At 46.5% G+C, this 72,089-nt stretch overlaps 1 protein-coding gene across 5 annotated transcripts; it reads left to right on the top strand.

Annotated features, from left to right (window-relative positions):
- The first annotated feature begins 12,396 nt into the window (after positions 1-12,396).
- CFLAR (CASP8 and FADD like apoptosis regulator) lies at positions 12,397-66,544 on the top strand. 5 transcript variants are annotated; one of them, XM_075608660.1, is made up of 10 exons: positions 12,397-12,497; positions 33,052-33,443; positions 35,980-36,085; positions 41,538-41,673; positions 42,152-42,237; positions 43,073-43,124; positions 47,187-47,233; positions 48,294-48,378; positions 50,982-51,501; positions 66,367-66,544. In XM_075608660.1, exons 2-10 carry the CDS (start codon positions 33,052-33,054, stop codon positions 66,485-66,487), a joined length of 1,545 nt encoding a protein of 514 aa, XP_075464775.1. In that variant the 5' UTR covers positions 12,397-12,497; the 3' UTR covers positions 66,488-66,544. The 5 variants fall into 5 exon arrangements, with proteins under 5 accessions (XP_075464775.1, XP_075464773.1, XP_075464774.1 ...); XM_075608658.1 differs by lacking the exon at positions 12,397-12,497 and adding an exon at positions 16,957-17,334; XM_075608659.1 differs by lacking the exon at positions 12,397-12,497 and adding an exon at positions 25,837-26,018.
- The last annotated feature ends 5,545 nt before the right edge of the window (positions 66,545-72,089 follow it).

Genomic DNA, 72,089 nt, shown 5'->3' with positions numbered 1-72,089 from the left:
ATTTATTGTACTTGGAAGTATAAATACATTTTTCTTTAGTTTTGGTTCTAGGACTTTTTTTTTCCACCCTCTACAAAAACTGGCCTGGTGGGGCAAAGGGACCCCTAACATATTCCCACCCCTCCACCTCCATGTCACTGAATGGCCTGGACAGTCTCTGCCACCCCTTTCCCAACACGCACCTAAACAATGGGGAAAATAGGGGTTGAGGCAGCTTGAATGATGGACAACCTCCTCACAAAAAGACATGGGATACATTTTGTAAAAACCCCAGCAAAGCTTTTGTTTACCATGGAAATGTTATTCCTGCTTGCAATATCCTAACTGATGTCAGCCGGTTTGGATGGGGAGAGCATTACCGGCAGCACTCTATTCAAGGGTTCTGGAAACTACAGGTGAGCAGACTGCCATCCAACCTAAGGTAAATCATCGCACTATGCTTGGCAATTGTCAATTTCCAGGGCCTAGTCAGCGGATCTCTGCTCAATATATTCAGACAATTCAACATCAGTTGCCTATGTCAACAGAAGGGGGCACAGGGAGCATTGGTATGACAAGTGAGCTGCGTCTTATATTGGGCAGAGGAGAAAGTGCCGCAAATATTAGTGATTCATATTAAAGGGTCAACCAATCTTAATATACAACAGTAAACAAAGAAGCCCCAAAAGTTCATGCAATATGACAACTTCCTACTAGCAAATCTATTACAAATAGAGTACACAAATTGTAATTTATTCACGGAATTGATACCAGTGTCCCCATTTATTTTAATTGCTACTAACCTGTTTTTATATTTTTTCACCTATTCACTACATATCCACAGGGAACAGTCGGGTGTCCAGCCCTAGGGCAACACAGTGCCAGATATAGCTTCATTCTAGTCTAACTCAGCCTATCTATCAACACACTTATTTGCTAAGTTTAGGGTAACTGAGTGCATGTAGTGTGGGGCCTCCTGCCTATCTCCCCACCATAGGAGACATCCTTTTGACAGAGCTTTTTCGCTCATACCTGTTCCCCCAGTTCATCGACCCTCATTTGTACTGACATTTCAAGGTCGAGTGGGTATCATGCCTTCATTCGGTTTGTCCAAAACATTTCAGGGCTACAACCATGTCAAGGTACGCCCCATCCGCAGGTACCTACACTACCAATTTGATCTGTTTTTGTATCTCCTCCATTGCATAGCGAAAACAGGAAACACAATAATGATAGTCAATAGCATTGGATTCTTGCCCTGTATGCAGTGCCTATGGGGTTACAATTTAGGAGCGCTGCGTGCAAGCTCCAGTGCAGTTAACTTCTGGTTAAAAAATATAGTGAAACAAATCTTTAAAAATGTAAGTGTAAGAAAAAAAAATATATATATATATACAGTGTTCGACAAACCTATACATTTGCTCGCCCCGGGCGAGTGGATTTAACCCCCGGGCGAGTAAATATTGGCCCAAGCAGCACACGTTTGGTACTAGGTGGCGAGTAGATTTTTTTGTGTGGCGAGTAGATTTTTTGGTGATTTGTCAACCACTGTATATATATATTTCCCATGTTTATTGCTGTAGTAAAGGTTATCAACACCTTTTTGTCACTGGGCTACTGCTTTCACTGACTGCTGCAGCCGCAGATTCCAGCCATGTGGAGGCGCTTCTCAGTCTCCGTGACTGGTCTCTGTTCTAGCCCCAAGTCAGTTTGTGTTTATGTACTATGTGTGTATAGTCCATGTATCCGATATATGTCTTGGGGTGCATATACAGTATATGACGTGTGCATGTTTATTGCATGTATATGTGTTGTGCGCGTATGGGCCATATCAGGTGTTGTGTTCACGTATTTGCTTGGTGCATGTAACTGGTGTGTATGATGCATATATCTGGTGTTTATGTTCTTTTGTATGTTGCAACTATCTGTTCGGTAGGGTGTGTGCTTGTGCCATGCTTGCCACCCAGCCAAGAATTTACCAGCCTAGTTAACAGCTGATATAGTTGGCGGGAAAAACCACTGGGAACTGCCGCTGAGTCACAAGCCGATATCAGGGCCCAATTTCAATTGACGTGCACCAGTACGGCCATACTGCGGACGACGGCGCAGCAGGATTTGGAGGATACCAATCCATTTGAACCAATGAGGGCAAACCTCAATTGTTCAGCCTGGTGACATCACGGCCAAGCCTCTCTGTCGCGCGTGTCAACAGAGGACACAAATCGCTCAGCGACAGCCACTCAAATCTATTTCTAGATGTCGCGCACACTGTGGTCGCAGCCTTAGAGGGACATCCGCAGCCCCAGTTCAATCAAGATGTCCACCATTACTATGTTCAGAGGGAAGCCCTTGGCAACCAATCAGTTGATAAAGAGATTTATAAAAACTATTCTGTAGATAAGACCTACCACCTGGAAAATATTCTTTGGGCTCTTACTCTGGTAATAACATTAGATCAGTGGTTAATGCTGAAACCCGTTTTTCTGGTAGGAATCAGATCTGCTAGAAGAGGCGCTGAAATATGAACCCAATCATACAAACAACCATATCTCGCATTCCATCAAGATTATGTCATTTTGGGAAAGGTTCACAAGTTCAGGTCGAAGATAACCTTGTATTTCAATCTCAATCAGGACATGGTGGTCCTGTCTTTCTGCCAAAATCCTGGCAGTAGTAAGGAGTAGAAATGGGCAAAACTTTCAAAATCCTTTTCCTGAAATTTCCCAAGCTTTGGATACGATCCGAATGGATTTTTAAGAATCCAATCCGCTGATTTTGCAATCTGTTGGCAGGTTGTTAAAAATCCGGGCACAGATTTTGAAATCCGCGGATTGGATTCTTAACAATCCGACCACGGATTGCAGAATCTGCCATGTGGATAAAAAAAAAAAAAAAGCCGTAAAAGACAAATTACCCCTTTTCAAACTGATTGGCATAAATCGTCAGACCAAAAGAACCAGCGGATCCAAATCCACAAAACAAAATTCTAGTAAGGAGGAAGAATTCCACTCTAAGGATTTATTACGTTGTCTTAAACAATACCTGAACAGAACAGCAGTATTGAGAAGATCTGATGTGGCTATGTGTCCTGTTTGCACAAACTTGCTGGGGCCAAGCAAGCAGCATCCAGAAATGTTATTGCAAGGTGGTTACAATCAACAATACTAGAAGCCTATAAGACAGCTGGAAAGCAAGCTCCTTTTCCCATTAGAGCTCACTCTAAGAGGGCAGTACCTAAGGCCAAATATCCACACTGTCTTCAAGCACTACTAACTGGATGCTTATTCTTCACCTGAGACAGCCTTTGGGAGGAATGTTGTAATTTAATCCCTCACATTTTTTGTTATTGCTATGGGTCATCCCACTCAGGTGTGTGCTGCCTGGGATGCAGAAGAAACTGCGAATTTTTCTTCCCGATATTCCCCTTCTGCTCCAATCACAGTAGCAAACACATTTTTCCCATCCATTGAGGGGGCACTTTTGGTCCTTCGGTCTTGTTTATTTTACTTGCTCAAAGCCACACTGACCAGGAGGGTAAGGTTCATTAGTTATCCAGAGCCCCAGAAATTGGCCTTCTCTTTTACCTTGAGGGAGGAGCAATACCCATAGATGTGTGCTGCCATCATTGGACTAGAAGAAAGATCTTATAAAGTTATATAAACTATACTTAACTTGTTAATCATGTTCGCCTTAATCCTAGGAGGGACGAACACTTAAATATCTGCTCCACACTATTTTAGGAAACCTACATACTCCTGTGACTACATTTATTTTTTTTACTGCAAAGGATTGTTCTGCAGCTCTAAAGAAATTGTATTAAATTACAACAAGTTAGCAAGAAACGTCCATTTTTTTTTTTTAATAAAGCTCGAGGGCATTCTTAAAATTGCAGCATTTGTTACATATTGTAGATTTTGGAAACTTTCAGTACTTGTAAAAGTTAAAGAGGTAATGAAATAATTACGGTATTACTCATGTCTGTGTTATCCAGTAAAGTGGAAGTGATACTGATCCGCTATCATGGGACATGATCAAATCTTTAACACTGGGGAAATTCTACTTACAATTTCTCTCGAATAAGACAAAAAAACAAACTAGAAACTCACATGATTATCGGATTTCACTTCTCTTTAGCTCATAATTCATTACTGCAGACCTTTTAAGTAATTGATAGATGACGTGCATAATTTAAATCACTCATTATCTTAAACTTTTTTTTACATACTTTATGAAGAGATCGAAGCCACTCATTTACATTAAGGTGACTAAATAAAGATCCTCATGTTTTGTGCGTTGCTTTAATCCTTAATGATTCATACCGCAAATACATTTCTATTTGCTCACTGGTCAACAGGAAATGAAAAAGTATTGGTACTGTAGCTGAATTTCAGTAAAGCACATTTATAAAGGGGTAGATATCTTGGGTTACAAAAAGGTTTAAAGTTCTATTTTATATGATCTTAAAGAGAGACCTTTTTTAAATTGAGATGTAAGCAAAAAATTATAAAACAGATCAAAGTAAATACAATAAAAATAAACATTCATATTTAAATTGAAAAAAGTGTGTGTGTGTGTGTGTGTATATATATATATATATATATATATATATATATATATATATAATCAAAAAATAAATAGATGATACCGTTCTGTGGCAAACTAAATGCTTTTATTTGTGCGAGCTTTCGAGATACACTGATCTCTTCTTCCGCCGATGTTACTGTGCTATATGTATGCACACACAGCTGTCTCTCACACATACTAATACTCCTTGTTTTTCCATCCCTACACCAATAGGGACCACATATTATCCACACACACTTTTAGTTGTGCTACAAACTCTCACATTTCCACACCCACCCACACCATTTATATCCACCCCCACTCCACACACACCTTTTGTAAAGCATTGTATATACTGTGGGCTCTCCATTCATTTTTATTCACACTGATACACATACACACTCTTTCATCACTTGCTTTCAGGAAGCTTTTGACACCTCTAGCCATAAAACACATCCACACCGGGGGAAGGACCAGCACAGATAACATTCCAATAGACACTGTTTATAGTATAGCTTTTGCTTGCTTCATTCATTGTAACATCGCCGGAAGAAGAGATCAGTGTATCTCGAAAGCTCGCACAAATAAAAGCATTTCGTTAGCCACAGAACGGTATCATCTATTTATTTTTTGATTATTGAAGCTCGGGTAACACGGTACTGATACCTCTATATGTATATGTATATGTATATATATATATATATATATATATATATATATATATATATATATACACACACACGTACAGTACATATACAGTGCTTGACAAATCACCCAAAAATCTACTCGCCCCCACGCCCCGCCCCACTTTTTAAAAAATGGAATAAATTCCTAATAAGAATTGTGTGTTTGAGTGTGACTAGTATGAGTGGGTGACTGGCTGGGTCGGTGGGTGACTGCCTGGATGAGTGACTGCAATACATTTTAAAAAGACCCCACTACATGTACAAAATACCCCCACCTCCCCATTACATGTACAAAATACCCCCACCTACCCATTACATGTACAAAATACCCCCACCACCCCAATACATATAAAATTCAAACTTACCTTGGGGATGGTGTCAAGAGGGGGGGCAGTGGATGCAGAGGGAGTGCAGTGGCACCCAGGCCATGGTACCACTGCACCCGCCTCCCCCAAACATCCAACCCTCCCCCCGCTCAAACAACCGCCAGCGGGCTGCAGCGGTAACCGGGGGGAGCGCTGGGAGAGAACCACACCTACCACATTGGATCCACCTCCCCGATCAAGGAGGGAAGCGCCCGAGGAGAGGGGGAAGCCCCGAGCTTGTCAACCACTGTCTCTCCACCCAGTCCAATCTCCAAACCCGTCAGGGCAATCAAGGGGAAACGGGCCGGAGTAGACGCGCTGGGTCCAGCACCCACCCGCCAACTTTGCCCCCCCGCGTGCCTATCTCCCGCCATGGGGACCGGGGGCAGGGGGGGGGAAGGGCCAACACGCTTGACCCAGACCATGCCAGCCGGCCCCTCTTCTCCGCTCCCATCTCCCTGCCTGTGCAGGCACCAAGGGAACATGGGAAGGAAGGGAAGCGCCTGGCGAGCCCGCACAAGCCCAACCTTGCTCCCCCGGCCTCGGGCAGCAGCCACAGGGTCCGGGGGAATCCAGTTTCACCCTGGGCAGCATTGCAGGGATTGGGGCAGGGGAAACGCCAACGCGCCTTACTCAGAGCTGCCATCCGGCCCTTCTTCCCCACTCCCATCTCCCTGCCCGCCGGGGGGAAGCGAAGCAATAAAATAAGGGAAGACTAACCTTCCTCTGAATCGGCTGGCTGGCTGTGCGAACCCCCCAAAAAGCCCTTGCAGCATGCCAACATGCGTCAGGCCTATCGGGTAGAGGGATTATTTATTTATTTTCATTTTTTCCCAGCGCGAGCAGGGAAATTAAGAGAACCACAGCACGGATCGCCAGCAGGCAAAATCGGGTCGCCCTTGACGACCGGATTTGTCGGGCACTGTGTGTGTGTGTGTATATATATATTCCTCCCCCCTATACACACACACACACACACACACACACTTCCTCCCCCTATATACATATGCAATTCCACCCCCCATACATGCAAACATTCTTCCCCCATTTTACACAAACACTCAATTCCTCACCCCCTACACATACAGACATACCTCCCCCCTGTATACATAGTGTACATATACACACAATTCCTCCCTCTTATACTGAGTGTGTATATAATATATATATACATATATATACATATATATATATATATATATATATATATATATAGAGAGAGAGAGAGAGAGAGAGAGAGAGAGAGAGAGAGAGAGAGGTATCAGTACCGTGTTAGCCGAGCTTCAATAATCAAAAAATAAATAGATGATACCGTTCTGTGGCTAACGAAATGCTTTTATTTGTGCGAGCTTTCGAGATACACTGATCTCTTCTTCCGGCGATGTTACAATGAATGAAGCAAAAGGTATACTTAAAAACAGTGTCTCTTGGAATGTTATCTGTGCTGTTCCTTCTACCGGTGTGGATGTGTTTTATGGCTAGAGGTGTCAAAAGGTTACTGAAAGCAAGTGAAGAAAGAGTGTGCATTTGTATCAGTGTGAATAAAAATGAATGGAGAGCCCACAGTATATACAGTGCTTTACACAAGGTGTGTGTGGAGTGGGAGTGGATATAAATGGTGTGGGTGGGTGTGGAAATGTGAGAGTTTGTAGCACAACTAAAAGTGTGTGTGGATACTTAGTGGTCCCTATTGGTGTATAGGGATGGAAAAACAAGGAGTATTAGTATGTGTGAGAGACAGCTGTGTGCATACATATAGCACAGTATGTACAGACATGGCCTTTAGCGCTCATGGGACGAGAGTTCACTAGTGTCAGTATTGACTCATAAAATTTCGATCTCTGTTTAGGCCACTGCTAAGTGTCCCGAACAGTTGCATAAATTTGTATTCATGCAACCGTCTCTCTTTCGGGGTTTTAAGATTACCTTTGAGTATGGCAACCCTCAGATCGTTCATTTTATGGCCAGAGTCAGAGAAATGTTCGCCAACAGGACTGTCTCTTGTACCGCGTGTGATGCTGTGGCGATGCAGGTTCATTCTCTTGTTTAGCCCCTGCCCTGTCTCACCTATGTAGTAGCAGCCCCCTGGGCATTTCATGCACATGATGAGGTACACGACATTGCTGGAAGAACAGGTGAACCTTCCTCTGATTTTGTATTCCCGATTCCTGTGTGGTATTTGTATTGTGTCCGCTGTGTAGAGCATTGCGCAGGTTTTGCATCTTGGGTCCTGGCATGGTTTTGTCCCGCATTCAGTTGTACTGCTGAATACTTTACTCCTCACCATAATATTCTTGAGATTATGGGGTTGTCTGTATGATAATAAGGGTGCTTCAGGGAAGACCTGTTGCAGTCTTGTATCTTCCTGGAGGATGGGTTGTAGTTTCCTGGCGATCTTGCGTAGGGCTCCTAGGTGTGGGTTATATGTGACCATCAAAGGTACCCTGTCGCTTGTCTCCTTCTGTTTGTATTCAAGGTAACCCACACCTAGGAGCCCTACGCAAGATCGCCAGGAAACTACAACCCATCCTCCAGGAAGATACAAGACTGCAACAGGTCTTCCCTGAAGCACCCTTATTATCATACAGACAACCCCATAATCTCAAGAATATTATGGTGAGGAGTAAAGTATTCAGCAGTACAACTGAATGCGGGACAAAACCATGCCAGGACCCAAGATGCAAAACCTGCGCAATGCTCTACACAGCGGACACAATACAAATACCACACAGGAATCGGGAATACAAAATCAGAGGAAGGTTCACCTGTTCTTCCAGCAATGTCGTGTACCTCATCATGTGCATGAAATGCCCAGGGGGCTGCTACTACATAGGTGAGACAGGGCAGGGGCTAAACAAGAGAATGAACCTGCATCGCCACAGCATCACACGCGGTACAAGAGACAGTCCTGTTGGCGAAAATTTCTCTGACTCTGGCCATAAGATGAACGATCTGAGGGTTGCCATACTCAAAGGTAATCTTAAAACCCCGAAAGAGAGACGGTTGCATGAATACAAATTTATGCAACTGTTCGGGACACTTAGCAGTGGCCTAAACAGAGATCGAAATTTTATGAGTCATTACTGACACTAGTGAACTCTCGTCCCATGAGCGCTAAAGGCCATGTCTGTACATACTGTGCTATATGTATGCACACACAGCTGTCTCTCACACATACTAATACTCCTTGTTTTATATATCCCTATACACCAATAGGGACCACTAAGTATCCACACACACTTTTAGTTGTGCTACAAAAACTCTCACATTTCCACACCCACCCACACCATTTATATCCACTCCCACTCCACACACACCTTGTGTAAACACTGTATATACTGTGGGCTCTCCATTCATTTTTATTCACACTGATACACATACACACTCTTTCTTCACTTGCTTTCAGTAACCTTTTGACACCTCTAGCCATAAAACACATCCACACGGGGGAAGGAACAGCACAGATAACATTCCAAGAGACACTGTTTTTAAGTATACCTTTTGCTTCATTCATTGTAACATCGCCGGAAGAAGAGATCAGTGTATCTCGAAAGCTCGCACAAATAAAAGCATTTCGTTAGCCACAGAACGGTATCATCTATTTATTTTTTGATTATTGAAGCTCGGCTAACACGGTACTGATACCTCTACATGTATGTATATATATATATATATATATATATATATATATATATATATATATATATATATATATATATATATATATATATATATATATACTGTATATATATATATATATTTTTTTAAAGAAAGGGGGGAAGGAGGGAAGGGAAAAACCTCGCATCTACTCATGCAATATTAAATGCCACCATAAGCCAATAAATAACAATACATGAGTAAGGATTGGCGGTGCTCACGGGTTGATAATAGTATGAAAGAAAAAATAAAAAAGTAACCCGTATGGGAGCACTCAGGTATGCAGAATAACAAATAGCTTTTTATTAATTGACACAGTGAAAAAAAGTTGATAAACAGTACAGGATTAAAAACACTTAATAAAGGCTAGGACCCCTGTCACGGGTACTACCCATGGAAACATTTGGGCAAGGCTAGGGAATGACTCAATAGTGTCAACCCTTAACATGAGAGTGGAAAGTGACTCAAAAGACACATTAATAAACCAAGTAAATCACAACAGGTTAATGGGTTCACAGGCACCTATACAATGCTGGAGATGATACGTTCTAAGCAACAATAAAGTGACAAGTCAGAATATGACTGACAATCTCAAACCATCATAAATCCGCTGCAATATTGCAAACATGTAAACCAATACCGACAGTACAAATAAATCACTGAGGGAAAAAGGTGACGTGATGAGAGAAAGTCACTAGATGTTTAGAACAGTGAAGTATGTAAATAGCATGTATGGAAAACAGCCTTAATGTAAACTCCTAATATGGTAAATGGTAAATGTGCCCTACAAGGAGCACTATATAGGGGCACTATAGCGGCAGGGGGAAGTGAGATTGAACTAGAGTTCAAATGATCCTAAGTTAAAGGATATTGACAGGATGGAGGTTATGCCTCTGAATAGATGACATGACTGTTAAGGTACTAGGCCAATACCATTCATATGGACCATTGAAAACATTCCATACTGTATTGTTACCGTGAGCTTGAAGCCCTAAGTCATAGAGCCACCAATAAATATGTAACCAAGTCAGAAATGTGTGAGAAAAATATATATCTCAAAAATCTTGTCACAGCCGGATTAAAGGAAGACAGAATCCAAAAGATAACAAATAAGTCCTTGAGAGTCCAAAGCTCATCCCATGAGTCCAGAAATGTATAAAAGGAAGTCCATCCAAAAGAGGCAAAGGTTGATGAGTCTTGGCATCCATGATGTGTTTCAGAGCAGAGAGGTTAATTCCTACTGACACGCGGAAGTGGCTTGCAGCCTGTAATCTAGTTAATCACTTGCAGCTGACGCCGCTGTTCTCCGTTTTGGCGCGAAATTTAAACCCATATAAACAGTTCTCTGCCCTAGCTCCCTCACCACTCCAAGTCTAAGTCTCTGGACGAAACGCGTCGGAGTGGGGGTGCTAGGCAGGACCCCTGACAGATGTTCACGTAACTATGCTACCCAACACTGGTGCAATTTATTTTTTGGACTGTGACACTCTATTTTTCATCTCAGACACTGACAACACACACAGGGTTATTTATTAGGAGTTTACATTAGGCTGTTTTCCATACATGCTATTTACATACTTCACTGTTCTAAACATCTAGTGACTTTCTCTCATCACGTCACCTTTTTCCCTCAGTGATTTATTTGTACTGTCGGTATTGGTTTACATGTTTGCATATTGCAGCGGATTTATGATGGTTTGAGATTGTCAGTCATATTCTGACTTGTCACTTTATTGTTGCTTAGAACGTATCATCTCCAGCATTGTATAGGTGCCTGTGAACCCATTAACCTGTTGTGATTTACTTGGTTTATTAATGTGTCTTTTGAGTCACTTTCCACTCTCATGTTAAGGGTTGACACTATTGAGTCATTCCCTAGCCTTGCCCAAATGTTTCCATGGGTAGTACCCGTGACAGGGGTCCTAGCCTTTATTAAGTGTTTTTAATCCTGTACTGTTTATCAACTTTTTTTCACTGTGTCAATTAATAAAAAGCTATTTGTTATTCTGCATACCTGAGTGCTCCCATACGGGTTACTTTTTTCTTTTTTCTTTCATATATATATCTATATAACACTTATAATATTCTATATATGTATTCTTCATCAAAATACATTATGTATTATCTGTGGTGAACGCTTCTAACACACACACACACACACACACACACACACACACACACACACACACACACACACACACACACACACACACACACACACACACACACACACACACACACACACACACACACACACACACACACACACACACACACACACACACACACACACACACACACACACACACACACACTACAGCTCCCTCCCCATACTCACATACACACACATTCACTGCAGCTCTCCATTTACTCACACTATCTGCAGATCTCAATCTACTCACACTCACTGCAGCTCTCCTCACACACTCACTGCAGCTCTCCATCTACTCACACTCACTGCAGATCTCAGTCTACTCACTCACATTCACTGTAGCTCTCAATCTACTCACTCACTGCAGCTCGACATCTACATACACTGCAGCTCTCATCTACTCACACTCACACTCACTGCAGATCTCCATCTACTCACACTCACTGCAGCTCTCCATCTACTCACACTATCAGATCTCCATCTACTCACACTCACAGGCAGTAACTCTCCTTTCTACTTGGTCTCTCCTGTGAGCTCTCTGCAGACAGGGAGGGGGAGGAGTCCTTTCCTGACCGGTGTCTCTTATCACCTTCCTTGTGTGAGAGGTGTTCTCACTCACTATGACAGAAGATGATTGACTTGAAAAGAAAACTTGGCAAGGCACCAAAAATTCCGGCATTACTGAATTAATGCAGAGAATTCTGACCAATCAGAGAGCAGGGATTTCAATAATGCCCGGAATTTAAACAGTTTAGCCTATCATTAAGTAATAATGCCCAAAGAATAGGCCATTACTGGCCAATAATGCCCTGGCTTGAAGGCCAGAGGAAAAGCCGAGGGACTTTAACTCACTCAGGGCATTATTGGCCAGTTCTTCTGGGTTTATTACTTAAACAATGCAGCAAATCCTGATTTACAGCTTTTAATTACACAATTATACCACTGACATTTCTGGAAACACTTGTCAGAACGCCCATTAACTTCCCCGATGCCTCCACGTCATTGCTTCTCTGCCTTTGCTGCGTCTGATAACCCAACACCTGTGTGGCTTTTTGTACAACAAAAAAAGGGGGGAAAGCAAAGCCTTTCCAGGAGGTACGTTATGAAGTGCGCACGTTCAGGGTGCCCCTGTAGGAGATGTGGAGTTGTTCTGTGATTTGTTTAAGCTGCTGAATGTTACGTGCTCAGGAGTCAGTATTGGGCAACTTTTAACTCAGCCCCAAGGTGGCCAACATATACCCCCTGTGGCCAATTATTAGTCACAAGCTATTTTATTGTTATCTTCTTTTTATATGGTACCAACATATTCCACAGCACGGTAACACTGGGGTAAGATAACACACACAATATTAACATATTTCCATGTAATTATACCATGGATAAGAAAGGTAAACAAAGCTATATTTACATTTCAAAAAGTGCACACAAAAAACCCCAGTTAACAATTCATTATACATTAACAATATTAAAAGCTTCTAGGGTATGTAACTGTTTACACAGGCTGAAGGGCTCAATGTTCAACCTCATCAGGTTAATATTCAGCCCTTGGTTCTTGTTTTCAAGTTATACTACATAAGTGCCTTATATATCACATATGTATATAAAGTACAGATTATAGGTATGATTGTTATACATGTGTATACAAATACAGATTATGTATACTTGTCCAGAATAATATCACTCTCTCTCTCTGGCATTTATATCCCTTCTGATATTAGTTTTCCCATTAGGATTACCAGGTGGCTTGTCCAAAAATACTGGACATAATGGTGAAAGGTGCGACGCGCGCGAGAATCAGGGGGGGGAGGGGGTGAGAATGTTCCTCTCTTCATCCCTCCCCCTCCCTTCATCCTCTCACCCCTCCCTTCATCCTCTCTCACCCCCTCCCTTCATCCTCTCTCACCCCCCCTCCCTTCTTCCTCTCTCATCCCCCCTCCCTGTCATTATCACCCCCCACAGGACAGCCAGAGAAACCACACACACAAACATGACACAGAGGATTTAGCTCCCCATCCAACTAACCATAAGTGATCCAGTAATTAGACATAAGTGTTTTAAAACAGTACTTTCCATAGATATGAAAGACAGAAAAAGAGAAACCTAGAAAGTATATTTTGTGTAAACAGGTCTTGCAGGGTTTCGGGGAATTTGTGAGGTCCCCTGACAGAGCACAGTTTGGAATAAAGAACTCCATCTTCAATAATCTGGTTGAGAAACCTTAACTTCTTCATGGCTGTGACAGGGGGTTCAGCAGAGACACTACCAATCCATTGCTGGGATTGCACACGGGGGGGGGGGGTTATTTATCTTCCAAATAGGTTTCTTAAAATCAGCAGTTCCATAAACAAAAGTAGAAAGGAAATATATTGGACTCCTCAGCGGGGCTGGGCTGCACATTGCTCTTTCACTCACAAAATGAATACAATGCAAATTATTCTGAACTATCAAACCCCCAAATTAAATGGCCTGTTGTATTTACGGGGGAAGTCAGGGAGTGCAATTCACCAATGGAAGCAAGAAAGCCCTATAATAGGGCATATGGCAGACAGGCAGCGTTCTGGCAGAGGGTGTGGAACCAAACGTGACTTCACAGGACCGCAGGGTACCCTGCCTGTCTGCCATATGCCCTATTATAGGGCTTTCTTGCTTCCATTGGTGAATTGCACTCCCTGACTTCCCCCGTCTACAACGCACCCCAAGGATCAACAAGGAAGATCCGGTGAAGGTTGAGCTGCAGCGTGTCACCGTCTGTATTAAGTTCTTTATTTATTTATAGTGTATTATTGCTATCCAGTTTTTGACCTAGACATCTGTGGAAGCGCCTGGTGAATTTCTGTCTCCTGTTGTATTTACAACTGGCTGAGCTGCATCAAAATGATTTTCCAATTTTGAAGTTGATGGACCCAAGTTATCTGGTCGTGCATTGTGACATCATCATCGATGTCACAAACTACAACTTTGGCAGTGCTGCAGTTAAGATGGGAAGTACAGTAGGTGGTGTACAGATAGATGTATGCTAACACTGGACCTGCAGATGAGCTCTATTATGTTTGGTATGTACTCAAAGTAATATTTATACCTAAACTACAAAAAAAAAAGGGAGGGGGGGGGGGGAAGAGGGAGGGAGGGGGGGGAAGAGGGAGGGAGGGGGGGGGAAGAGGGAGGGAGGGGGGGGGGAGAGGGAGGGAGGGGGGGGGAAGAGGGAGGGAGGGGGGGGGAAGAGGGAGGGAGGGGGGGGGAAGAGGGAGGGGGGGGGAGGGGGGGGAAAGGGGGAGGGGGTGGGGAAAGAGGGAGGGGGGAGAGGGGGGGGGTGTGAAGAGGGAGGGGGGGTGTGAAGAGGGAGGGGGGGTGTGAAGAGGGAGGGGGGGTGTGAAGAGGGAGGGGGGGTGAAGAGGGAGGGGGGGTGAAGAGGGAGGGGGGGGGGGTGAAGAGGGAGGGGGGGTGAAGAGGGAGGGGGGGGTGAAGAGGGGGGGGGTTGAAGAGGGAGGGGGGGTTGAAGAGGGAGGGGGGGTGGTGAAGAGGGAGGGGGGGATTGAAGAGGGAGGGGGGGTGGTGAAGAGGGAGGGGGAGTGAAGAGGGAGGGGGGGTGAAGAGGGAGGGGGGGGGTGAAGAGGGAGGGGGGGTTGAAGAGGGAGGGGGGGATTGAAGAGGGAGGGGGGGGGGAATACACACATGCTTTTTTATGTGATCGATCATATCAAAGAGTAAACATTTGAATTATATTAGTAGACTAATTAAACCATTTATTAATATAAACCAAACTGTCATTTTGCTACGTGCGAGAGTATGTGTTATGTTTGGAAACGGAAAAAAAATCAATAATACAGCAAAAATGTGGACACTATTAACCAAATACCATTATAATATTTATTTGTAAGTGATTTTTTTTTAATGTGTCCTGGTTTCTTTTGAAAATCCGGTCACCCTACCTATGAGAGATTGCCCTTTTATGAAGTGATCCAGTTCACAGTGTCATCCTAGGTAATGTCATACTTGCCAGCAATGCTTTGTATCACAGTGCTATTTCAGTCGCCCAAACCTCTTTTCCTTTATAGGACTGAGAACTTCCGTTCTGAGTCACAAACCCTTACACGTCACAAGACACAGTTACTGTTATCAGAAATAGCGCTTGGGAGGGCAAAAAAGTGCACGATGATACGGAGAGTTACTATATTCTGCATATGAGTTCTCTTTTCTAGGGGGCTCCCCTGAGCGCTGCAGACCCCCCACAGACGTGAAGAGCATGCGAATTCTATTGATTTCTTGCAACCACAAAACCACAAAACCACAATGTAGTAAAACGATGTTTCCCCTTACTACTGCAAGAATCAAATGAAGGGCATACACTTTCAAAATTGTACCTTTCACATTGTATCACCCAGATTGAAGAAGTGACCCGATAAAAAAAAACATATACTGTACTTAGTAAGTTGGTCCAATAAAGTTTACAAAGGGTATACATTCCTGGAATGGCTAATTAGTGATGTGTCCTTGGCCCCATTGGCAGTTTATTATTGATTTTATTTAATGTTATTTTCTGTGAAAGAAGATCAAACAAATGGATTCAATGTGTTAAATAAGGTCTGTTCAGTTTGGATTAGGAAAATATCCCAAAGGAATTATTATAATTCCCTGTACTGTATTGTCTTTGTGAAGCGCCGAGTACACTTGTTGCTATATAAATAAAGACATACATACATACATACATACATGAATGACCCTTATGCTGCCAGTAGGGCAAGGTCATCCACACTACTCTAAGTTCCCCTTGACTGCTAAGAAACAACTCTAGCGTGTTGCCAGTTTGGCCAGTAACAGCACAATACAGCAGTATACTGGGAACACTACAGTCCTATCAACCCTTTCAGTGCTGGCTGAAACGATGGATTCCATATACACAGTGTCAGATTTCCCATTGGGCCCGGGCGGCAAATGGGGGCAGCAAAAATATCCGCCCCCATTTGCCGTGCTCTCGGACCTAATGGGAAGGGACTTATTTACCTGTGCCGGCCGCCTGCTTCTCCTTGAAAATCGAGCATCAAATGAAGCCGCGGACGTCACACGGCGCCTCGTTGACATGGCAACTATGACGCAGCGACGTCAAATGACGTGCGTTACCATGGTAACCCGACACCCTGCGACGTCATGTTGGTGACGTCCGCGGCGTCATTTGACGCTGGATTCTGAAGGAGAAGCAGGGCGGCAGGCACAGGCAAGTGCCCAAGCACGGCGGATTTGTAAATCCGTCGCTGCATATATATATATATATATATCAGGAATCTGCTTGTTGGTTAGATCTCATACAATTTGTAATGACAAAAATGGCATAATCACTTTGTAGAGTTGGACTGCCATTTTTCAAAAGGCCAGGATATATGAGGGAGGAGAGATAGATACACACACACACCACAAGGGATTATATTGGATGAGGAGAGAGAGAAAAACAATTCCTGGGCTCCTCCCATTTGGGCTAAAACATTCTAGTGTAACAAGGGAATCATTTGGTTGCATTTTTTTGATCAAAACATGATTCAAGCTGCCAACCTCATCGAGGTAGATTGTTTAGCGGGTACCTACACAGACTATGTCATTTCTTATTGTCCTACGGACTAAACTTTGTGAAGTATGTGAAAGTGCCCCGGAGGGACACAGGGGTAGGCACACACAAATTGAAGAAACAGTGCAGCCCTTGTATTATGTTTGCTTGTGTATCCGCCTATGTAGATGAGTGGGTGTGTTCTCCCTACCAGAGTGAGTGTTAAGTTTCACTTCTCTGCCTTTTGATTGAAAACAGGAACATCAAGTTCGTTTTTGTTTTTTTTTTTAACATTTTGTTCCCTGAAAACCTGACAGATTGCAAAACCAATTCGATTTCCGAGGACCACCCTACTTGCTCATACACGTGTGGTATAGCATAAACGTCTTTAAAAAGGTATTTATCAACAGCTTATATACTTATGTGAAAGGCCATGGCATGAAGCCAGCTCACTGCGGTTTTGTCCGTTTCCTTTAGAGCTGAACCTTGCTAGATATTAGTGCATGGTGCACGGTGCTAGTGAGATCCCCTCTTGCGCGGTGGGTATGATATAGAAAATAGGTGCACACAGGGAGCGGCACATTAAAGCAACAGGATCTGCGTCAGTCTAAAGCGGATTAACTCTTTCAGTGCAGTTTTGCAACATTTGAATATACTTATATTTTGGGGGCTTTTACTTTCTATATTTTGTTTCTGTCTTTTGACATTTTGATTTGTTTTTGTTTTGTTTTTTTTTTGCTCTTCATTCTAGTGTGAAATGTAATTAGCAACTTTTCTGTATAACGAGGGTCTGCGTGACCTTTAATATGGTCCCTACTCCCTTTTCCTTGTTATGCAACCAATATGGGTCGTAACAAATAAAGATTCGGTTTAGTCTCACTAAATGTGTGCTGGAGATCTGCTTTCTATTTTTGGACATTGACTGCTCTTTGTTCTCCGTGCCCCACTTTTTTTTCCGTTTAAGTACACAAATAATGTTGTTGTAGCTGAAAGAGCTTACGCGCACAGTAAACTTTTACATTAAAGCAGCAGTTAAAGCAATATCCTAGATGTGTTTTTTTTTTAAAAATAAATCAGTTCTGTACTATGAGAAAATACATGTAGCGTTTAAATAAAAAATGTTTTAAAGACATTTTTTAATGTTTCTGAGGCTGCGGCCACGCTAGCGCTGAGCGTGCGGCGCTTGCTGAGTTTAGTTTCCGCAATTTAAATTGTCCCACTCACGTGGTGCTTGGGGAGACAAAAAAAGTGAGTTTGACGTGCGCTCAACAAGCCCCCAATGCACCCCTGCGCGCGTGCTTGCAAAATAGCCAGGACACCCGGTGCACATGCTTGGAGAGCTGGTGATGTTACCGCTGTCCAGGCATGAGTGCGGTCAGCGCTAGCGGGGCCGCAGTCTAATGTAGGAAGCATTTCCAAAGTGACAGCCCCCTTCCCCTTCTGATAGGCTCTGGCTCTTGAGCCCCGCCCTCTCTCTAGCATTCCACCAATTGTATCTAGTAACTGCCCAGTCACTCATATTCCAGGAACTACATTTCCCATAATGATGAATTAAATAACCCTGAGCAAAGCGATTGATTACAGGAGAACGGATCGATCTGCAGCTTAGCTAATCACTTGTCAGTGTGCAGATTGTATTGATGCACATATTGAATGGGATATATATATATATTTTTTTTTTAAACGGCAGCTTGAACTGCAGCTTTAAATTCCTGTCTGAGTTCAGTTGCAATAGTGACAAGTAAGCTGACGTGCTAGTAACTCAGTAATACTGTCAAACTTTGGTCATCTGGCTTGTACACCGAATAGGATACTTACCTTTTAAAGTACCAAAGTTCAATCCCGTCCAGAGTACAGAAACTGGCGGTTTCAAAAATCTGCATCACATGTGCCAATAAGCGGCTTGTTACGAGTTAAAAACGGGCTATTTCTCCCGTTAGCATCAATTCATACACATTTTTTTATATCCAACGTTCATGACACAAATTGTAAATGACGTAAAATGCATCAGCAGTACATTGGAAATACGTCCAGCCATGCAGAGGTTAACAGAGGTGCTTCTGTGTTCATAACCTGACCCCTCGGGCACGCCTACATTTGATAACATCTTCAAGGACCAAGGTCGATTCACAATGCACCACTGTGGTACTGGACTGTAGACTTGGTTTTTATCTGTTTTTTAAGCACCTGCAAATTGACACAGTAGCACAGTACAGTACTGTACACAAAACCCTAAAGGCAGTGCTACGAAAAGTAATTGATAAGGATGGAAAGAACAGGGACTTTTTGTTACCTTATTTAATGTTTGCTATTAGAGAAGTGCTCCAAGCATCTACTGGATTCTCACCATTTGAATTGCTATATGGCAGGCACCCTAGGGGGTTACTTGACATAGCCAAGGAAACATGGGAACAGGAGACTACACCCCATCGCAGTGTAATTGAGCACATAACCCTGATGCAGGAACCCATGGCAGCCATTATGCCTATAGTGCGGGAACATATGGAGAAGGCCCGACATGATCAGAGAAATAGCTATAATAAGAATGCTAGGATCCGTGTGTTTCAACCTGGAGACAGAGTACTAGTTTTTTTTTTTTTCAACTTAAATTTTTATTTGTTCACATATCTTTCAAACATAGATTCTTTGTGTATATTACCAAGTGGTTAACATCTCCCAACTCCTGCCGAGTTTCCGTGATCCTCTTCCTTGGTCAGCGTCTCTTTTTCCAAGAAACCGATACTGGACGTACTGGGTAAACAGATAGACGAACAAAAAACGACGAACAAAAGGGGAGGGGGGGGGGGGAAGGGGCTTGCTTCTGATGCCCCGCCGCCGAAACTTCTGCGTTCACCCCTCCATCAGGACCTCCGCACGGGTTATTCCCCTTACACACTCTCTTCTCTCGCTTCTCCTTCCAGCCACCCAGGATACCATTTCTCCCCCACTTGAGGGTCCCTATCCTGTCACGCCCGGCTGTCTCGTCCCCACGACTTCATGTGTGAACGCACTTGTCCTTATCAGTGCCAAATGGTGGGCCTCTCTACCCCCGGTATGTCTGTCTGGGCCAACCAAGGCGTTCAGACTTTTAGAAAATTTGCACCAGTTTCGTTTACTAAACTCGTTAATTTTTCCATCTGGCAAACTGTCCAAATTCTATTCCGAATTTTAGCAATCAGGGAAATCTCATTTTGTTTCCATCGTGCTGTGATCACTCCCCTCACCGCCGTCGCAAAATGCGCCACCAATTTATTTTCTTGTTTGGATAAGCCCGGATGTGGTCTATTTAGCAGAAACAACCAAGGGTCTAGTGGAATGTATGTGTCCAGAATCCTGTGTAGCCAATCTTTAATTGATTCCCAGACTGTGGCAACGCGGGGGCAATAGCACAGCACGTGCAACAAATCTGCTTGCTGTCCACATTGTCTCGGACACAATGGGGAGTAACTTGGCAGAAATTTAGATAGCTTTAGAGGGGTGAGGTACCTCCTCATCATTACTTTATATACGTTCTCCCTCAAAGTTGTGCATATAGAGCTTTTCGAGGTTGCCAGGCCCATCTTTGTCCAATCCTCCAATTCTAGCTCTTTCCCAAGATCTGTCTCCCATCTGGTCATGTATCCTAGCTTCTGCGTCAGTCATACCAGAACCGGTCACCTCCTTGTACATCTGCGATGTGAGTCCCTTTGTACTAGTCCCTTTTCGATAGAGCTTTTCGAAGTTGGTCAATTGGTTACAGGGGTTTTGCGCCTGAAAAAATGCCCTGATCTGGAGGTACCTGAAAAACTCGGCATTAGGCATGTTTTTGTCGTATTTAATTTGATCAAATGTTTGTATGCCTCGTCTTCCCTCCAGGTCAGCTACTCTATTAATCTGCTTTTGTTTCCAAATGACAAAGTCGGCACTATTCAGCCCCGGAGCAAACCTTGGATTACCCCACAGTGGGGACATCTCGGAGTTCTTATGAGTCAATTTACATTTAAGCCCTGTGGCCTCCCACACTGAAAGCGAGCTGGTCATTGAGGATAGCGGCATGGTGGCGCCTAATCGCACGTTTTTGGGGAGCCAAATTAGATCCCTCAACTCCAGAGGGGAGCACATTTCTTTTTCTAGTGCCACCCATCTCTTGGAGTCCGGATCGGTATGCCACTGCACAATTTGACATCATTGCGCTGCTCTATAGTAGGACAACAAACAAGGTACCGCCAGTCCGCCCGCCCCCGGTTGCCTACGCATTATCTGCCTACCCACTCTCGCCTTCCTCCCTCCCCAGATAAATTTATCTATCACCGATTGAACGGACGTTCTTCAATCGCAAAGGCACCGGGAGAGTTTGGAAGAGATAGAGGAGGCGCGGAAGTATGTTAATCTTAATACAGTGAATCCTCCCGATCCACGAGATTCTATGCAAGGCCCACCTCCCTATGTCCCCTCTCAGGGTCTACATAAGCTTTGGGTAATTTGCCTGGTAGAGAGTTCTGAACACCTTGGTGATGTTAACTCCTAAGTATTTAATTTGTTTCTGCTGCCACTTGAAGTTAAAATTGAGGGTGATCAGCTTCTCCAGGTGTTTAGGTAGATTAATGCTCAGAGCTTCCGATTTGGACTGATTAATCTTTTTATCCAGAGATTTTGTTAAATTTCCCTAGCAGGTCGAATAAGTTTGGCAGAGAGGTAAGAGGGTTGGATATTGTCAGGAATACATCATCGGCATATAGTGCCACTTTATGTGCCTGGCTTCCAATGCCAATACCTGTGATGTCTTTGCTATCGCGTATCTGGGCTGCTAGTGGTTCCATACACAATGCAAAGAGAAGGGGAGGGAGCGGGCAGCCCTGCCTTGTTCCGCTCTTGATTTGGAAGGGATCCGAAGCAAATCCCTGGTGGGTGACCCTAGCCGATGGAGCCGAATAAAGTGAGAATATAGCTTTCGTCAATTTTGCCCCCAGACCAAACGCCCCGAGCGTCGCCTCAAGATATGGCCAGTCTATCCTGTCAAACGCTTTTTCAGCATCCAGACTGAGCGCCATAACCGGTAAAGATTTTGAATTGGCTATTTCTAACAGGTCAATAACTCGCCGGGTATTATCTGTTGCTTGACGACCCGCGATAATCCCAACCTGATCTGGGTGCACCAGACTCAACATATTGGACAATAATTTAGCAAAAATGTTGACGTCCGAATTAATCAGGGAAATTGGCCTGTAACTTTTACAGTCCAGCGGGTCTTTGCCCTGTTTATGTATTATCGAGATAGACGCCTGGAGCATGTACTGTGGGAATGGGGATCCCGACAAAACTTGGTTAAACATGCGAAGGAGGTACGGAGCTAGTTGTTCTCCAAATTTTTTGTAATAAAGATTCGAGACTCCATCGGGCCCCGGGGCTTTAGAGGGTTTCAGATTTTGAATGACCTCCAACAGCTCTTCCGTTGTGAAATCCCTACCCAGCCCCTCTCTGTCCATCCCATCCAGCCTCGGTAAGTTCGAGCTCTGTATAAACTCCCTTAGGGCCTTTTTGGTACCAGTGGAGTGGATCACCTTCTCCCAATCATATAATTTCTCGTAAAAATTTTAAAACTCCCCCACTATGTTTTTGGGGTTGGCAGAGATCTGTCCTGATTGTAATCTAATGGCTTGGATATTATAATTATTGACTTTGGAATTGATCAGATTGGCTAGCATGGTATCTGGTTTGTTCACTTTCTCGTACAATTTCCTCCTTGACCAGCTTAACGCCTTTTCAGCCTGAGAGGTGAGGAGCAAGTTCAGTTCAATCTGAGCATCTGTGATTTTTTTTAAGCAAGTTCAGTTCAATCTGAGCATCTGTGATATTTTTAAGGGTAGCTGGGTCTGGAGACCTCTTATGCTGGTTCCACAACTCTTTTAATTTATCTTGCTCCTCCCGTATCCTGGCCCTTCTCTCCCTATTTCTTCTAGCTGCCAGATTAATCAAAACCCCTCTTAGTGTTGCTTTATGTGCCTCCCAGAGGGTAATATGGGAGCGGACGCTCCCCTCATTTTCGCTAAAAACCTGTTCTATCGCTTCACCTATTGTGTCTTCAATTTCGGGGATTTTTAATAGCGACTCATTTAGTTTCCAGTTTGCTCCTGGCCTGTCTAGGCCTGTCTGGGTGCACCGTACTGTAGTTCTATACGTTCGTGATCTGACCACGAAATATCTTGGATCTCTGAATGGGCGATCTTCGGGACCAGTCTCATGAGACAAAGAAGTAATCGATTCTGCTGCAAGTGTTGTGTGAGTAAAAGGTATAACCTCTATCAAGCGCGTGCAATTCCCTCCATGCATCAATTGGTTGGCGGTGTCTCAGCCCTTGAGTCAGCGCCACAGAGTCTTTACCGTCCCCTGGCCTTGGGGGTCCAGACCTGTCTAGGGTTGCGTTGAGCGCTACGTTGAAGTCGCCTCCAACAATTAACGTGCCTCTAGTGTAATTTTGAATGATTGGAATGATTGAACCATAAAAAGTAGAGTCCTGACCAGTAGGTGCATCGATCACCACTATCGTTAGTGGTTGCTGGTTTATAGTACCCGTTATCATGAGGAATCTACCATCCTCGTCTCTCTTTCCCACGTCCACCACCAGCGCCACCCTATTGCTTACCAGAATTGCAACACCACGTTTCTTTTCTTTAGCCGAGGACAGAAAGACCTGTCTAAACTGCTTATCTAAGTGTTTGGGAAAGCTGGTGGTACTGAAGTGGATCTCCTGCAATAGTACTATGTCAGCATTTTGTCAGTTGTTCATGTTCATTGTTCTGCATGCAAATGATCTTCAGGCCTGCATGTCATCAGGCCTGTTGTGCTATACCATCTTGATTGCTGAGAGAAACGCTATGCACTGTCTTCCTGCCAGAGGTCTTTCATGTCTTTGGTGTCTTGATGACTATGAAGAGTGCTGTATGAACTGCCAGTCCAGATATGACTGCTTCATCATTTCCATTTTACGTAAGTGTCTATATTTTGCCTGTTATTTGTACATATCTGTTGTGTTCACCTTTATCAAGGAATAAAAACACTTTATTATATCTTAAGTCTCGTCCCAGTTCAAACCCAGGTATATATATATTTATATGTAAAATATATATATGTACAAATAACAGGCAAATAATACGCAAGCATGTAATTAATTACAAGCCTGTCACGGTGACTTTATGACAAACTGTAATTTACACCAAAAATATATAAATATATATTTATAACTGGGTCTGAACTGGGACGAGACTTAGATATGATAAAATATAATTTATTCCTTGATAAAGGTGAACACATCAGATACACAAATAACAGGCAAAATATAGAAACTTACTTAAAATGGAAATTATGAAGCAGTCATATCTGGACTGGCAGTTCATACAGCACTCTTCATAGTCATCAAGACACCAAAGACATGAAAGACCTCTGGCATGAAGACATTGCATAGCGTTTCTCTCAGCAATCAAGATGGTATAGAACAGGAAGTATCCGGACGTTCCTCCTTCTCCTTCCGTGCACCCCAAAACTGGAACAACCTACCAGAGACTCTCATATCCACCACCAGCTTAAGTTCTTTCAAATCTAAGGCTGTCTCACACTTTAATCTGGTCTGTAACTGTTTCATACGCTCATAATATATATTTACTTTAACTTTGCATGCAATGTTTTGTATATAATGTATACCCTGTTCATTTATGTAACTGTATTTGTAACCATGTATTATTTTGTTTTACTCTGTGCCCAGGAGATACTTGAAAACGAGAGGTAACTCTCAATGTATTACTTCCTGGTAAAATATTTTATAAATAAATAAATAAATTTTTCCTCTTATAATCCAATAGTGCAATCTTCCGTTTCCGCGGACAGTTTAGACCGTTTGTGCTGTGTGAAATGAATGTCAGTGACATGTCCTGTCTATAATCTCGTAACGTCTGTGTCTCTACTGACTTCTCCTGTGCCATCCTGTGGGGCTTTGTCCGTTGTTGACCGGCCAGGGTCCAGCGGATCTGATCGGTTGAGCAGCTTAAGCAGTAGGGTAGACAGGAAAGGGGAAACACATAAGGAAAAACATATACAAAAAAGCAGTGCTATTACAGCAGTTGACCTCAGGCTCATTGAAGTGGATGCGCTGTAAGATCTTTTCCGGAACCAGGTGAGGTCTTGTGAAATAAGTTTATTGAATATGTGGCTACATTTCAAACCTGGAGTGTCCCACGTCCACTCCCTAGCTCAGTGGTGCGCAACTCCAGTCCTCAAGACCCCCAAATAGGTCAGGTTTTAAGGATATCCCTGCTTCAGCACAGGTGGCTCAGTCTTTGATTGAGTCACCTATGCTGAAACTGTGATAAAAGGAATGGAAGCAGGCACACGGTCTTTCTAAAGGTGCAGTTTATTGTGCCACCAAAGGTCCAACCTTTCGGCAAATAGATTGCCCTCTCCTTGATAAAGCCAATCTATTTGCCGAAACGTTGGACCTTTGGTGGCACAATAAACTGCACCTTCAGAAAGACTGTGTGCCTGCTTCCATTCCTTTGCTCGAGTACTTCTGGGATATCTGGACCTCCCTGGATATAGCGCACCGGCAGATAGGTACCCCCTCCAGCACCTACCAGCGGTGTGCATGTGCTTCTATATATGACTGAAACTGTGATAGCCTTAAAACCTGACCTATTCGTGGCGCTTGAGGACTAGAGATACGCACCTAATTAAATTAAGATAACCTAATTAAAATGACGTACACCATTTGTTAAAATGTACAGGGAGTTCCCACTAGTATATCAAAAGATAAGGAAATATGTGGGTGGTTCTTATAAAAAAAATGCTGCTGTCATTTCTCTTTTTAAAATAAACTCAATCTTTTCAAGCTCTATTACGTTTAGTCTAGTCCACACAGGACTCCTCTGGCTGGATTTGGACCGGTGTTTAACCGATGCAACACATGAGAGGACTGGATTGCTTTGTGAACTTTGGGGGAGGAGGGGGCAGCTTATTACCGCTGGAACACCAGAGGACTATAAAGCTGTTTCAGAGTTCTGGTGAAGCTTGTTTTCTTGGGACGACGTATATTCAGGCAGAAACTCATTGAGGTACTGTACGTTCTAGTATGTTGGAAGGGCCAGAATGTACCATTACTAGTCAAGTTGTGTGTTTGTACAACAGAGCATGGTGTGGATGAGAGATGAGAATTAGTAACAATATTTCTTGTGAGATTGTCATGGAAGTGACTCCGCAATGTGATGAAGTAAGGCTGATCAAGTATGGATATTTTAAAATAAAGAAGGTAGAAGTTCAGTGATATTTAGTTACAGTAGCTGAAGTAGTAGCTTAGCTGTAATATTATTGCCTTGTTTTACTGCCTTTGAAGTGGGTGAACATGGTTTGAATCCCAGTGTCCACTCTACTCATGACCTTGGGGAAATTACTTTATCAACCTGTGCAGCATGGAATCGTCGCTGCAAACAACATATATTATGTCTGTAAGAGGGAACGCACCATAATAACGCCATGTGGTTTTGGAACTGATTTGATATTTCAAATCCTTTCAAATAAAGATATGTCAATAACAATAATTAAAAAAACAAGCCGCCAAAGAAGGCATCTTTAACATTTTGAGCGCCGGAGGAGTTGCAGCACCTGAATTCCACGGCCCCTCTGGCATTCATCAAGGGTCATGTGTCCGCAGGGGCAATTTTGCAGGAAACAGGAAGAGGGCTCCTCTGTTTTCTCACTGGGCAGATCGTGTCCTGTGCTCCATGGGAACACGGGATGCGATTTAAGCAGCACAAAAATCCTCTGTTGGGCATGACATAGTCACTACGTCATGGGGCCCCCAGAGAGTGCAAGTCCCTATGACGTAGTGACTACATCCTGGCACACCCAAAGGGTTAAAGCAGCAATCCCCTCCCAAGAAGGCAACATGAGTTTAAGTCATAGAATGTTAGTATCTTTCTCCCTGAGCATGTCTCCTTTTTGCTTTGTTGAGAAAAACCATGATCTTTCTTGTCTAGCTCAGTGGTTTTCAATCTTTTTGTGTTTGAGGAACCCTATAATTATATTGTGAAATTCTAAAAAAAAAACTACCCACTCTAATAGCGTGTCTGAGATCAGATGCATTGTAAGAAACCTCAACCCGCTCTAATAGCGCGTCTGAGATCAGATGCATTGTAAGGATCCCCAACCTCCTCTAATAGCGCGTCTGAGATCAGATGCATTGTAAGAACCCCAACCCTCTCTAATAGTGCGTCCGAGATCAGTTGCATGGTACAATTTTCAAATGACCTGAAAAGTGCAGGGAATCTAGATTCTGAAGTTACCATGGTAACCTTTAGAATGCAATGGGCTCTGGGGAGAGCTTCATTTTAACATTCCTGGTCACTTAATACGCTTCAACCGCTTATCTCCTGAATGAAGCATCAAATTTGAACAATAAAAAAAAGCATTGGAAAGGGCAAGACGAAATCTATTACAGTAAAACATGCAAAAAAAAATTGCATACAGCACAGACTGCTGCTTTAACATGTTAACTGAAGTACTGTTTTTAACATTGATATCAGCAAGTCACGCATTGAGAATACTTCATAAAATACATTTTTAAGAATATTTACTTTAATTATTAAAAGAAACAACCTGCTTCCCGACATTCCTCTGTAGGTGGTGCTGGTAGCAACTCCAACTGGGATATTGAAACGGCAGATTTAAAACTAAGGTGTCACGCAGGCCAATAGGAAGCCATGACATCATCACTTGCGGATTATTATTGGCCAACGTTTCCTGGAACCAGGGTCACGAATGATGTATGAATGATTCCAGTAAGCTCAACTCATGTCCTCCCTCTTCCAAAGCATGACAAGTCCTTAATGTCTTTCTTAATTTTATTGCTGGATTAGAAAACACAGGAACTTGTAGGTGTAGTGTAGGCAGAGAGTGCTTCTCTATGTGGGATGCTTCTATGGGGTTAGACTATGGTAAGAGAGAAAGGCCTTACCAGGGGTGGATGCAGACATGTCTGTACTCACTGTAATCTAGGGTGGAAAAGGAAGTGAGAGGCAGGGGTCACACTAAAGGTTGAGTGGGACTGCACTAACTGTCAGCAAAAGACAGGGGAGAACATGGGAAAGTCCATTAAATGGGAGGACTGGAGAAGCTGCAGTAGCAGTCCACTGATTACGTGCTCAGAGGCAAGAAATGCAACATTGTTGCATGTTACACAGGCACAGTGTGTGTATGTGGAACCAATGCCTGCAGCTGAACTTAAGGAGCTGACAAGCAGAAGGGGGGTCGGGCAGGAATGTGATTCTTGTTCCATGACACAACGTGACCGGGACATTTAAACATTTATACCTGCGGAGCTGCAACTGGCACCCCCTTTTGGGGTAAGTATCTTGGGGAGCAGGGGGTCCCCCCGAGCTGAAATTAAAGTGGGTCAACTCTGGAGACCCCCCATGCTACCCACATGAGGGGGATTTTTGGTGGGAGCATATGCTACTTTAATGGTGTAGATAGGAATGCTGCTTTGAAATAAGCACTACACAGCTGTCAACTGCAAAACTGGGCCAGAAAGTGCACTGGATACATTTTCCAAATGGAAGATGCCCCTCAGTTGGGTGAGCCTCTCAGTTATTTTACTGAAGCAGAGAATCTGCCCACTCTTTATCATGTCCCATTCTTAATGCATTCTGGATAGTGTCACTCAGCTGAGTGAGTGTTTCTAGTAGGAAGTCTGAAAGCTTAAATGACATCAGAGATATCATTCCATTTTCCGTGGCCTACATATCAAAATCGTTCTGTTTTGTTTCTCTGCCGGCTGAGGTTTTGGGTGTTTTTAAAAAAAATTTTTTACATCCGGTATATATGTTTGTGGGTTTTTTTGCTAGCATGTTTTCTTGTTTTTTCTTCCTTATTTTTTGTGTTCGACCAAGGCGGTGGTTAGTTCGGTTTAAGTGCCATAGAACAGCAATGTGCTCTACTCGCCATCAAAAATAAGTCTCCTTTATTTTTACCATTGGGAAATACGTTACAGTTTTTACCCTGCTTTTTAAAAAATAATCTGTAGTTTAATTTCAGAGATATCAGTTGCTGACATCTTTTGCCCCAATGGGAGGTTAAAATGGCCGCTGCCCTTCACATTCATTAAGACAAGAGGTTGCCATGGTCACTGTTGCTAATAATAATAATAACCAGCTTTAAACAAAACAAAGCAAAAAAAAAAAAAGAAGATTTTGAATTGGTGGAAATATATTGGCATAGCATGAACTACCAGGTTACGTTGTGACATTTATGTGCTTTATGGCTTGGCACCACTTAGTAGAAATGTCCCTCAATCTTTTTAGATGTAGTTTTCGGTATTATATCAGCGGAATTTACGTTTTTGCTGTGACATACTGTAGGGCAGAAGTGATTAATGGGAAAAGGACTTCAAGGGAACTGAGTGGGTGGCTTCCTGTAGTAATGGTCTTTGTTCTCTGGTAATTCCCACATCTGTTCTCCACACAAACACTTTAAAGAAGTTCAGAGTCCTATGACTTTCCTCATTACTAAGTTGCTAGCTTTTTGTGTGCTAAAAACACACCTTCATAATGTAGGATCACATTTTGGAGCAGCCAAAAATATTATTAACTAGCTTATATACCCGGCGTTGGCCGGGATTTCATGACGTCGTGACGCAGGGTGGAGCTGCCAGGACTTCAAACCTGCACGGGTAAGTAATGGGGGTGTGTGTGTTGTTATTCCTCCTCCTCCTTCCCCTCCTGCCCCCGTGGCTGGCTGCCCACACAGGGCAGGAGGTGGTAGCGGGGGCGGGGGGGTTCCTTCCCCCCCCCCGGTCCCCGTGGCTGGCTGCCGTGTTCTTTCCCCCCCCCCCCCCCGTCGCTCCCGTTTCACCTGATGCAACTGAGTGGGGAAAGTACCTTCACCGATTTGAAGAAGCTTGTTTCCCATACGCCAAGCCACCAACCCACAAACAAACAATTTTTTTTATATAGTTCTTTGCCATCGCGTGATGCCACTGGGGGGCGCGTAGTTCTTTGCCATCGCGTGATGCCACTGGGGGGCGGGTAGTTCTTTGCCATCACGTGATGCCACTGGGGGGGCGGGTAGTTCTTTGCCATCGCGTGATGCCACTGGGGGGCGGGTAGTTCTTTGCCATCGCGTGATGCCACTGGGGGGCGGGTAGTTCTTTGCCATCGCGTGATGCCACTGGGGGGCGGGTAGTTCTTTGCCATCGCGTGATGTCACAGGGTGTTTTTATATTTTTTGAGTCTTCACCTTGTATGTACGTATGTATATTTTATTTATGCAGCAAGAACCATTATCTGTAATACAATTGATGCATCAAACATAAAACAACTCCTTGGCCAGAGAGGCACAAGGGGGCTGAAGTAAACCTTGCCCCAAATATCTTAAAACAAGATCTCATTTGTTTGTCTCAATAAATTTTGAAAATGGATTTTCCCTTTAAACATCTTCCTTTAGGATGTTTGGGGAGTTTCATATAACTAACATCTGGATTTTTTTTTTGGCATGAAACGCAAAGATAATTTTGTACAAGACACTTGCGGTTTAATTATATGTTGTCCATTTCTCTTTTGTAAATACCATCACTACTAATCAATTTCTGTGTGTTCAACAAAGCTGTCACAGAGCATGAGATGAGGGAAGAAGACCAACATTACAATAGATTTTGTGATTGCCATGGCAATGCCTCAGTGAGGTTTGGATTGGCAATTAGAAATTATGGATCTTTAGGTTACAGTAAAAAGTAGAGTTGGAAGGGTAGCCCAGAGGGGTCAACCAGAAAACCCTGCTCAAATCCCACTTTTTTGTGACGTGGTGCTTCTATCTGTCAGGACAGGTGTCTGTACCGAATATCTGTGTTCTGCACTTCTAGGTGCGTGGGGAGGTGGCCTGTGATTGGCTAGTTTGGGGTCAAGTGTAATAGTACAGTGTATAAGGAGGGGTTTGACATGAGCTCAGGGCTGCTCCCATCGCTCATCTAACATGGGAAAAACTGTTTAGGGTAGATTCCTATCCTCTCACTCCGTGTTCAGAGCCAGTCATTAGTTGGCTAATTTGTGAATGTCATGTTTATTAAGATGCGAAATATGTTGGCGTTTTACACATGACTGAGAATAATGAAAAGAAACAAAAATGCTAAACTAATATTCATTTAGTAATAGGTTTCTTATTTGGCGATGGTTTATCACCACAAGTGGGAGGACCTTGCCTATAGATAGGCCTTGCCCCCGCTGCATGCTGCAGCGTCCGCTGTGGCGGACGCTGCGCTCACCAGAGCCCTCCCCGCAATGGCGCCGGGCCCGCTGCGAGGGGGGGCCGCAGCGCTCGCGCGAGAGCTACTCCTGCTCTCAATAGAATTGAGAGCAGGAACTCGTGTCGAGCGGCTAGGCACGCCCCCCGGCGGTTCAGCCAATGAGGGCGAACCTGCCGGGTGACGTCATGGCCGCGCCCCCGTCACTCCTCCGGCACGCCCCCCCCGGTCTCTGCTCCTGCAGTGAGCTGCAGACCGGGGAATCGCCGGAACGCGCAGCCGAAAGCGCGGGCGCGCATTAGAGCGCCATGACCGGGGCCTTAGCCGTTGGATTACAAGCCCCCTTATTGAGGTCCTTTGGGAAGTACTGAAGTATGGGAAATAGGCCTCAAGGCATTTCCTGATACTGCTTAACCCTCCTTATTGATGTCACATGGTGGTATTTATATGATATCCTCTTGGTTTAAGACCAGAGGTATGGTTTGGGTTATGGTTGACAGGGTCCAGGTTTGGTACAGTATCTTATGTTACTTATAGTTTGTGTCTTATTATGGCTAATAAATGCTTTGACCTTTACCCTGGTGTCTATGTCGAGTTATTTGAAGGGGTGTTTGGGAAAGGGAGTCATAGAGACCTCGGGGAGTTAGAAGTGTCTAATAGTGACATATAACTGATGTTTATAAGAGTTAATGCACCATTAATGGACAATGTTGCTTCAGAACTGCCATATGTATGACATATCTGTATGAAAGCTAAAGAAGAATTTGAAAACTGAAGGGAAGAAGAATATAGTTGAAATGTGTAAAAGGATGAGTGATTACAGTGGTCCATTGGAGGGATTTCCAGAGGTGGAGTACAGTCAAAGTCTAAAGAGAGACCTCAACACTGTCCAGAACTGAGGGGATATGTGAAGATAAGGATTGAGACGTAGAGATATGTCATTGAAACCAGTATTTAAATCGGTGGAAGATGTTGCATGTATCTTAAAATAAGTGAGAAGTGAAATGTGCAATAGTCCTCCGGTAAATAGTAGGTTTTTAATGTAATTTCCAAAAATCGAAAGACTTTTCCCGTATGATATATAAATAAATGATAGGTTTCTCATGTTAAGATATGTGAAAAATAATAATCATAATGACAGGTGAGAGACCGTAACTCAGGTACCGACGTATAAACACAACAAGTATTGCATTGACAGAACAGGGTAAGGAACTCCCAGCTACAAGGGTGTTACAGACTTTATTTTTAAAACCTATCTGCGATAAACAGAATAATAACGTTTAAGTACCAGCTGTTCTCCTGACTTTAAAAGTGCAGTCTGCGGTACATCTTTCCAGAGCACAGACTTTGGGAGCTCTTAGAGGGGCTAAAACAATTGAGCTGCCTCTTACCGTCACAGGAAACAAGTTTAGGTGTCAACCCAGAGGTTCTCAACTCCAGTCCTCAAGACCCCACAACAGGTCAGGTTTTCAAGACATCCCAGCTTCAGCACAGGTGGCTCTGATTGAGCTACCTGTGCTGAAGCTGGAATGTCCTTAAATCCTGACCTGTTGGGGGGGTCTTGAGGACTAGAGCAGGGAACCTCTGGGTTGACATCTTCGATGCCAACTGGTATATCAACATATTGCTTAGCAATGTATTTCTGACTCTGATAGCAAATGGGTTAATGCATATTAAATGATTTATAAAACAAGTGGAAAAAATAACTGCAGATTTTTTGGGGTGCATTTCCCCTAACAGCCCTGGGGAGGTAGCAGGATGTCGCCTTTAGAGGATTTCCCTTGATTTCCTCATTAAATTTTGCAAGAAATTAGCTTCATTTGACTGAGCCATTTCTTGTGTATTTCTCTTTATAGATGCCCACAGCTAAACCATTGCACAACAGAGGATCTGGTTACCGTCATGTTCTTCTGAAAGAGGACAAGGGAGTGCTTGGTGGCGTGGAAGTGGAACACGCAATGAGTGTGCCGTACCATGTAACTGATGCACTGCTCCGTCAGGTCGAAGAGGAGTTGGATGGGGAAGATATACAGCAGATGCTGTTTCTGTGCAGAGATGTTGGTAGTCCCTTAAATGTCCGGGAACTCATGGATTATCTTAACGAAACGTTTCTTCTTCACCCTACTGGCTTAGCTGAATTGCTTTATTTAGTGAACAGGTTTGACCTCATTAGAAAGCACCTGAACATGGGAAGACCGGAAGTAGAAAAATTGCTGAGTACGCACCCCAGGCTAATTTCAGATTACAGGTAAACCTTTAAAGTGGCAATCCCCCTTATTCCTCCCCCATTTTGCTTCCTAAAAGGGAACTCCAGTGTTGGGATGCAGCTGTTCCAAACTGGGAGAAGCAAAGGTTTGGAAGACATGTCAACCACCATGAACCAAAATTAGTGAGGTTAGGGTGTTCTGAACCAAAAAAATAAGTTTTCGTAAAAAAGGACTGATTTTTGTAGTAGAGGGGCTCCGTTCAACTCTGAGACCACCAAGCAGCTTCCTGTTGGAGACAAATGGCAAAGGCAACATTATTGGGTACTATTTGTGATCTTGGCTCAGCCATTTCTTTTAATCCAAGATGGACAACGTTTGGAAAGTAGCAGCTGTTATGCCATGGTGTAGGACCAACATTTTACCTTCTTATTGAATTGCATAATGCATTTTATAAAAAAAAAAAGTAAACTTTAGGTGGAAAAAAACACATTCCTCTGACTTTCTGAATTCATATGAAATAATATTGACTTATTTTTTGTTATACAGTACTGATGGTATATACAACATTTTACATTCAACTCTACAGGCACCATGCGTCTGATCCCCAAAAGCTCAAAGTTTCCATTTTGTTTTCCAAGTGACACAGAGATAAAAGGTACCTGTCCACGGTCACAGGACTTATATTCAATCTCCCATTTGTAAGCCAGTGTCACGATCTACTACAGGAAACATTTATCCAACAGAGTGATAAAGCAATACGGGGAAATTTAAGGGAGGATGGAAAAAGTCCAGGTGCCAAAATCGTGTCCAAGTAACATTGCCCAGCGTTACCTTTGTAGGGTTATGTCAGAGAAAGTGTAAACTCTTCTGTGTGCAATGTGTGTAAAGTGTAATGTGACTCAATTCAGATCTAGTGTTTTTTTTTATTTGTTTTTTTTTTTTTTAAATATTTGCAGCATTCTTTTCCTTTGACCTTTGTTTATTGAGCTCTGAACTTCCTCTTTTTTTAGTCTGGCTTCTCACAGCTACAGGAGGATGTGCTCCAAAAATACTTCCGCATACAATATTTTATGACTTTTTCTTAAGGCAGCGATTAAACTTGTGCTGGAATTCACAGCATGATGTTGTGACATCAGAAACTGACATGATGCAATTTGAGCACAGGACCCATATTTCAATCATTAAATGGTGCTTTGCTGCTCATTGTAAACTCTACAGAGCAGACTGTGTGCACACTGAATGAGAAACTGCATATTGAGCTTGTAAAAATAAAACCGTTGCTGATGAAATAACATGACTAAGAAAAACTATCGGAAGGCATTGGAAATACAGTAAGGTTAGCATGTCAGCTGCTGCCAGTGGAATGGGACATCTCGCCACAGTCATTTAGCCGTCACTATCTTAAGTGCATTTGCGTTTATTAGTATTAGGGGTTAACTGTAGGGGTTTTAGGGTAAGGGGGTTAAGCTTTTTAAGGTAGGGTTAGCGCTCCGATTAGGGGTTTTAGGGTAAGGGATCCTGTAAGGGGTGAAGGCTAAGGGTTTTAGGGTAAGGGGTTAACGTTTCAGGGTAAGGTTAGAGGTTTACCTTTGCAACAAATTGGCTGATCGGTGGCGGGGTGGCTGCGGCGAGATGCCGGTGGCTAACTGTCGGCGGGTAAATGTGCTAGACTGTGCTGCCATGGCACTGAGCACCAATACATTGCCATCAACAGCCATTGTTATGAAATCTTTTTTTCCCTGAAAAAGAGATTGTCAAAGCAGTTGTTCATTTGCCAATTAATGAGCCATCCAAGAGAAACAATTTTCCAAAAGCAGAAGACGGCTGGAATGACCCCATCTGGAAAAATAAAGCACTCTTTGACCTCATGTTAGCACTGTTGAGAGAAAATACACATGCAGATAACTTTTGAGAGCCAGGGCAATACAAAAGAGGAGCTGTGAGCCGTCCAATGGTCTTGAACATGGGGGGCGCAAACTGGGGGGCGCCCCTGTGATTTTTTTTGGGGGGGGGCGGGGGGCATAGTGGTTACAGATGCTCCGTGCTCTTCCCCAAAGCATTTAAATTAAATGCTGGGGAGATTGCGAGGCCTCTGTAACTTACCTTGGCTTTGGGCAACGTGCATCAAACGATGGCGCGGGGTGGCGTGACATCACATGACCCTGCGGCATCATTTGTCTCTGTTTCCTAGGTATCGCTATACGATATTGTATATATGACTTTTTAATTACTTCCGATCTTTTATTACATAAAAGATCTTTTTTTTACTTATACGATCCCTCGTTGTGCTCCTTTCTGTTGTTCCTGTTGAAGTTTTCCCCGGTGATCGCGGGAGGTCACGGAGCAGCAGGAGGGAGCTACACTCTGCTGAAAGATTTGAGTCCTGGGATTGGTGCGTGTTGACTTTCATGTCATTTTCTTGATATTTCACAAATGGGAAATGTAAATGACTTTGAGCCGGAACACACATTTCAAATGGTTCTTGTAGAACTGCTTCAAAATGTAATTGCTTTTATTTCTGGGGTGACAATCGTTTTGCTTCTGGCAGGTTAGTAATGGGAGTGGGTCTCTTTGCAGGGTTCTGATGATAGAAATCAATGGGCAGCTGGAAAAAAATGATTTGGACTCCCTTTTATTCTTGCTGAAAGAACAACTGAAGCATGGAAGAAGGGTACAGTTCAAGGTATGTATTTGCACGTGTAACGGTCAGACCCCACCCAATCTCATATTGGCCCCTGTGGGTGTAATCTGTCCCCAGTTACATGTGTGTGTCATGTGGTGCACCTGCTGGCAACAGGACTCCTGAGTCTCCCGCGGGTTGGTAATGGGGAATATCACCACGATAGGCATCTGAGGTAGTGTTCTGAGTCCTACTCACATTTGGTACAGCGCCTCCACCCCATCAGGATCCCTACGGCAGCAGGGAGGAGTATCTGACGGGGAACTCCTAGGTGCATCTTCCTGTGGAATAACTCCAGACTCACACAGGAAGGGTATCTTGAACCAGGGTATCTTTAATTGCACGTCTCTTGGCAGACTGACCATCACAGCGGCCGACACTTAGCCGCACATCTTGTAGAGGTACTCCATGCAGAAGGTTCCTCCTAACTCTTTAATTGAGTTGCTCTTCCACCTCTCCCCTAGGGGAGACCACCAGCTATGCCAGGTCCCTGGACACAGTGTGTAATAGATTGTCCCTTGGTTACTCTGACAGACAGACTTGAACTGCTGGAGACACTTCACTCAGGATGAATAATACCACTAACTTTTGGGTGTGCTGTGCAATATATAGGCTCCAGAAAGACCCACCTCTATGTCACTAACAGTGGACACAAAGCATGCTGTCACTTCCTTTGCACATATATGACACATCACAGGGGTTTGAGGGCAAACCTCCATGATCACTACTGGCAACCGTGCTTTCTTACCAGGATTACTGCCAGCATGGGAGAGATCTGTACACCAATTTTACACATGGCTACAATCTCCCCCTGGTGGAAGCCAACACCCCCGCTTGGACCTAAATTTGCGGACCCTTCCTTCAGGTAGCACTGCAACACATAACAATACACATTAGCATAGGAATACATTATTACAAAACGCATTTTTTTCTATGCACGAACATAATTACATCAGCCAGTTTGGTCACAGCAGCACATAGAACCACTCCATAGGAGAATTAATCTAGTAGTAATGCCTAGGGTCAGGTTTCTTCACCTCCCTCCCATTAGCATCCTGCACTGTAATACTGTAAGATCTGGGCGGCCCATTCTATGGCCTATACTCCATCTTATGCATGAAAATGTTGCGCCCGACACTCCATACCCTCATAAGGTAACAGCTCCTCTCCTCTGTCTTATACGCTGCATGATTGGATTTAGACATAATGTAATCCTCAATAGTCTCCCTCAGCCATGCATCCCTGTTATCCTCTATCTCCTGCATGAGAGGTTCAGGTACATATGGGTATTCAAGACCATGGGACCTTTTGTACCGTGCTACTGTTGCTCTCTCAGCCCTGCTGATGCGGATAAGCTTTTTATTACCTGCCCTGCCTGGCAGTACCCACGACAATGGCTCTTCAGGAGCAACCACGTCATATAATATGGAAGACCCTCGGGGAGTAACAAAGCCCTTTTGAATATCATACCATCTTTTCCTTAATTCTTCTAGGCGCTCCTCATCTGAGTACTCACCCTCATCCCACCAGTGATCAACTATGTCGCTCCTTATTAGTATGAATTGCGTACGATCCAACCAGGCCTCATACCCCTCAAACATAGGAGCCCACCATCTGGTTTCTTTCTCTACAGCCTGCTCTTTCACTGCTACAGCCATCTCTCCCTCCTCCGGTTCTCCCCCAGAAGAAACTCCTGATGTCCCTGTGGACCTATAGGCTGACCAAAGGCGTTTAGGCCTACCCCTCACATTGGTATTATAATCAATAGAATTAGTTCTCGATGACATCCCAGAAGCAATCATTGCCCTCCCCGATCCCTCATCGGAGGTAAAACATTCCCCCCAGTCCACATTTGACCCAGTCCGTTCCTCTGAGGTATCCCAGGACACCCCAGACCACCCTTGGCTAGACAGGGACCCGGATGAGGAGGTGACGGGTTTGAGCTATGGCCGGGGGCAGGGCAAAAAGGGACGTGTGCTGGCGATGCGGTACTACTATCCGCAGTTTGGCAATACCTCGGCCGGTGCCAGCGTTGAGCGGGTCAGGCTCACCCATCTCCTGGTTCCCGGGCTTCCGCACGGCCTGCCAACTCTTGCTCTTCTCACCTCCAGACACCCTGGTACAGCACAGCGGTCGCGATGGTGCGGCTTGCGTCCAGCCGGTTCCACTGTGTCCGCCGGAAGTGATGCCATCTATCTCGCGGGACACAGCGCCATCTTGGATGGGGTCCCCCACCGGTACTTCCTCTTCCAGTACGACATCCGGCGCCGGACGCGATGATTCGTTCCGCTGCTCCGTTGAGCCTGGACTAGGCCTTCCTTCTCTGCCGCCTTCATCGGAGCCTGAGGGTGGGAAGAGGGTTTCTCACCACTCCGCGGACTTGCGATGAGGTCCTCTTCTCTCACGATGGGAGTCGCCACGGCCGTAGGACTCATCCGCTCCGGTTGCATCAGCGCAGGTGCTTACGAACTCTCGGGACTCGGCTCCTCCACATCACAGGTAAGTGCTGGCTCTTTTTCAGCACCACTCTAGTGGCCCGTCGGTAGGCGCATCACCACCGATGTCGGGCTTGCTTGCTCCTCGTCCGACGGGGCAGACTCCGACGCTGGTAGTGGTACTTACGCAGGGGACCGACAGCGAGGTTCCGGGTTCTCGCTGCGGTTGCAGGCCCCAATTTCTTTCTTTTCAGTAGCGATCATTAACAGGGATCCCCATTCTCCGGGATCAGCTTTCTCCGTCTTTACCTTGGGCGAGGCTCCAGCCATCAGCTTGGCTGTCTCTCCTCCCGCCTCTGCGGCGTGCCCAGGCACAAATGATTCCACGGCCCATAGATAGTGTATTCCACACTGGGGGCATCTTGCAGTGGTGCTGGCTTCCCCGCCGGGTAACCTGCATTGAGTGCACAGGTACCGCAGCGTCTCTTTGTCACCCGCCTTCACTACCTGGAAGCCTCCTGGCAATAGGTAGGGTTGTAACGCAATTGCACTCGTGGTTGTATGGGTTAAGAGAGACACTCGGCACAGCAGTCTCTCCTGTTCACCAGCTCCTCGCAACTGAGGGGCAGGAAGCGCACCTTTAGCTCCTCCCTCTGACAACTCCGTTCTCAATTGGCAGATAAGAGGACCCCTCCCCCTGGTGGATATCAGAGGAGGGTCCCACAGATTCACTGGGTGACCCAGGATTGGCTCGGAGCCTGTCACAGTCCAGGAGGGCGCGGCCACAGCTTTTGCGCCTCTTCCCCCAGCAGGGTGGGGTTCTTTATTTCGCGTCAATCCCGGCCAACTTCTTGCAACCGTAGGATTTGCAAAATTCTCTTCACACGGCCCACGCGATCTCCCAGGAAAGCGGGAACCACCATTTTGGATTGCACGGCCATTCACATTAGCAGCTGAGGTAGTTTGTGTAGTGATCACCGCCTGGCAATCAGATTCTCCATTCTCTCCCCACATAATAGCAATATCCTCAACACTCTCATCTAGGGCAGCACCCCGGGCTCCCAGGCAGGACAAAAACGGCGCAGCCACTGCTTTAGCGCTACTCCATAACAAACTAACAAAAGTTCCTTCTGTAGCTTGATCCCCAGTGGTACACACACCACGTGCGCCCACTCCTTCAGTCGCGAACCGCCATCTTGGACTCTGCGCACCGCGCGGAACAACGTTACTTGTGGTCGCCATCTTTTCTTGTTGCTTTCTATCGCACATGGTGCTCCTCTCTGCTGAGCAGCCGCCATTTCGATGCAATAAAGAATACCAGTGCACCTTCCTACATGTAACTCATGTATGTCTGACTCATGTATGCACTACCTCAGGCTAGGCTCACTCTCTCACTGTATGCGGTATCTGTTTCTCTCCACTATGTGCTCTGTGGTAAGTGATCTGGTTACTGGCTTCTCCCATGCAGTATTAGGGCGTCAACCTCTCTTGGCTACCTCTAGCGCAGGTCCTCTCAGGAATTCCTGACCCGCGTTAACCAGGCTATCCCCTCAGGCATCCCACGACTAGCTGCCTCAAGGTGACCTGAACAGCTATAGCCCTGTCTCCAGACCCACTTTACTCCATTCAAGGCCCTAGGGTGTTCTTTGCGAGAGGACAACCACACTCCTGACTACCCCTAGGCTCCCGTCCCATCTACAGCACGTCCTGGCAGCATACATTCTCCTGTTTCCCAGTGTGCCTAGCAAAAGCCTGTCCTGTTGATAGGTATCTCAGCAGCGCCTTCAAAAATGTAAGGATCAGACCCCCACCCAATCTCATATTGGCCCCTGTTGGTGTAATCTGTCCCCAGTTACATGTGTGTGTCATGTGGTGCACCTGCTGGCAACAGGACTCCTGAGTCTCCCACGGGTTGGTAATGGGGAATATCACCATGACAGGCGTCTGAGGTAGTGTTCTGAGTCCTACTCACATTTGGTACAGCGCCTCCACCCCATCAGGATCCCTACGGCAGCAGGGAGGAGTATCTGACGGGGAACTCCTAGGTGCATCTTCCTGTGAAATAACTCCAGACTCACACAGGAAGGGTATCTTGAACCAGGGCATCTTTAATTGCATGTCTCTTGGCAGACTGACCATCACAGCGGCCGACAGTTAGCCGCACATCTTGTAGAGGTACTCCATGCAGAAGGTTCCTCCTATCTCTTTAATTGAATTGCTCTTCTACCTCTCCCCTAAGGGAGACCACCAGCTATGCCAGGTCCCTGGACACAGTGTGTAATAGATTGTCCCTTGGCTACTCTGACAGACAGACTTGAACTGCTGCAGACACTTCACTCTGGATGAATAATACCACTAACTTTTGGGTGTGCTGTGCAATATATAGGCTCCAGAAAGACCCACCTCTATGTCACTAACAGTGGACACAAAGCATGCTGTCACTTCCTTTGCTACATATATGACACATCACAGGGGTTTGAGGGCAAACCTCCATGATCACTACTGGCAACCCTGCTTTCTTACCAGGATTACTGCCAGCATGGGAGAGATCTGTACACCAATTTTACACATGGCTACACACATGTTAAGAGGGGGAGGGGGAGAAATATGGCATACAACTGGGACAATAATTGAAGTCACTTCTCAAGCATAACAGCTAGAAGTGTTCATCAGCTCCCAGAGATGCTTTATACTGTATACAGTATGTATTTACAGTACATTTAAATGGTGTCTTTAAAGTATTGTAGTATTTGTCAATGTTTTTTTTTTTTGTCTGTAATTAAATCGTATAATGTTACATTTACAGTACTTAGTGGCTTATTATTCAATTAAACAAGTGTGATTGTGACAATTTGCAAATACCGCCCGGAAACTCTCATTCACTTGAATGGGGGTTTCCGTGTGGTAGTGTCGAATCTGGACCATCGCGCTTTATTGATGAAGCCAAATATATTAGTAAGGGATGGCTAGTTTTCCAACCTTATGATACTTAGAAATTAAGCAACTGATTTCTCCCGTAGACGTTCCTGTCTCTAGCAATCGAACTAGAGACGATGAACCTGATTTCCCCAGAAAAGGTGGATTTGTTGGAGTCGGGCCTAATAAACATTCACAGGATAGACCTGAAAAACAAACTAATTAAATACAAGCAGAAAGGTAAGGAACGACTCTACTGCCAAGTTTTCACTCTCCGCTGAAGGAATAGCTTTACAATGAAGAGGAAACGGCAATGCATGCCAGTCTGTGCCATTGTTATACAGCGCTATATCAGGGGTGGCCAACTTCAGTCCTCAAGAGCTACCAACAGGTCAGGTTTTTCAGGATATCCCTGCTTCAGCATAGGTGTCTCAATCTTTGACTGAGCTCCCCTGCACTATATGATATGCTACAGATTAGAACAGCGTTGGGAAACCTGTGTGAGACGTGGATGCACTAGTAGCATTTTTGAAAAATATTTATTATGATTAGCTGCATAACACTGCAGTTATTACATCTGACGCAAGCACAAGCAAAAAAAAAAAACCCAAATGTTTTAACTTACATTTAAAAGCACACATGGCTTCATTCAAATCTTAAAATATTTATTTGCACAAATAGAGATTTCTCTGAGCTCAAAGGTCTATATAACTTTCAGGTCACGCGGCGCCAAGTGGACTTGCAACTGCAAGTGGAGCATCTTCCTCGGTCAAGGGCTTCATTAACCCACCATCCACCACCGCGGTAAGTGCACTAGAAGCATATTAACGTTGTGATGTTGTTGTGTATCTTGTTTCCAGTTCCTGGTATAAAAATGTATTTAAAGTGTCTACTCTCTGCACAGAGAAACCGTGGTCAATCCTTGATGGAGGCATTGGATTTGCCCACTAGGAAACACCTATACTTTTACATGGAAATCACATTTCATGGTGAATCATCCTCTCAGTCCAGTTGTTTCCTGAGTATTGGTGCAAAGTATAAAAAAAAAATTGGGGGGGGGTAGGGAATTCTAAAGATGGCAACCGTTATTAAAAAGTTCTAATAGGGGCTGGGACAAATGCAGATTTGCTGTAGGTTGTGATACCTTTTAGCAGATTAACCATATGGGTGTGCTAAATGTTATCAGAACCCACAAAAAAACTACATTATGAATTACTTAATGATTTCTTTATCCAACTGATTAAAATTAAACTATTTATAATTTAACTCAAAATTTACAAGTATTTTGACTTGAATGAATGAATTTAGGATTCTGATCTGCTAATCGATTAGACACTTTGAATTTACCACAAGTTACAGTTATCCATGGAGTATACAATACATGCAATGCATGCTGCTTGTTAGGGACTCCAACCCACTGGAGGAGGGAGTGCTGCAGAGATTGCAAAATTGTAGCGACCTGGACTGTAAATGTACAATGGTGGGACCCTTCAGCAATACAAGGCACCCCCAAAATATTAGTTTACAACACAATATCTCCAAAATAGTGAGCCACTGGAGGATTTCACAATGAAGCACCTCACTGGCTTGCGGAATAGCATCTCCTCACCTTTCAATTTGTCTGTTTTTGCTTTTACAGAGATCAAGTTCTCAAAATATAAGATCATCAAATGTAATTCATCAACATAAAGGTAGGATTCTGCCATTCTGAAGGTGTGGCGACAAATTGCAAGACCACTTAAGTCAGTTTTTCCTGAATCCCATGAAAAATGACTTATGTCCCAGCCCTTTATGAGAGGTAGACATCACCCCTGAAAATAATGGCCTGTGCATAAAGGGGATGTTAGCCATTTATATTTTGGGTACAGATTTGGACATCCATAGTCCATGAACTGGGACGCTCTATGTGCCTGGAGCTCCGAGAGACGCCTTTGTTTAGTAAATAAAAATGTAAAAAATGAGGGAAAGGAGGATAGTGTTGCTGACAGTTATAGTATCTTGGAAAAGGACGCTGCCTCTTTTCTTAAAAATGTTGCACAATGAGAGACCTTCCACTTCAGATGCTTAAGGAAACAGAAGTGTTGAAATGGTATATTGCTGGATTGCTACTTAAGGCTGCGTCCATGGTGTGTGCGCGCCCGTGCGCCTCTAGCTGGAGCGATTTGTGCCCTCTGGTAGAAGCGACGAGGGGTTGGGGGGTACGTGTCCGTGATGTCACGGAGCTGGTTCGCTCTCATTGGGCGAACCGCTCACATAACCCGGCCATCACGCTCTGGATCGCACATGCGGTCACGTGATTTATGGCTGGCCTCAGAGGCACCGCATTCTGATCGCATCGCGCTCACAGTGGACGCGGCCTAATAAATTGTTGTGTGGATATCAGCTCATTATTTATAATGCACCAGCATATTAAGTCTCACAGTACAGTGGGGGTTTCATAGACCATTACAAAATTGCAATAGTTATACTGTATGTAGTAGGTAAGGAGGACTCTGCTTCAAGGTGCTCATCGTCAGAAAGGGAGAGTAGAAACACAAACTATGACATTATTTTCATCTAAGTCAGAGATTCTCAAACTTTTACCCATCGCGGACCACTTCAGCGTTAATTCTTTTAAGGACCACCGTACTTTCTCTGATTAATATACACATACCGGCAATTTTCTTAATGATCTCTTATAAGTAACAACCTTTAACTCTGATACACTGGCAGTGATGTGAAAGACTCTGACTGAAAGAAACCGTTAACTGAAGTGAATTTTGAGTGGCTTTTGGACCACAGTTTCAGAACCACAGATTTAGATCATTATAATATGGGAACCACGGATTTAGATCATTGTAATATACCTCACTTTGCAACAGATAAATGTAGTGCTACTGGAAATTAACCTTTAAAAATGACATCACGTAGAACATGGTCTTTCTGAGGAATGGAAATGAATTTGTTTCTCTATATTTTAACATTGCCTTGTTTAGGCAGGAATCTCAGCACATTGATTTCTTTGCTATTAAAAGATGAGCCCAAGGATGCCGCTGGTTCAGTGACAGCCAAAACCTACTCTTGTCTTAGAAAAGAATGTCTGTTGTGCAGTTTAAGCACAGTTTCTATGTCATTAACTTCAGACATGGTGAATAATCTCTTGTGTCCCGCTCCATCACAACTCTAGATCCCGTTCTTGTGATTATACTTTTACAATTGTTCTTCACTTGTTGCATAGCGTAGTTCATGCTGTAAATAATAATTTCACCCCCTTGCTGCCAGAAAGTCCTGCTGTATTATTTTATGTCAATAGGCTCAAAGTAGTGTGTAGTTATAGTTCCCTAGCCTATCTGTAACCTCACACATTGGCAGTTAATCATTGTAGTAGACTTAGTCATTAGAAAAGCATTTTGCTGGAATGCTTTCTCTGTGTTTTAACGCTCTCCTTAAACCTTGTGCTAAACTGTCTCACGCCCTCCTCTCATAAAACTATTGCTATTACTTTAACCCCTTGAGTGGCCCATGATGTAGCCATGGTATATGTTTTTTTAGGGGAGATTGCGTTCAGCGCTCCATGCATGTTCTGAATGCAAGAGGACGCCTCCATTTGCGTCAGTGATGCTGCGATCACGGTGATAACATCATGCCGAGACCCCTCTGTCACTCAATGGGATAAAGACAAAGTGAACATCAGATGAGAGTCCTCCCCTGTGCCTTCCTCTACACCTATTCTCCTGAGTCCCCTTTCATCTACTCTAGATGCTTTCCCCCTGTAACAGAGGAGAAAGTATTGCAGTTCCTAGTCTCCTCTCTTTCTACTACCTGTCAGCTTAATTCTATTTCTTCCCATGTCCATCGACCTCTCTTTCCCATTGTGATCCCTGCACTCCCATTCTCAACTTTCCCCCCATCTCTGGTATATTTCGTTCCCTGCTGTTGTGAGACCTAATTTCAAGAACAACACTCTTGACCCCACTAACCTATCTATCTAACTATCCCGATGCCTGTCTCCTTCCTTTTGCCTCTAAACTTCTGGAACGACTTGTATCTTTTCGCATGCTTTATGCTGTCATAGACCCTCTCCTATCAGGTCTTCATTCTGCTCACTCAATCAATTCACAGACATTTCATGGACAGTGATTTGGAAAATTGGGTACAAGGGATAAAGGGCTGGGGAGTTTCAGCTTGGTGATGTTAAAGCTGCTCTATTTCAAACAGCAGCGAACGGCTCACACCCTTTGGCTGCCCTTCGACTGCGCCAAAGGCTGTCTGCCTTTGGGGCAACGCAGATGTACACTGGGGTAGTTCAGATTCAGTGCAGCTGTGAATACAAAGTTCTTTGTCTTCTTGACTCATTAACATTCCAGTGGGTGGGGTTGACATTCCACAAATTACAAGCAAATGCTAACCCTTAGCACGCTGGTCATGTGACGAGGGGAGCAGCTCTTGGGGAACCCCATCATGCGGTCTGCCTTTGGGGCAACGCAGATGTACATTGGGGTGGTTCAGATTTCATCTGTATGCAGATGAGACAACTATCTATCCAACCTCACATCTGCAGTACAGTCTGAGGTCTCCAACTGTCTCACAGCAATCTCATCCTCAATAACAGCCAGAACTTTTTAAAATCAATATGCCCAAGAATGAGCTGCTCATAATTCCACCTGAATCAAGCCCCACTGTTCCCTTTTCCATCACTGTCAGTAACATTGCAATCCATCCAGTTCCCCAAGATTATTGTTTAGGTGTCATATCTGACTCTTCTTTTTTTTTTTCTCTCTCCTTACCCTAGTGCTATTGCCAATGTTGTCGCTTCTTTCTGCGTAAAATTGTCACAATATTATCTGTTTCTCTACTACTTAAATGTTAATGCATGCCCTCATTCTCTCCCGCTGAAGTACTGCAACCTTCTCCTTATTGGACTCTGACTTTCAGCTTTCTATCCTTCTATCTAACACAAAATGCTGCGAGGATAACCTCACTCTCAATCAGTCTCTGCTTCTCTCCTTCTGAAAACTCCATGATGGCTCCTTATTAAACTCTGCATTCTCTACAAAATTCTTCTCTCTTTCAAAGCTCTTCACTCCTTAGTCAATCCTTTTTATATCTCCGTTTTTATCTTGCAGTACAGCCCTACTTGCTCTCTAAGCTCTGCTCAGTCCGGTGTTCTCTCTACACCTTGTGTCACTACAGCCCTCTAACACCCACAACTCTTCTAAAATGCTGCACTCTACCTCTGGGAACCCCCTCCCTCTCAATATCTGCCAAGCACCTTCTAACCTCTGAAAACTCACCTGTTCAAGGAAGTGTTTAATTAGCCCTGGGTGACCACTACTCACTAAATTACAGTATGTTCTTCTACACACTCTAACCCAGGGGTGGCCAACTCCAGTCCTCAAGGGCCACCAACAGGTCAGGTTTTAAAGATATCCCTGCTTCAGCATAGGTGGCTGTCGTTGACTGAGCCACCTGTGTGGAAGCAGGGATATCTTTAAAACCTGACCTTTTGGTAGCCTTTGAGGATTGTAGTTGGTCACCACTGCTCTAATCAAAGCACTCAAATGTACCCCTGTTTCTGTTAGTCTCCTCACGGGCCGATTAGATTAAGATCTTCAGGTTAGGAACATCTTTCTCCCAATATTACAATTATGTCTTGATGCACTTATCCTATCTGTATTATTGCATTCCTTGTATTGTAATTGTATCGTACCTGGTTAGTGCTATACAAATATGCAAACATACGTTGCCCTCACTCATTGCCATATCCCACTTAGGTGCAACACAACTGTCAGTGCAGGAATCAGGAGCCTCTGTTTCTCAGGTAAGAACAGTCTTCTTCCTGCAAATTTAAAATATACCCTCCCCCTTTTCTATTCTGCTGTAAACGCCAAAAAGAGACCGGTGAGAACAACACGGCTACTAGAACGTTGAAATCTGAATCCCTTTTGTGTGATGTCACTTTTTGTTCAACAAGAGTTTGCACAAGTTTAGAAACTTTTCATATAGTTGAAAAAGCTTGGAATTGCCTCCATCTAGCCCCAGTATAGGAACTACAGTGGTAACTACAGGCCCGCCAACGGGGCGGGGGTCTGCCGGGGTTGGCCTCCTGGGCCCTGCGAGTCAGGGGGCCCGGCCCCCCTGTGCGGCTGTGCCCGTTTTATTAAAATAATAAAAAAAATGTCGGCAAGTCCCCATGCGCATGCGCATGCGCAGGGAAGCAGTGTGTCCGGCCTGCTGCCAGTGGGCCCGCTCCCAACGTGGGACGGAGGGGAAGCGACGTTGCGAGCCCGCGCGTGCAAATTCAGCTTCCCCCCCCCCGCACGTGCCAATTCAGCTTCCCCCGCGCGCTCGCCTCCTACCCCGGGCAGTTGTAGAATTAGCCCTCCAGTTTCGCCACCTACCTCCCGAGGCGCCCCGTGGCAAGGAAGCAGCACCCACCTGATCAAGGTCAGTCACCCAGTCAGTCACCCACCCAGGCAGGCAGTCACCTGTCTTGTTGAAAATATAAAAATAAACAGATTTCATTGTAATGTTTTTTTCCGTATTATAATAAGAAAAAAACAGTAAAGTAAAAGTTCCGCGCTAAAAAATATTTTTTCGTGGTAGATGCGCTACGGGTTCGGGAGGCGGGGGCCCTGCTCCTTTCATTTGTCCTGGGCACCATGATTTCTGTTGGCGGCCCTGTGTACCGTTTTTTATGTGCAAAATATTTGAGGGTCTGGGATTGCTGCTTTAAAATGTAATTATTTAAACTAATCAAAAAGTGCAGAGCTCATTACCACAGCTATGTTGTTTTATTTCCTGTATGTAAAGTTGTCTGCACCTCTGAACATGAACACAAAACAATCCTAAATTATACAATATACATTTCTGTTATGCAGGTTGGCGTCAGAGGTGAGAGGTATATAATAAGGAATGTGCCTGTTGGGATCTGCTTGATCATTGATTGTGTTGGAAATGATGCAGGTAGGTGCAACCTGTGCGTGTGTCTCTCTCACTCTCTCTGTATAGAGAGATCTGTGATATAGCCGGGATTTAATTTACCAGCTCCCCCTCTGTCTCCGCTCCCCCTCTCTCTCCGCTCCCCATTCACCTCTCTATCTCTCTCCCCCCTTCCCCTCTCTGCCCCATCTCTTTCTCCCCCATTCACAGCAATCCGTTCCCCCCGCACATGAATGCGGCCCCCTCTCCCTTCACAGCTCCGTTCCCCCTTCCCCCCGCTGACAACTCCACCCCACCCCCTCCCAATCACAGCTCCGGTCCCCCACCCTGTTCACAGCTGCACCCCCCCGCCCCCGTTCATATCTCCGATTTCCCCCCCCTTCACAGTTGGGTTCCCCCTTCCTTCACAGTTGGGTTTCCCCCCCCCTTCACAGCTCCGTTCCCCCCTCCCCCTTCCTTCACAGCTCCGTTCCCCCCCCCCCTTCACAGCTCCGTTTCCCCCCCTTCAGAGCTCCATTTCCCACCCTTCAGAGCTCCGTTTCCCCCCCTTCACAGCTCCGTTTCCCCCCCTTCACAGCTCCGTTTCCCCGCTCCCCCTTCACAGCTCCGTTCTCCTCCCCCTTCACAGCTCCGTTCCCCCCTCCTTCACAGCTCTGTTCCCCCCCCCACCACCACTTCACAGCTGCGAGATGGGGGTATGGGTGCAGTGTCACACTCACATAGTACAGGGTGCAGTGCACTCTCACTGACACACTGACACACACACACACGAGCAAGTAATGTTTACAGCAGAAGCAGAAGAAGCAGCCTCTTTCCCCCCACCCCACCGTAGCTCACATGCAAAGTTCAGAAGCTGCAGATCAGCCTCTCTTCCCCCCCCCTCCTCCTCCCCCCGAAGCTCACAGCCCATCTCCCTCTCCCATCACATACCACAGGCAGCAGGAGGCTTGAGTCAGCGAGGACTGCATGCGCGCTCCTAGGAGAGGGGAGGGAGGAGAAGAGAGGAGTGGGGGGAGCGGAGGGAGGAGAGCCAGGGGCAGCAGTGAGTGCGGGCAACACCCCTCTCCCCTCCGTTCCCCGGTGCTCATTTCCCCCCCCCCCCCCCCCACCATCCCCTGAAGCTCGAGTGAGGAGGACATTATCTCTTGCTCGGAGCAGTGAGGAGGGGCCTGCGGGGTGAGGAGGAGAACCGTCGGGTGAAGTTTCCCTGTTTTGACGTCACCGCAAACCCCACAGCCAATGGAAGAGGGCTACAGCGAGAGGTGTGGCCAGCCGCCAACAAATCAGAAAACGCACAAACCCACAGACACACATCCTGACAGACAAACATTTCAGAGAGTGTGTGTGTATATATGTATATATATATATATATATATATATATATATATATATATATATATATATATATATATCACTTTTGCTTCATTCCATCAAGATTTTCCCCCAACTATAAGACTTTGCATGTGTCTAATTGAATCTACCGTACATATAGCACGTAGGGTTGCCAGGTGGTTTGTCCAGAAACACTGGACACCCACGCCCCCCGAACACACACAAAAAATACCCTCACCTCCCCCCAAATACATTTTAAAAATACCCCCACCTCCCCAATACATATAAAATATACCCTAACCTCCCCAATACATTTAAAATATACCCCATCATGATCTCATCTCCCCAGGCTGGCCCCCATCACCATCTTATCCCCCCCATCATCATCATCTCACCATGCCCCCCCATCATCTTCTCACCCTGCACCCATCCTCTCACCCTGCCCCCCCCATCATCTCACCCTGCTCCCCCATCCTGTCATCACCTCACCCTGCCCCCCAATCCTGTCACCATCTCACCCTGCCCCCCTCCTATCCTGTCACCATCTCACCCTGCCCCCCCATCCTGTCACAATTTGGCCGGGGCCGGGCGCCCCCCCCCCCCCCATCATATCCCCTAATCTGTGTCCTTACCTTATTGATAGGAAGGAAACGGACGTCTCTGGGCCGCCGGGGTGTGGGCTTTGCCCCAGCTGTCCTCTGATTGGCTCTCCGCTCCTCCAATGAGGGACAGGCGGCACACAGGCGCACACACACACACACACAAGTGCTCCTGCCTGCCCCCAGTCTCAGTACTACTGTCTGCACTGCCTGCCCTCGCGCCTGCGCTGCCGCAAAAATGGTAATACCGGACACATGTGTCCGATATTACCTCCGATTTTATACCGGACAGGCAACGGAATTACCGGCCTGTCTGGGTGAAAAAAAGACACCTGGCAACCCTAATAGCACCCAAAAAGATCAATATGAGGCCATCTACTCTTTTAAAATAAGACGACAATAAGTTATCTGTAATTCTTTCCACATCTGCTGCTCAAAAACGCATCTTGTTCCAAGCATTATTTTTTTCATTTCTGAGGCCTCAAATGTCTTTGTATTCCCCCCTCCCCCACCAACCCCCTCCCCGCCAAAATGTGGCTTCTCCTTTTTGTTTCCATGTATCATGAAGAGGCCTACTCGCTGCAAAATATCTACTGTTAATGAGTACATTTAAAAAATTAGGTTTTGCAGAAATTATACACAGCCCTGAGTCTGTTAACATTGATACTAATCTCTGCACTTCTGGTCTTTCTGCAGTCATGCTCAAAAATACTTTTGAATTTCTTCATTTCAATGTGAAGTACTATATGTATATGAAAATGGAGGCGCTGGAGCACACCCTGCGGGACGTGGCAAAGATGGAAGAGCACCGAAACTATGATATATTTGTGTGTATCCTAATCAGTCGTGGTATCTCTGACACCGTATTCTGCACAGATCAGAGTTTCCCTGGATTTCCTCTGGACCGAGTTAAAAACTTTTTCATTGGAGATTCCTGCCCGGCCCTGCTAGGAAAACCAAAGCTGTTCTTTGTCCAGAGTTATGTTGTAAGTGAGGCTGAACTGGCATATGTTTCTAGCTTTGTGGAAGCTGGTAGGCCTGGGGATACTAGCACTGCCAACAAGGAGGAGATACTCAGGAGTCCTAAACTTCCCAGCGAAGCAGACATCTTATGGAGCCACTGTAAGTTGGATGAGCTGGAACTGCAGAAGTCACCAAACTCCTCCTCAAGCTATCTGAGATGTCTGTCAGAGTTACTGTGCGACCAGAAAAACAGGTAAGGCTACAACACTAAGGCCTTGACCCCGCTGCCTACTACGGACGCTGCACGGACGAGAGCCCTCCCCTCAATGGCCCCGGGCCTGCTGCGAGGGGGGGCTGCAGCGCTGGGGCGAGAGTTGCTCCTGCTCTCAATAGAATTGAGAGCAGGACTCGCGACAAGCGATATGGCACGCCCCCCGGTGGTTCAGCCAATGAGGGCGAACCTGCCGGGTGACGTCATGGCCGCGCCCCCGTCACTCCCCCGCCATGCCCCCCCCCCCGGTCTCTCTTCCTGCAGTGAGCTGCAGACCAGGGAATCGGCTGCACGTGCCGCCAATCTCACGGGTGCGCGTTGCAGCGGAGTTACCGGGGCCTTAGCCTAAAGCAGCAATGTCACATTTTCTGCTGCGTCTATATAAACCCCAGCCTTTGCTTACTGAAGTTTGGAAATAAGGAGGGCTGTGTATAAAACTAACCACATTATAGGTGTAACGGGTATTCCCTGTGAATACAGACGCTACTGATACTGTATATTACCTGTATGGCTCTCAGGAGCCTAAGCCTCTGCTCGGGTAGCCTGGGGTACATACATATAACTATCTTGTGGTGCAACGCCTCCACCTGGGAGGGATCCCAACTAAGTGGGAGGAGGCCCTCACAGGAAACAATCACGATAAGCACACTGGTGTAAAACAGGACTGGCTTTACTAAACATGTGCACGTAACTTACATTCTATGCAAATCACATTCAATGCTAGAACTGGGGTAAAGTATAACGTAACCCCGCTCCCACCACCGTGTACCCCCACACCGTGTCCACAGTATAACCCCCCTTGTCCCGTAGTCAGCGCTGTCACTATATGCGAGTACTCGTGTGGTGCACGTGCGTAACGATACCTGCCCAGTGCGACGGCACCTGGGCGTTCAAAAGGAACTTCGCAAAGGATCTGACGACCTTCCTGGCGGCGTCCGGTTCCTCCGGTGAGATTATCGGTCAGGGCCGACCACCCTTGGTATAGTTCTGCTCTCTCTGCGGAGTAGGCTTGATCCCAAGCCTCTGGATGGGAAGCGCAGCGTCCGCTGTGTGCCTAACCGACACTATATGTGCTAATGGGGCAGGGTCCCTAACCTGGGGCCTGTCCTTGAAGCACTACAAACTATAGTACTGGGTGGCTCAGGGCTAACTGGGGCCTAGGGGGCTGCTGGCCTAGTGCAGTGGGTCACTGACCTCTGCACCCTCACCTCCTTCCCCTTTGCCTCTCCTGGCGCCGACTGACTAGCGTGGGCTCCGTGACAGCTTCCTATCCCCTGCCTATGAGGATCCTCTCACCCTATTGGTTCCCTGGCATCACGTTGGGTTCCTAAGGCTCATGGGACTTGAAGTCCCTGCTCAGAGCCTCCTCATTGGTGGCAGTTCGCGCACTTCCACTGCGCGAGAGTTCCTGGCTGGCCACCGCGATGAAACCCTTACTGCGCATGCGTGCTCAATCTAAAATGGCGGCGCCCTGCACCGGGAGCCGCCGGGAGTCCCTAACGCCGCTCCGCTACTGCCCAGTCTCTCCCCTGCTCACTGATGATGCACGCCGTGTGCGCACACGCACCTACACCCGCAACCGGCCGCCCTACTCCCGACCGGGCGGTGAGTACCTGGATAGGGGGGGTCCGCTGAGCAGAGGGGGGCCTGGCTACATCCTCCCCCTGGTAAAAACCCCAACGCCCTCGCTTGGGTAGCATGACTATAACTATACACAGCAGTTATATAATGAAAATGGCACGACATCATTATATAATAAAAATGCGGCAATCAACTACAATCTTACACGTCAGCTCTATATCAGATTGTACATTTCATTGAACATCACAATGACGGACTGCACTTTGCTGCGAGCCCACTGCTGAGCCCCATAATGGGGTGCCCCAATTTGGTCATAGGTTACCCGGTTTGGAGGGTACCTTACTCTTTGACTCCTACGGAGCTGCTCTTCAGCAACTCCCTCTGGGGAGTAATAGGTACAGTCCTGAGGCTCAGCCTCTACCCTTGAGGGGAGAAATGTCTCTGAACAGTCTCTGTTGGGCACAAAGCACGGGCTCTGTGGATCCAAAGGCTGGCCTGTTGATGCCTTAGTAGGCGTTGGCCTACGGGGCCCTTTACCCGTAGCTCCTCCGGGGGATGCCCTTTCAGTGGAATAGTCCCTTTGAGAGGGTACTTCCATAGGGTCTTCAGGAGTTTCAGAATTGGTGTAATTATTTACAGTCTCTTGACCAACCTCTGAGAAATCGGATTCACCGTTCAGCGGTGTGGCCAGTATTTCTGCTTCCTCATCTCCCACTTGTGGAATGGGGAGAAGATGATTTCGATGCCAAACCTTTACCCGGCCTTGATGCGATAGACCGGGAGGCCAGGCATCTGTGACTCGTCCTCATATATACCATCTCTCCATCGGTCCGCCAATTTATGTTTTCCTGGGACTCCCAGATTACGAAGCAACACAGCGTCCCCAGGACAAAGCTCTCGATACTTTACTTTATGGTCGTATCATCTTTTGTTGCCTGCATACAGTTTAGCTGCAGACTTTTCAGCCTGTTGGTACGCTTGACATATTTGAAATGGGTAGCAATGTGTATCCCATCCGTTGACACTCAAAGACGTACATCTACTGGCTGTCTCGCCTCTCGCCCAAACATAAGGAAGTATGGGGAGAATCCAGTAGACTCATGGCGGGTACAGTTGTATGCATGTACCAAGGCCTCCACGTGTTGACTCCATTCAGTTTTCTGCGCACCCTTCAGGGTTTTCGAGCATGTCCAACAAGGTCCTATTAAATCGTTCTGGCAAAGCGTCTCCTTCAGGATGGTATGGAGTCGTCCGTGATTTAGCAATATTCAGCATTTTGAGCAATTCCCGGATCAGAGTGCTCTCAAAATCTCGACCTTGGTCTGAGTGAAGCCGGTTTGGAAGACCGTAGTGAACGAAGTACTTCTCCCATAGTATTTTTGCCACTGTGATGGCTTTCTGGTCTTTCGTGGGGAAGGCCTGAGCATACCGGGTGTAATGGTCCGTGATGACTAGCATGTTACATATTCCTCGGGTATCGGGCTCAATGCACAGAAAGTCCATACACACTAGGTCCATTGGGCAAGAACTCTTTAGGTGGGCCATCGGCGCTGCTCTTGTAGGCAAGGTCTTGCGTTGTATACACCGGGAACAACGGCGGCAGTGTTGTTCTACCGCTTCTCACATTTTGGGCCAGAAGAAGCGGTCTCTGACCAACCCAAAGGTCTTCTCTACACCAAGATGCCCATGTTCATCATGTAGAGACTTCAATACCATATATCTTAGAGTTTGGGGTAGAACCAGTTGTCGCCTATCAGGGTGGTCGTGATATTGTACTACCCGATAGAGTAAGCAATTGTCAATTTCAAACTTGTCCACCTCACGCATTAGCAACGCGATCAGGTCTCTGGGAGCACGTTTCAGTAGGGCTGGATTCTTTCTTTGAACAGCTTGCCTAATGATGCTGATTACCGGATCTCTCATTTGATAGTCCACTAGGTCTTTCCAACGTATTACCTTGTCGTGAGTTATATTCATTCCCTTTGGATCGCAGTAGGCGGCTGGGATAGCCTGCGACCGGCATCCTAAGGAATCTGCAACCCGTAGTTCGGAGAAGACCACTTGATTGTTGATGATGGCTGTGCTACACATTGCTCACATCCCTGGCCCCGGGATTTCTTCTCACTCATCATCGGAAGTAGCACTTAGTCCTGGTCGCCGGGATAGAGCGTCAGCTCCAATGTTCAAAGGCCCCCAGCTTATACTTCAGAGAGAATCTGTAATTACATAGAGTTGCCAGCCATCGGTGCCCTGCTGCATCCAATTTGGCAGAGGTATTCATGTACGTGAGGGGATTGTTATCCGTCCTTACCTCAAACGTAACACCGTAGAGATAATCATGGAGTTTTTCCGTGATCGCCCATTTGAGAGCCAGGAACTCTAACTTGTGTACAGGGTATTTTTGTTCACTGGGTGTCAGACTGCGGCTGACGTAGGCTACGGGCCGAAGGCCCTCGGGGTGCTTCTGATGTAAGACGGCGCCCAGTCCATTGAGACTGGCATCCACATGCAGAACGTATGGTTGTTCTGGATCAGCATACGCAAGCACCGGTGCTTCGGTCAGGCTTTTCTTCAAATACAGGAAGGCCTGTTCACACTCGGACTTCAACAAATGGTTGATGGGCCGACGTGGCCTTCCTTCCTGTATCTTCGGGATATATCTTCAAAAGATTGTTATGGGGTTTAGCTCGACTGGAGTACCCTTCCACGAAGCGACGGTAATACCCACAGAAGCCCAGGAACGATCGCAGTTCCATGACATTCTCGGGACGAGGCCAGTTCACTACCGCTTCTACTTTGGCCGGATCGGTGGCAATTCCTTGAGCAGACACGATGTGTCCCACGTAAGTCACCGAAGTGTGACAGAACCGACACTTGTCGAGGGACAACTTCAATCCTTCTTTTCCAAGACGGTCTATCACTTAAGCAGCCTCTCTTCGTGCTCCTCCAGGGTCTTCCCGAAGACAATGATGTCGTCCAGGTAAACTAGACACTCCCGAGGGTTCATGTCTCCAATAGTTTTCTTCATCAGTCGCTGGAAGGTAGTAGGTGCCCCACATATACCTTGGGGCATATGCGTAAATTGGTAGAAACCCAAGGGGCAGACGAAGCAGTCTTTTCCTGGTCCTCTGCACTCATAGGTACCTGGTAGTACCCAGATTGTAAGTCGAGAACACTGAACCATTGGCTCCCGGTTAGAGTATTCAGAATCTCTTCAATGCGAGGAAGGTTGTATTGGTCGGGTACCGTACGATTATTCAGGGTTCGATAATCGACACACAGTCTTACGGATCCGTTCTTCTTCCTTACCACCACTATGGGTGACGCATAAAGACACAGAGACTCCGTCAAAATCCCAGCGGTCTCCATTTCTTTCAGGACGTTCCTTACATCGTCCACATCCCAGGGGGCGATGCGACGAGAGCGTTCACGAAACGGAGTGGTGTCACTCAATCTAATGGTGTGTTGGGCACTGCGACTGCAACCCACATCCATCTCACTGGTGGAAAACACCATCCTTCGTTCATTAAACTTGGCTGTCAGTCGACCCTTCCACTCAGTTGGCAGCGTCGAGTCTCTGAAGTTGAAATCCAGATCGACTAACTGCTCATCCACTGCAGCGGCGTTCACCAGTGGCACTGTTTCCACAGGGCTGACCGGATATATGCGGCCCAAACTTCGTCATGCATCAAGGTCCATCGGGAATGGGGAGATATTCTGAACATATACGTAGGTTCGTAGAGGAATTGTAGTCATCCACTCTCTCACTTTGGGTATTACCCTATACCCTCTCTGAACCTCTTCCTCAGGGGTACTCTCCAGAGAGAAAAGATGATCGGTCTCATCTCGATCGGGATAACAGCACCAGACGGCCATACGTTGCACTCCCCCTGGTAAAATGGTCGTCAGTCCGCGTTGACGATTGTAGAGGTCCCCGTGACGCTCTAAGGCATATACCCGGTTGCACTCCTCACGTAGTACAGGGTCAAGGAGTGGATTGGCCATTGGTAATTCGTTGGTCTCTTTCAGGTATGCTCTGATTACAGCTCGCACTATATCAGTATTCGTTCCCAAGATGATCGGGTACTGACACTGTCCTTGAGGCTTCGGACATACCATTGCTTCCACATGCATGGGATGCTTCTTGCCGGTGTTCAGTTGGAGTATCTCCAGTTGAACTCTCACGATCCCATCGATGGGGTAATCTTCATTACTTAACCCCCTCACCTTCATATGTTCCGCCGACCGCAGGGGACAGTGTTTGAGGTGTTGGTCATAGAATTGTCTGTATATTATGGTCACTTGGGATCCAGTGTCCAGTAGAGCAGAGGCATAGATCCCTTCTACTACCACACGCACGATGGCAGATGGGCCTACAGTACCTGACTGTAAGCATCCCCTGGTGGAGTTCCATCGTCGGAGCTTGGGTCAGTAGGAGCTTTGGGAGACATAGGAGTGGCCTCGGATATCTTGACTTGTGTGGTTTGTATCCGGCAGATCATGGACCTAGCCGAGCTTCCTTTACTTGGCGTTTTTTTTTCTTGGTTAACTCCTTCGGGGCACTCTCTGGAGAAATGAACCCTTCTGTCCACAGCCATAATAGACGATATCCTTGGGATCAATTCGTCTTGGGTAAGTGGGGGAAGATTTCCCCGAAGTTCGGCCTTTCATTGAGGGTGACTTGGGTGGCTCCTCTTCTTCTTTGACAGGTTTCTTGACCCGGCGAGCGGAGGCTCCCTGAATGTCACTCGTAAGCGGTTCTTTGACTGTGGAGGACGTATGTAGCTTTGTATAGGCTTCATGTCCCTTGACAAGCCCCAAGATGTCAATGAATGTAGGGGGAGGCCCCTCCATTATTGAGCACCTAATCATAATCACAATGTGATGCGTGGGAATGGCCCCTCGGAGGAACTGCTTGCGCCGGTATTCGTCCATATCTGAGGCTGGAATGAGGCCGCAGATTCGCAATTTCCAAAGTACCAGCTGAATTCGTTGAAGAAAATCTGACAGGTCTTCTTTCTCTTTCTGTCTGAGACCATAATATTTGAACCACAGCTCACTTTCCTCTTGTCATGACGAGCTCACCACAAACTAGGCGGGACCGCGGTGCTGAGGTGGGATAGGATATAACGCCACCCACAGCCACGAGGGCACGTCTTGAGAGTAGAATGGACTGGGTGCTGTTAGCCAAGTCCGGGGTTAGAGAGAGACGTAATTGTTTACCATTTGCCGGGTTCGGGGTGCCAGAGGTGCGGAGAGTCGTATTGCCGTAAGCCAAGTTCAGGGTGCCAGAGGTGCGGAGAGTCGTATTGCCGTAAGCCAAGTTCAGGATGCCAGAGGTGCGGAGGGTCGTAGAGGAAGCTGGTTCAGTGCACGAGGAAGACTGCAAAATAAGACAGGACAGGACTAGGGAGGCAGAGAGTGATGAGAACAACTGCTTCTATGCTCAGCCGATGAGTTAGTGAAACTGTAGGGTATATATGGGAGAGAGGGTCCAATGGCAGCGCAGCAAGGTGGAGGTGTGTGGAAGGGCCAGGCTATGGCAGGGATAGGTCCAGCATGAGTCCCAGGGAAGGAGCAATAAAGCCCAGTGGTAAGGCTGCATTTGATTGCAGCAATGGTTTGAGGTGCTGTGCCTTTAAGGGGTTGGTGCGCCTCCGTGTGGCCGCGCCTCCGTGTAGCTGCGCTTGCGGGCGCGTGACCGGGCATACCCGCCGGACCAACACTAGAAGAGGAGCATTGGTGTGCGCGCGCCCATGTGGAGCTGCGATCGGCGTCCTGGAGGAAGGCTGCCTGCGTGCCGCGGGAGGACCCGGCGGAGCTGCAGGTGAGTGGGGAGCACGCCGAGGGCGGCGTGACTCCCGGATCGTTACAGTACTCCCCCCTTCAGGGGCGACCTCTGGGCGTCCATGACATGGCTTGGAGGGATTCCTACGATGGAAAGCCTTGACGAGTCGAGGCGCGTGGAGATCACGGTGGGGAATCCATGAGCGTTCCTCTGGTCCGAACCCCCTCCAGTGGACCAGGTATTGTACTCCTCCTCTGGAGAACCTAGAATCCAGGATAGACTGGACCTCATATTCCTGTTGACCTTGGATCAGAAGAGGGAGTGGAGGAGAAGTGGTCTTGGAAAAACGAGGACTCTGAAATGCTGGTTTTAGCAAAGGTACATGAAAGACCGAAGGAATCCTCATCGAGGGTGGAAGACGCAGACGATAAGCCACAGGATTAATCCTCCTGACCACGGGAAAGGGACCGAGGAACTTGGGTGCCAGCTTCATAGTAGGGACCTTTAGATGAAAGCCATACCCTGTCTCCTGGAGCGAACTCCGGAACCTGGCTTCGAAGGCGTTCTGCCTGGAGTTTCTGTCTCCCAGTGGCCACCTTTAAGTTCTCCTGAATCCTCCTCCATAAGTCTTTCAGCCGGGAAATACACTTGTCGACTGCTGGTACCCCTGAGGATAAAGGGGAGAAGGGTAAGCGGGAAGGATGAAAGCCAAAATTTATAAAGAAAGGAGATTCTTGAGTGGAGTCATTACGAAGGGAGTTGAGAGCAAACTCGGCCCAGGTTTTGGTTGGCTCTCTCCGTCTGCCCATTAGTCTTTGGGTGGTACCCAGAGGAAAATTGTAATGAAATGCCCAATTTTCCAGAAAAGGCTCGCCAAAATCTTGACACGAATTGAGACCCTCGGTCTGAAACGATGGTCGAGGGTACTCCATGGAGACGAAAGATTTCCTGGACGAAAACATCCGCCAGCCTGGAATAATTCGGAAGACCCCTCAAGGGAACAAGGTGTGTCTGTTTGGAAAAACGATCAATTACCACAAGAATAGTATTCATCCCTTTGGAGGTTGGGAGCTCTACGATAAAATCCATAGAAATATGGTTCCAGGGACGGTCTGGGATGGGTAATGGAAGAAGAAGGCCTGCTGGTCTGACCCGGGGTACTTTGTTGCGAGCACATGTGCCACACGCTTTTACAAACTCCTCCACATCTTTGGACCTCTCTGGCCACCAGAAGGTTTGCTGGACAAGGTAGTTAGTTTTCCGTATCCCTGGGTGTCCTGCCGATTTAGAGGAATGGCACCACTCGAGGACTCTCTTGCGATGTTGCGGTGCCGTATAGAGCCTTCCCTCCGGAACCTTGAACCCCATAGGAGCCTGTGATTGCTCGGATGAATCTTGTCCATGATATCGAAAGAGTTGGCGGATACAATAAATTTAGAGGGAATTATCGTCTCTAGCTGCTCTTCAGACCTATCCTCTGCAAGGAACTGTCGAGACAGGGCATCCGCCTTCAGGTTTTTGGAGCCTGAAACAAAGGAGATTAAGTAATTGAACCATGAGAAGAATAATGCCCAGCGGGCTTGTCGCGCGCTCAATCGACGTGCCCCTTCTAAGTAGAGGAGGTTCTTATGGTCTGTGAGGATGGTTATGGGAGTTTCCGTGCCTTCTAAGAGGTGTCTCCATTCCTCAACTTGATTGCCAAGAGCTCCCGGTTACCGACATCGTAATTCCGTTCTGCGGAAGAAAATTTCTTCGAAAAGAAGGCACATGGGTGTAGTCTGGCTAAGGGGGAAGTCCTTTGGGACAGGACAGCGCCAGCCCCGACGTCAGAGGCATCCACTTCCAGGGTAAATGGGAGTTTAGGGTCTGGGTGGGTGAGGATAGGAGCAGACACGAAAGCCTTTTTGAGAAGATTAAATGCCAGCATGGCGGATTCGGACCATGACGAGGGATCTGCATCTTTCTTGGTTAGAGCGGTGATGGGAGATACCGTGGTGGAAAAATTGCGAATGAAGCGACGGTAGTAGTTTGCAAAACCTAGAAAGCGTTGCACGGCTTTAAGGGTGGTTGGACGGGGCCAGTCCAGAATGGCCTTTAGTTTTGCTGGATCCATAGTGAACCCGGAGTCAGAGATAATGTATCCCAGGAATGCTACGGACGTCAGATGGAACTGGCATTTCCAATTTTGCAAAGAGATGGTTTTCCCGGAGGCGTAACAGCACCTGTTGAACGTGTTTGATGTGTTCTTTGGTGGATTTAGAAAAGATTAGGATGTCGTCTAAGTAAACGATAAGGAATTTGTTAAGAATGTCCCGGAAAATTTCGTTGACAAAGTCCTGAAAGACTGCTGGCGCGTTGCACAGGCCAAACGGCATGACCAGGTATTAATAATGGCCGTCATGGGTGTTAAAAGCAGTCTTCCACTCGTCCCCCTTGCGTAGCCTTACCAAATTGTAGGCGCCCCTTAGGTCCAGTTTAGAAAAAAACAGTTGCTCCTTGAAGGCGGTCGAAGAGCTCCGAAATCAAAGGCAGCGGGTAGCGGTTTTTGCTCGTGATGTTATTCAAACCCTGGTAATCGATGCATGGACGAAGAGACCCGTCCTTCTTCTTTACAAAAAAGTAGCCCGCTCCGACTGGGGAGGAAGACTTTCAGATGAAACCTCTCTCTAAATTCTCCGCAATGTAAGTGTTCATGGCTTTAGTCTCCGGGAGAGAGAGTGGGTAGGATCGTCCCCTGGGAAGAACTGCCCCGGGCAGCAGGTCGATCGGACAGTCAAAAGGTCGGTGCGGAGGTAGAACCTCGGATCGTGCTTTGTCGAACACATCGCAGAATTCCAAATATACAGTAGGCAAGGAGTCGACCTTCTCTGGCAGGGTACACAAACCACCAACCTTCTGGAACAGCCTGGTACAGGTCTTTGCACATTGAGCACCCCACTGGATGGGTTCCCGGTTGGTCCAGTCGATGTGAGGATTGTGGACTTGGAGCCAAGGAAGACCCAGAATCAACTCAACGGAGGGAGTGTGGATGACATCGAGGGTAATGATTTCCGTATGAGCGTCGACGAACTGCAGTTGAAGAGGCACCGTCTGAAGCGTGATGAAGGCCGGCTGAAGAGGTCGACCATCAATGGCCTCCAGGCCCACTGGCATCCTCTTGCTGATAAGTTGAATATTGTTCCGTCTAGCAAAGGTTTGATCGATGAAATTGCCTGCGGAACCGGAGTCCACGAATGCCAGTGCTTGAGTATGAAACCCCTCTCCAGACAGCGTCACTGGCAGCAGGATCCTGGTGGGAAGAACGTCCTTGATGATGGGGGAGAGAGGCAATGTTCCCAACGAGACTCTCCGGGATCTCATTGGGATTTGGCGTTTCCCGGCTTGTGGGGACACTGGAGCACTAAGTGACCGGAATTGCCACAGTACATACAGAGACCTGCACTGCGCCGGCGTTGTTTCTCGGCAGAGGACAGCTTATTCCCTCCCAATTGCATTGGTTCCGGGACGTCCAAAGATGGGGGTGTTGGAGGCACGAACGATGGGGCGAGAGACCTTGAAACCCGTTGACGGTAACGAGAACGTTCAGTCCTCCACTCCTGCAGATGCTGGTCCACCCGAATGCACAGGCCGATCAAATCCTCTAGGTTAGTAGGACGTTCCCGCGCCGCTAGCTCATCCTTTAGGAATTCTGACAGGCCCTGCCAAAACGCCAAAGATAGTGCTTCATTGTTCCATCCCGTCTCAGCAGCAAGGGTGCAGAACTCCACAGCGTACCGGGCGACGGAACGATCTGCCTGGGTTATGTGGTGGAGAGAGGATGCTGCCGTTAATTGCCGCGCAGGTGTGTCGAAGACCCTTCGGAACTCATGGGCGAAGAGGTCGATGTCCTGTGTGATGGGCGCTTGTTGTTCCCAAACGGGAGAGGCCCAGGCCAGCGCCTCGTCGGAGAGAAGACCCACGATATAGGCGACCTTAGAAATTGAGGAAACAAAACGAGAGGGTGAGAGTTGGAATTGGATGAAACATTGATTAAGGAAACCCCTACATCCTTGGGGATCCCCAGCATAGCGGTTAGGGGCAGGAATTCGGGGTTCCATAGCAGACGGAGGATATGCAAAGACTGTTGCGGAGGCTGTAGAGGCCATGGGTGAAGGTCCCAGACTGGAAGCTCGGGCTTGAACGGTAAGGGAATGAAGGCTCTGCTGAAGCAAATCCATCCGCCTATCATTCTGTTCCAGATAAGTCTCTAGCCTGGTGAAGAGATTCGTGTGAGAATTTAAAGTACGCTCCACCTCAGTGGGGTCCATGTTTGTTGGGCTGAGCATAATGTCAGGACGAGCTCACCACAAACTAGGCGGGACCGCGGTGCTGAGGTGGGATAGGATATAACGCCACACACAGCCACGAGGGCACGTCTTGAGAGTAGAAAGGTCTGGGAGTCCGAGTCGTGGCAGGAGAGGTACGGATGGTAGAGGGTGCTGTTAGCCAAGTCCGGGGTTAGAGAGAGAGACGTAATTGTTTACCGTTTGCCGGGTTCGGGGTGCCAGAGGTGCGGAGAGTCGTATTGCCGTAAGCCAAGTTCAGGGTGCCAGAGGTGCGGAGAGTCGTATTGCCGTAAGCCAAGTTCGGGATGCCAGAGGTGCGGAGGGTCGTAGAGGAAGCCGGTTCGGTGCACGAGGAAGACTGCAAAACAAGACAGGACTAGGGAGGCAGAGAGTGATGAGAACAACTGGTTCTATGCTCAGCCGACGAGTTAGTGAAACTGTAGGGTATATATGGGAGAGAGGGTCCAATGGCAGCGCAGCAAGGTGGGAATGTGTGGAAGGGCCAGGCTACGGCAGGGATAGGTCCAGCATGAGTCCCAGGGGAGGAGCAATAAAGCCCAGTGGTAAGGCTGCATTTGATTGCAGCAATGGTTTGAGGTGCTGTGCCTTTAAGGGGTTGGTGCGCCTCCGTGTGGCCGCGCCTCCGTGTAGCTGCGCTTGCGGGCGCGTGACCGGGCATACCCGCCGGACCAACACTTGAAGAGGAGCATTGGTGTGCGCGCGCGCGCCCACGTAGAGCTGCGATCGGCGTCCTGGAGGAAGGCTGCCTGCGTGCCGCGGGAGGACCCGGCGGAGCTGCAGGTGAGTGGGGAGCACGCCGAGGGCGGCGTGACTCCCGGATCGTTACACCTCTTCTTCTTTGCCATAGATCTGGACTAACAACTCTACCATCTGATGAGCAGAGAGATCAGGGTCTTGGTTGCGCTGTGCACTGATCATGGTGGATGCCGGGGGTCTGAGGCTTTCCAGGATTCTCTGCCGTCTTACCGCTTCAGAGCAGGGCCATTCATCGATCACCTTGAGGGTGTGTTCCTTCCAAGACTCGATGCCTTCCTCACCTGCGGGGACAGGAACCGTTCCTGAAAACGCCTTCAGCTTTCGGTAATTCTGAGCTGTGCTGACGTAGTTATAGCATCCACAAGTTGCGGGAATATCACTCCCAGCATGGAGCCGCCACTCGCTGAGGGACTTGCGATCCCCGCTCCCATGTTAGGGGTTGGTGTGAAGCTGCTCATTAATCTGTTAGGGGCCGGTGATGTTGGTGGGCTACCGGCCCAGCTGGTGGCCCCTTGCCTAGCATCAGAAAGGAAAGTCACTCGGGTAGGGATATGTCCGATCTGATGGAAGTACTGGCGGCCATATCTTTGCCTTTCCAACCCGCATGTCCGGTAGGGGAAGTTGCGTAACTAGAGACTGTTCCAGGGTAAATGAGAGGGCACCCTTGCAGTAAGGTCTCTGGGAGATATATTACTTGTGGGCTTCTATCAGGGTATAAAGCTTGTTCTGTGGCCAGTAGTATGGTGTTCTCTTGCTGGTCAAGGTGGTAGTGCTTACTGATGAGGCGGGCTCCCGCCAGACCAGGTAATGTCCTTACTGCACTGCAGACAGTAAACATGGGTACATCAGCAGGTACCCCTCCTACGGCGACTACGTGGTGGAGGAGTTCTCCTAGTCTCTCGGCCCAGTCGCCCACTTGTTGTGGCGTGAGCGCAGGCATGCTGACTGATACGATACTACGTGAACTACTGAGTAGGGCACCCCAGGGCTGATCTCAGCAGCGCCTCCAAATGTAACGGGTATTCCCTATGAATACAGACGCTACTGATACTGTATATTACCTGTATGGCTTTCAGGAGCCTAAGCCTCCGCTCGGGGAGCCTGTGGTACATACATATAACTAACTAACTATCTCGTGGTGCAACGCCTCCACCTGGGAGGGATCCCAACGAAGTGGGAGGAGGCCCTCACAGGAAACAATCACGATAAGCACACTGGTGTAAAACAGGACTGGCTTTACTAAACATGTGCACGTAACTTATACTCTATGCAAATCACATGCAATGCTAGCACTGGGGTAAAGTATAACGTAACCCCGCTCCCACCACCGTGTACCCCCACACCGTGTCCACAGTATAACCCCCTTGTCCCGTGGTCAGCGCTGCCACTATATGCGAGTACTCGTGTGGTGCACGTGCGTAACGATACCTGCCCAGTACGACGGCACCTGGGCGTTCAAAAGGAACTTCGCAAAGGATCCGACGACCTTCCTGGTGACGTCCGGTTCCTCCAGTGAGATGATCGGTCAGGGTCGGCCACCATTGGTACAGTTCTGCTCTCTCTGTGGAGTAGGCTTGATCCCAAGCCTCTGGATGGGAAGCGCAGCATCTGCTGTGTCCCTAACTGACACTATATGTGCTAGTGGGGCAGGGTCCCTAACCTAGGGCCTGTCCCTGAAGCACTACAAACTACTGGGTGTCTCAGGGCTAACTGGGGCCTAGGGGGCTGCTGGCCTAGTGCAGTGGGTCACTGACCCCTGCACCCTCACCTCCTTCCCCTTTGCCTCTCCTAGCGCCGACTGACTAGCGTGGGCTCCGTGACAGCTTCCTATCCCCTGCCTATGAGGATCCTCTCACCCTATTGGTTCCCTGGCATCACGTGGGGTTCCTAAGGCTCATGGGACTTGAAGTCCCTGCTCAGAGCCTCCTCATTGGTGGCAGTTCGCGCACTTCCACGACGCCCTGCACAGGGAGCCACCGGGAATCCCTCACGCCGCTCCGCTACTGCCCAGTCTCTCCCCTGCTCACTGATGTGCGCGCAAATGCGCCTGCACCCACGACCGTCCGCCCTACTCCCGACCGCGTGGTGAGTAACTGGAGAGGGGGGGAGGGAGGGGTCCACTGAGCAGAGGGGGACCTGGCTACATCGGCATACAGTATGTCATGAACTCATACTGTATGTACTTCTATTGTACACATTAAGTTTAAGTGTCCTACATTTAGATGTGCATCACTTATGTTGGGCTTCAAAGTTACTAATGACCCACTAAACATGGGAAGAAAGGATATCAAGGGACCCTTTCATTAGTAAATGAGGCCCCCGTATCTGTGGGCTGAGGACTGTTACTAACTGAAAATTTTTGTTTTCTCTCCACAGAGAACGTGACCTGCTGGATATTCACATGGAACTGATCCTCAAAATCTTCGGCCGGAAACCAGGACATACTATATATACACGACATACACTTTCGAAACAAGTTGTCCTGCCTTCGTGTTAGGGAAGAAAATCAAATTCTCTTCTCTAAATGATAAAGCCACCATGTGGCCAGAATGCAGATTTGTTCCATTGGCTTTTTCTGCTTTAGAAGGGTTGAGTGTTGGGCACACACTGCACACCACTGACTCCAAAAAAGGGTGAAGTGAATGATGTAGTTTTGATGCTCAGGGTAAGAACTGTTGCATTAATGTAGCATGGAATCCCTGCTCAAAGCCCTGTGCATTAAAGGAACGTGTGCAGTCACAAAGGGGTACATTCCCAGATATCACCACAGAGTGAAAAGCGTTCAAGGCAAATTCTCAGAGGTGCCTTTACCTCAAAGGGTGGCTACTCTCCATATATATATAAGGTAATGCAAGGGTAGGGGAACAGCATACTCAAATTGAAGTCTCACAGCCTTGGTATCAAGTAGAAGAAATAATTATATAATTACAAATAATACATTCAAAAATAAAAGATGTACCAGTTCAGTTTTAATGTGACCAGGTTGAAAACACAGCAAGTTCAAGCTCTTGTGTGATTTCATCCATGTTTAAAGCCGAGACATACTGTAAGAGGGTGGGAGAGATACGTCAATGACTGAGACACTGATTGAGCCACCTATGCGGAAGCAGGGATAGCCTTAAAACCTGACCTGTTGGTGGCCCTTGAGGACTGGAGTTGCCCACCCCTGTCTTATAGAACCTAAAATTGAAATAGCATTAGGGGTCAACAACAGCAAGCGGCAGATAGTGGACAAAAAAGTCCGGCAATGCATTGCAGGCTCCTCTGCCAGATTAGTAAGGGTTTCAAATTTGCTGACAAAATGTTTTCCTTGTCTGATTCCGCTGGTATCATCACACTAAGGGGCTTATTCACATAGGTCCATTGCGGGTTACCGCACAGAATCCGGCATTAACTGCAATTGACTGCAATGCCGGCTACGACTGAATCGGGACGGTGAAAGCAATGCGATTTTATATACAGGCATACCCTGGATTAAGGACATATCGCCCAATCGGCAAACGGCAGCTCGCGCATGGGTCTGACAACACATCCTGAACAGCAATACCAGTTCCCTACCTGTACCGAAGCTGTGCACAAGCGGGGAGTCTGTTACAAATGCATTATTTACATCCGTTTTGCACGTGTATGATGATTGCAGTATAGTACATGAATCAATAAGTGGAAAAAAAGGTAGTGCTTGACTAAGTACATTTTCAATTTACGTACATGCTCTGGACCCATTGCGTACGGGGTATGCCTGTATGTGTATGTATATGTGTGTGAATAAATTATATATACAGCAGGGCCCCGCTTCTCGGTGCCCCGCTTTTCGGCGATATATATATATGCACACACACACACACACACACACCTGATTTTAATTGCATTAGATTTGCTTTGATACATAGATACACCTGTTGCAGATAGCTACGGTAGTGGCCTTTATTTCTGAGCATTCACTTTTACTGTACACTAGGTCACAGTGTAATAAATAATATTAGTATTGCCTTTTGATTTCACACATGTATGTATATCTATTTATATACTTAATATTTATTTTCTGTATATAAATATATATATATTTAAATGTACATAGCGCTTCACAGCAGTAATACACGTGACATAATAATATAAATAACACATAATGGGAATAAGAGCTTCAGACATAAAAGTAACATTAGGAAAAGGAGTCCCTGTCCAGAAGAGCTTTCAATCCAATTGGTAAGTAGGAAGAACGTACAGACGCTAGGAAGGTGTTTTGGTAAGGTGCCCCTTGCAGACTCGTATACATAGATTTGGAGTGTATAGTATGTGCCACGAGCTACCCATATGCTTTGATAAGGAGGTCGGTTTTAAGATAGGTCTTAAAGGTAGATAGAGAGGGTGTTAGTTGGACATTGATAGGAAGGGCTTTCCAGAGGTGTGGGGCAGTGTGTGAGAAAGGTTTAAGGTGGGAGAGGGCTTCAGATACAAAAGGGGTAGATGGGAGGCGTGGCCAGGAAGCTGAGCGTGCTAGTCGCAGCTTGCTCTGCTCCTCGGGAAAACGCAAAGTATACCACTTAAAAACCGTCAAAATCGGGGAAAGAACACCCCAAAATACTCCCCAGGGCATTGTGCAACTTTCGGTACCTTTGGGCTCCCTCGACTGCCACTGTGCCTGGCTCCGTGACCGCCGGATCGCTCGCAGGTCCCCCCTCTGCCTCCAAGGAAAATCTAAAATGGCCGCCGGGACCGGGAGGCAGCACTAGTACCTGCTGGTACATACTTCTAAATAGAAGGAGGTAAGGGGGACCCCGCGCTACACAGTACCGGGCGGGGGTGCGCCGCGGCGGCCGGGGGGGTCGCCGCCCGCCCCTCCTAAATAACCGCCCCTGCGCGCCCGTGCCCTGCCAGAGCAGCAAGACGGCGCCAGCCAAAAAGTGACACGCCGATCAAGGCACGGCGAAACCAGGGCGCCTGCTCCCCCTTGTGACCCCGGGGCCCTGTGAGCCCCGTGGGAGGGGGGGGAGACCAGGGAAAGGGACTCATAGCTTGTCGCGGCCCTGTTGAGGGGTGGCCGGCGGCCATCTTGGTCCACCCAGCCTGCACAAGCACTACATCTGAATAAAAAAAAAATTGAAAGCAAAGAAGGCTCAACCAAAACCAAATAAAGAAATGCAAACAATGTGTGTGTGACCGGGACATTTTAAGAATGAGGGGGCTCATCTCAATTTAAAATCCTTCTTTTTACATCACTCCAACAAACCCAGCTCTACTTTCAGCAAAAATTCGACTGACCAACAACAAATATGCCGTCCACTAAACAACCAAAAAAACCAGCGGTCCAACGCGAGGCGTCCCTCTTCTTCAAAAAACAAGGCCCCAAAGACCAAGAAGCGTCTACCGCAGGCTGAGACGCAGATTCAGATCCAGGCTTTGGAGAAGAGACGGACGCGCCACTTAGTCGCAAAGAAATTATGGTGTTTGTGTAGGAAATAAAAAGCTCTATCCACTCTGAGATGCAGAGCTTCCGCCGCAGCATCAGAGAGGAGATTGGGTCCATAGAAGACCGCATTGTGGACTTGGAGGAGAAGGTGAATAACACCGCCCTTGCACAAGAGACCCAAGCGCAAGATATCGATGAATTAAAAACTCAAGTCAAAACAATCTTCGAAAAACTGGAAGACACGGAGAACCGGTCAAGACGCAATAACCTGCGGATCAGAGGTATCCCGGAAGAAGTGGACAACGCCCAATTGGACGCATATCTCACTCGGCTTTTCATGTCCCTGTTACCCGAAATATCGGAGGAAAAACTTCAGATGGACAGAGCCCATAGGCTTCCTAGACCGAAAGGCCTAGATCCAGCAAAGCCACGATACGTGATCACACGCCTACACTACTTCCGTATTAAAGAAGAAATATTGAGAGCCGCTAGAACCACCCCAAAGATAGAGCAGGATAATGTTGCACTCCTCATTTTTCTGGACTTGGCTCAAATCACGCTGAATAAGCGGAGAATGTTCGCGCAGATCACCAACTCACTGCGGAACAATAAAATCCGCTATCGCTGGGGTTTCCCGTGCAAAATATTGTTCACTTATCAAGAGACGATGTACATTCTACTCTCACCAGAAGAAGGTGAGGAAAAACTACGATCATTGGGCCTACTCGAACCAGAGGATCCGGAGGCCTCTCAAAGGTCTTGTCAGTCACCTAAGGCACAACGCCAGGCATGGGTGAAAACACCAACCTCTAGGCGAGCAAAGACCCAACCCACTTGAAGATCTAGAGCTGGAAACTTACTTAATACCCATTTAAGATGGCAGACAAGCCAAAACATGGTCTGGATTTAAGGTACTAATCGAGACGTGGCCCACTCCAGTAACCCACCTAAAAACTGACCAACGGTCGCGGTACCTGGAACACATCGACCAAGCTACACCGAGCACGACAACCTGTACATCAAGAAGTTGCTGAGTTTCGTTTTTAAGTTTCTAGAACGTACAAGTCCCAAAATCCAGGTTATCTCCTTGCTCATTGTGAAACTGTTCTCCCAAGTTACCCACAAGTTCGAGACATTCAAAGTTTGATAATCAGTTTGAACTAACCCGAACACTTAAAAGGGACTGATATACAATGTTTGTTTGGAACTGTTTTCTAGATAGAAGTGTATTTGTAATATAAGTCTATATGTTGCCTATAATAGAATTGGTCTCCCAAAGTTCAGCTACCAATTCTTTATTACAGGCTAAAATATTAAAGGTTACGTTTTAGGTAACTTTCTCCATGTTATTTATCCCTCTCCCCCTGTAGACTACGAATGCAGAGTCTGCCAAACTATAGCTGCCAGTCAACCCTACTTAATGCTTCTAAAATTGAGACAGGATATGTTGATGTAAACAGGTATAACGTTCAATGCCCCCCATTCTTGCTTGTATTTCCCTGATGTGTAAGATCACACACATAACCCACCCCGTACTCTTTGGGGGGATTTTCCCTTTTTGAAAGTTCGACTCCTGGACAAAGGAGCACTGCGGCGCTGAGCCGCTGGGCCACTGCCCGCCCCCCTCACGTTCATTTAACCTGTGAGTGCGAGAGACTCGCACCACGGGTCCCACTATGGCTGGTCCCCCCAAACAATGTTTGGAAACCGGGATCCTCGGTTTACCCCTCCCTCCCCCCTCTACCCTTCCCCTCCTCCAAGTTTTGTAAGCATTTACCACTTTTACGGAATAATATGTATATCTCTCGTTGTATATGTTCTCATACCAGATCGTTTCCTAAAGACGGATGTATCGACGCTTCAACTATATGTAAGTTATCACTCTGTTCATTTGTATTACAGAATCCTGAACCACCACCATGCCGATTAATATAATATCCCAAAACACCAAGGGCTTAAACACCCCCCGAAAGAGACGTATTGCTCTTTTGGAAGCCAAAAGACTGGCAGGAAATATAATCTTGCTACAAGAAACTCATTTGAAAAAGGAGGATCAGTCACTGCTGTTCAGCAATGACTACCCCCTAGTCTACCACTCATCTGCTCCCACGAAAAAAAAAAAATCTAAACTTCAAAGTAGATAAAATTAAAAGTGATCTCGCTGGGAGAATTCTAATTATCACAGGGTCACTGGACTCCACTGATATAACAATAGTCAACACTTATGCCCCTAATGAAAATCAAGAATCCTTTTTCCAGGAACTAATAAATTTAATTCTCTCTGTCCAGAAAGGCCTTTTAATATTAGCAGGAGATCTAAATGCAATTATGGACCCACATCTAGATAAATCTCCCAGTGCCCCCCTCCCTCCTCCCCCCCCCCCCCCGCCACAAAAAATAGTTCCCTCTACTCGGGGACTTGTATCTATGACCAAGGATCTATTGTTGGTAGTCTCCTGGAGATTAGTCAATTGCAATGTAAAGAATTTCTCCTTTTTCTCTCACCCCCATAATAGTTATTCTCGAATTGACTACATCCTAATAGACCAACAAATTAGCTATAATATTTCCTCAGCAGTAATTGCCCCCTCTGCTTGGTCAGACCACTCTACGCTCATAACCAAATTGGCCGGCCTCACCCCCAAAAATAAAACAAGGTCGTGGTCCTTGAACGAATCCCTACTACTGAACC

This window comes from Ascaphus truei, chromosome 7 (genome assembly GCF_040206685.1).
Source record: "Ascaphus truei isolate aAscTru1 chromosome 7, aAscTru1.hap1, whole genome shotgun sequence".
NCBI lineage: Eukaryota > Metazoa > Chordata > Amphibia > Anura > Ascaphidae > Ascaphus > Ascaphus truei.
This window is presented reverse-complemented; position numbering and strand designations above follow the sequence as displayed.

What these genes read in the sequence shown, in the direction of transcription:
- CFLAR (XM_075608660.1), top strand. Translation starts at nt 33,052, where the DNA reads ATGCCCACAGCTAAACCATTGCACAACAGAGGATCTGGTTACCGTCAT. An exon ending in AATTAAATACAAGCAGAAAG is followed by an intron (nt 41,674 to 42,151) that starts GTAAGGAACGAC and finishes TATAACTTTCAG; the next exon opens with GTCACGCGGCGCCAAGTGGA. An exon ending in TTGTGTTGGAAATGATGCAG is followed by an intron (nt 48,379 to 50,981) that starts GTAGGTGCAACC and finishes GTCTTTCTGCAG; the next exon opens with TCATGCTCAAAAATACTTTT.